Source organism: Pongo pygmaeus, chromosome 12 (genome assembly GCF_028885625.2).
Source record: "Pongo pygmaeus isolate AG05252 chromosome 12, NHGRI_mPonPyg2-v2.0_pri, whole genome shotgun sequence".
NCBI classification, from domain to species: Eukaryota; Metazoa; Chordata; class Mammalia; order Primates; family Hominidae; genus Pongo; species Pongo pygmaeus.
The window spans coordinates 32,382,965-32,438,875 of record NC_072385.2 but is presented as its reverse complement, the minus strand read 5'-3'; the positions used below and the strand labels follow the sequence as shown (position 1 = coordinate 32,438,875).

The window sequence follows — 55,911 nt, the reverse complement described above, 5'->3', positions numbered from 1 at the left end:
ATTGAACTTATGTTCCTGGTACAGGAAGACTGACACTGAGCTAATCAGGAAATAAAAGCAAAATATCTTAAGTAGATATAAGTATTATCATGAAAATTCACTGTGGGGATGGAGATGCTCTTTTTTTTTTTTTTTTTTTTTGACAGAGTCTCTCTCCATTGCCCAGGCTGGAGTGCAATGGCGTGATCTCGGCTCACTGCAATCTCTGCCTCCCAGATTCAAGCAATTCTCCTGCCTCAGCTTCCCAAGTAGCTGGGATTACAGGTGTGTGCCACTGTGCTCAACTAATTTTTGTATTATTTGATAGAGTCGGGGTTTTGCCATGTTGGCCAGGCTGGTCTTGAACTCCTGACCTCAGGTGATCTGCTCACCTCTGCCTCCCAAAGTATTGGGATTACAGGCGTGAGCCACCGCACCCAGCCTGATGCTGCTTCTTATAGGGCATTCAAGCAAGACCTCTCTCACAAGGGGTAATCTGAAAAGAGACCTGAAGAAAGTAGGAGAAAGGAAAGGTGTGAGAGTCTCCTAAAAAGGGGAGGAAAATGAATCAGAGAAGTAGGAGAGTACTACCAGGCAGGGCTAATGCCCCCTTGAAGTTAATGGCCATAAATCTGAAGTGATTAAGGAACTTCAAATCATATATATTCTCTATAGATACACTGTATATATATTTAAAATCATGTATACACTGTATATAAATCATATATACGATATATATAAAATTATATATACTATATATATATGATTTATATATATACAGACACTTCAAATTTATGGCCATTAACTAAATTATATATATATATGATTTTAAGCCTCTTAATCTCTTCAATATATATAGAATATATAATATATTGATAAAAGAAATTAAAGGCAACACAAATAAGTGCAAAGACATCCCATATTCATGAATCAGAAGACATAATTTTGTTAAACTGTTCATACTACCCAAAGGAATCTACAAATTGATTTCAATTCCTATCAAAATCCACTTAGTGGCTGGGTGCAGAGGCTCACACCTCGGAAGGCCAAGGTGGGAGGACCATTTGAGTCCAGGAGTTCAAGACCAGCCTGGACAACACAGCAAGACCCCATTTCTACAAAAAAAATAAAAAATAAAAATTAGCCAGGCATGGTGGCATGTTCCTGTCTATAGTCCTAGCTACTCCAGAAGCCAAGGAGAGACGATCGCTTGAGCACAGGAGTTTGAGGTTACAGTGAGCTATGATCATTACCACTTCACTCCAGCTCGGGCAAAAGAGTAAGACTCTGTCTCTAAAATGAACAAACAAGAAAGAATAATAATAATAATAAAAAAAAAACCCTGCAATGATATCACCTTACACCCATTAGAATGGCCATTATAAAAAATAACAACAGGTGTTGGTGAGAAGGTGGATACATTAGAACTCTTGTGCATCATTGGTGGGAATATAAAATAGTGCAGCTGTTTTGGGAAACAGTATGGAGGTTCATTAAAAGCAAACTATCTTATGATTCAGCAATCACAATTATCAGGATTTACCCAAAAGAATTCAAGACAGGATCTCTAGGAGGCATTTACACTCAAATGTTTATTGCAGTAGTATTCACAATAACTGTAAGGCAGAAACAACCTAAATGTCCATCAATGATGAATGGATAAAGAAAATATGGGCCCGATGCAGTGGCTCACGTCTGTAATCCCAGCACTTTGGGAGGCTGAAGTCAGAGAATTGCTTGAGCTCAGGAGTTCGAGATCAGCCTGGGCAACATAGTAAGACCTCATCTCTACAAAAAATAAAAAATAAAAGTGAGCCAGGCATGGTGGTGTGCCTGTAGTACCAACTTCTCAGGAGGCTGAGGATGGGGGACCACTTGAATCCAGGCAATCCAGGCTGCAGTGAGCCATGATCGTGCCACTGCACCCCAGCCTGGGCAACAGAGTGAGACCCTGACTCAAAAAAAAAAAAAAAAAAAAAGGAAATGTGATATATACATATGTGAACCCAGAAGGCTAATCAGAAACTCAAAAGAATGCAATCATTTTTGTTTCACCTATCTGTGACCTGGAAACTCCCTCCCCGCTTCAAGTCTTCCTGCCTTTGCTTCAAGTTGTCCAGCCTTTCCAGACTGAACCAATGTACTTCTTACATGTATTGATTGATGTCTCATGTCTCCCTAAAATGTATAAACCCCAGCTGTGCCCCGACCACCTTGGACACATGTCGTCAGGACTTCCTGAGGCTGTGTCATGGGAGCATCTTCAACCTTGGCAAAATAAACGTCCTAAATTAACTGAGACGTGTCTCAGATTTTGATTTTGGGGTCCCAAGATATTTTCCTTTCACACATGCAATGGAATATTACTCACCTTTTAAAAAGAATAACCTCCTGTCATATGCTATAACATGGATGAATTTTGAACATCATGCTAAGTAAGGTAAGCCAGTCATGGAAGGACAAATACTGTATAATTCCACTTATATAAGGTATCTAAAATAGTCAAACTCATAGAAACAGAGAATAGAATGGTTGCTGCCAGGGGCTGGGGGAAGGGAAAATGGGGAGTTGCTGTTCAGTGGATAAAGAGTTTCAGTTATGCAAGGTAAAATTCTAGAGATTTGCTATAGAACAGTGTTCTTATAGTTAACAATGCCGTACTGTACACTTGTTAGGAAGATAGATCTCATGTTACACTTTTTACCACATTTTTTTAAATGGGCAAAAGACATTAACATGCATTTTATAAAAGATTTCGAACTGGGCAATAAATGCATGAAAAATGATCAGCCATATTAGTCATTAGGTAAATGCAAATTAAAATAACAATGAGATACCATTGCTCATCCACCAGATTTGGTTGGCATGGGAGGGGTGCGGGGAATGGGCAAAAAAAACTAACGCTAATCTGTGTTGATGAGAATGTAGAGCTGTAACAGTAACTCTCACATTCTGACAGTAGCAGTATAAACTGGTACAATCATTTTGAAAATAAGCTTGATTTTCAAATATATATATATATATTTTCTATATATATATAAAAATATTCCTACCCATATCTTTACTACCTGGGATGCCTCTGCAAAATAGATCCCTAAATCTCTCCAGAAAGACACTATCTCTAGCTTTTCAAGGTTATTCAAACAGGTTTGGATTCTGCAGGAAACCAGGAAATCCATGGAGAATTATCTTCCAAAATTTGAGTTTGAGGGATCTGTTGAATATTCAGGGGTAAATGGCCAAAACAAACAACAATTGCTGTCATTAATGGAGCATTTACTATGTTCTGGCACAAGTTGTGTGATGGGGTTTGAAGAGTGATTATTGATCACCCTCTTAAATCCCCTTTGAGTGTGGAACTAATTTGGGAAATAAAACTCAAGAATCAGAAAGCGTAATAGAAGTAAAGCTAATGGGGAATTTTGGCCAAATAGGATTCCTATTAGGTTCTGCAACTGAACTTACTCCCTTAGTCACAGACAGGGCGGGGCGACCTCTCACCTGCTGAAGGGGCAGGACAGCTCAGGCAACACAGAAGAGAAGGGTGAACAGATCATTCAGAAAAGAATAGCTTTGCAGGGGCTGAGAAAAGCATGTTAAGCTTGCCTTTCGAAACTCATACATCATATGGGTCACTTCTCCCATGAGGAGGCAGGAGTAAGAAAATAGCCATGGCCGGGCGCGGTGGTTCAAGCCTGTAATCCCAGCACTTTGGGAGACCGATGCGGGTGGATCATGAGGTCAATAGATCGAGACCATCCTGGCCAACATGGTGAAACCCCATCTCTACTAAAAATACAAAAATTTGCTGGGTGTGGTGGCGGGCGCCTGCAGTGCCAGGTACTCGGGGGACTGAGGCAGAAAAATTGCTTGAACCCGGGAGGCAGAGGTTGTAGTGTGCCATTGCACTCCAGCCTGGCGAAAGAGCGAGATTCTGTCTCAAAAAAGAAAGAAAGAGAGAAAGAGAGAAAGAGAGAGAAAGAAAGAAAGAAAGGAAGGAAGGATGGAAGAAGAGGGAGGCAGGGAGGGAGGGAGGGAAAAGAAAAGAAAACAGCCAAAAGCCTGCCATATTCCTCTGCATTTTTCCTTTCCAGGGCTTGGACCGGAGTTCTGATGACCTGGAATGAGGGGCTTGGCCAAGGCGGTATTTGTCCATGTGGTCTCAGCCAGTTTGTTTCAGCTTAAATGCAAATAACTTGATTCTGCTATTAGATGAACTGGCTACGATGCCCTCCTGACACAGCAAAGTGTAAGAAGGGTTATCGTCCTTGCAGAGAAAGAGAATGGGCATCAGATGGAATTGGTGCTAATCTTACCTTCACCATTTATTCAGTTTTCTCCTCTAATAAGATGATGATAACAATCCCTACCTTGTGTCTAGCTAACCAAATCCAGTCAGTCCTTCGTATCTGTGGGTTCCCAGCCAACCACAGACCGAAAATATTTGAAGAAAAAAAAAGCTAGACGCAGTGGTTCACACCTGTAATCCCAGCACTTTTGGAGGCTGAGGCAGGAGGATCACCTGTGCCTGGGAAGTTGAGGCTGCAGGGAGCTGTGATTGTGCCACTGCACTCCAGCCTGGGAGGACAGAGCAAGACCCTTCATCAGAAAAATAAAAAATAAAAAAGGGTGATTGCATCTGTGCTGAACACATATTGGCTTTCTTTCTTGTTCTATTCCCTAAACAATACAGTAAACAGCAATTTACATAGTATTTACATTGTATTAGGCATTTTATAAGCAATTTAGATATTAAAGGAAGATGTGTATGGGTTATATGCAAATGCTGCACTATTTTTTTATAAGGGACTTCAGCATCCCTGGATTTTGGTATCCACGGGGGTCCTGGAACCAATACCCCTCGGATACCAAGGGACTACTGTAGAGCGTTTGCTCCATGCCACACACTGTTCCAAGCCTCTTCAAATATTAATCGTTCGACCGTCCCATCCATCATCCTTAAGAGGTAGACATTATCTTTGTCACCTAATGAAGGAAATGGGCACAGAGAGGTTAAGTAGCTTGGCAGGTCTCACAGCTGTTGAGCAGAGGCGTGTATTAAGCCGGGATTTGAACGCCCTCCCTCTGGCTGCGGAACCTGTGCCATCCTGCAGGAAACGAACCCATCCCGGGACCTGGCGCGCCAGGAGGACTCCGCAGGATGCGCGGCGTGTGCGTGGAACCTGGTATTCTGCAAGCCTGGACTTCTGAGCTTGGCGCGCGGCTGCAGGGATTCGCTGGAACTCGCGCCAAGGACCGCGCCCGGGATCCTGCAGGGGTGGGAAGGAGGCGCGGGCTCCTTGCTTCCGCCGCAGGGGGGCGCTGCCGGGCTCCCCGGCACTAGCGCTACTGGCGGCCCCGGCGGCCGGGCGTCCCGCCTGCAAGATGTCCGTGCGCCGCGCCGGCCGGGGACCCGCCTCTCCTGGCTGCTGTGCCGCAGCGCCCTGCTGTCCCCGGCCTCGGGCTACGTGATCGTAAGCTCCGTGTCCTGGGCCGTCACCAACGAGGTGCACAGGAGCTGGACAGCGCCTCCACTGAGGAGGCTATGCCCGCGCTGCTGGAGGATTCGGGCAGCATCTGGCAGCAAAGCTTCCCCGCCTCGGCTCATAAGGAGGACGCGCACCTGTGGCCCCGGGCGGGCGCCGCCCGCGCCAGGCCGCCCCCCGCGCCGCCCGGGGTGTTCTCCTACCGGCGCGAGGGCGGCCAGGCGGCCGGTGCGCCCCCGGGCCCTAGACTGCGCGCCGCCACCGCCCGCTCCCTGGCCCACGCCGGCGTCTGGGGCTGCCTGGCCACCGTGTCCGCCCACGAGAAGGTAAGCGCCCGGCGGGGAGCGCGAGGGTGCCTGGCATTCAGGCGGCGGCCGGGGGACGGGCACTGGGACGTGCTCGCGACCGCTCGGGACTGGGATCCGGGTCCACCAGACGTACCCGGTGCGCTGGACGGGACCCTGGGCACTGTACATAATGGAAGGCGATGGTGCCTCCGTGAGCCTGGCGAAGTCGGGGGAGGGTCGGAGAGGGACATGAATAACCAGGCTTCCTGCCAGGTGGGGTTGAGTACCGAATCCCCACATTGAGGTGGCCAGGGCCAGGCAGAGACACGGACACCTAACCAGCGTCTGACCGAGACCTGGACCAAAGCAGCCACAGACGCCTTTGGAATCGCAGAGTAGGCGGGAACAGCCCTTCCCAGCGCAGGGCACAAACCCATAGACCTGAACTCCCCATCACCTTCTGACCTGGAGCTGAAGCGGGGATGGGGAGAGAGACAGCACCAGGGCTTCGATGGAAATCTGCATTTAAGAAAATGGAGTTCAAGATTTTTTCTGGAAAGGAGGCTTATTATGCAAAGTGTGTAAATGCTGGAATGAGCTATTCGCTGCACTTTTAATTGTTCAGTTCGCAAATGCTTTACTCACCTGTTAGATATGATTCCACCTAGAATGACATGGATAAGTAATGCAGATGTAACTTCCATGCCTCCAGAAGGCTTTTGGGGGTTTTAAGAGAGATGAAAGAGCTACAGGGCAGTAATGTGAACTCCTCTTTACTTCCTACAAAAAAAGAAATAATCTTTTATAGAAGGCAAAGGACATTGGCCAGGTTCTTGCCCCAGCTCTGGGTCTCACCAAGACTGTGGCCAAGTCACTGGCTTCTCCACTTTGCTTTCCTCGTCTATAAAATTAGGTTTAGTTTTTAAGGTCCTTTTTTGCTTAAAAACTACCTAAATGGCAACTTTATTTCGAGTTTGGCAATGGTCTTAACCTCTTAAGTGTCAAATGCAGATCCAGTTGGATATTCTCAACATCCAGATGATTTTTCACAACTGTATCTTGCACTCCTAAGACACATCTTAAAAAGACATAAAGGTTAAAGATGACACTGATCTTAGTTGAAAACACAAATCTTTTCAAGAAATTAAATAAAGTCTAGTGCCAATGTATTAGAGATATTTTGACTTTCAACATTCCTTCTCTTAGCTTTGTTAGGAGTTCCTCTTTCTAATCCTTATTGACATTTGATTTAAACAATAAATTCAGAAAGCATTTACACAATGTACTGCCATGTACGCAAAGCATGACTCTGGGCAGCTATGACAAACTGAAAAATGGGATATATGAACAAAGTTATGTTACCATTTTGGAAGATTTCTTAACATTTCATGTTCCTGAAAAATTAAAGCCCTGCCTTTTATAATTCTACACACCATTATCATGCAACATTTCAAGGACAAAGACAACCCCTGAATTCTGAGCTAAGTAACAACAAGGTGCACTTTGTTAGGGATAAAATCGTGGAAAATTGGGATGCTTGACTGGCATGATTTGGGAAAACCTCAGCACTAAATATTTTTGTTGGCCTGGCGTCGTGGCTCACACCTGTAATCCCAGCACTTTGGGAGGCCGAGGCGGGCAGATCACTTGAGGTCAGGAGTTCAAGACCAGCTTGGCTAACATGGTGAAACCCTGTCTCTACTAAAAACACAAAAATAGCCAGGCGTGGTGGCATGCACCTGTAATCCCAGCAACTTGGGAGGCTAAGGCACAAGAATCGCTTAACCCAGGAGATGGAGGCTGCAGTGAGCCAAAATCGTGCCACGAATGCCAGCCTGGGCAACAGAGTGAGACTGTGTCTCAAAAAAAAAATACTAATAAAATAAATAAATAAATAAATAAATACTTTTGTTTATATCTGCAGTCACAGAAACATGATATACCACCTGTCTTAGTCCATCTGTATTACTGTAAACAAATACCTGAGGCTGGGTAATTTATAAAGAAAAGAGGTGTATTTGGCTCACAGTTCTGCATGCTGTTCAGAAAGCATGGTGCAGCCTCTGCTTCTGGGGAGGCCTCAGACTGCTTCCACTCATGGTGGAAGGTGTAGAGCCGGTGTGTGCAGTGATCACATGGCAACAAAGAAAGCAAGAGAGAGGGGAAGGTGCCAGGCTCTTATTTTTATTTATTTATTTTATAGATGGGGTCTGGCTCTGTCACCCAGGCTGGAATGCGGTGGTGCGATCATAGCTCACTGCTGCTTCAAACTCCTGGGCTCAAGCAACCCTGCTGCCTCAGCCTTTCGAGTAACTGGGACTACAGATGTGTGCCACCATGCCAATCTAATTTTTTAAAAAACTTTTTGTAGAGATGGGGGTCTCACCATCTTGCCCACGCTGATCCTGAACTGTTGGGCTCCCAAAGTGCTAGGATTACAGGGTGAGTCCCCACGCCCAGTTGGCACCAGGCTTTTTTAAACCTTCTCTCAGGGGAACTCTCAAGGAAACTAACAGAGGGACCATTCACTCAGTACCTCGAGGAGGGCACCAAGCCATTCATGAGGGATCCACCCCCATGACCCAAACCCTTCCCACTTGTCCTCCCCTCCAACACCGGGGATCAGAATTTCACATGAGATTTGGAGGGACGGATATCCAAACTATAGCACCACCCTTCTCCCACCCTAGTGGGTGATCATGAAGAAAAATTGGCATGTCATGTTTCTGTGGCTTCCTTCATGCAAAAAGGGTAACAAATCAATTTCTCATAACTTGCTGAGTCATACAATGAAATATTATTGATTACAATAAAAATGCAGCTAATAAATGAGAAAGTGATGTAGCCCTAAAAGAAATAATAATAGAAAGTTCCTGAAGTCCGAAGAGCAGGCAAGACGTTAAAGACTTAAACATCCTCCCTAAAGTTGCTCAAAATTTGGGACAGGCAATTAACCTTGGGAGTTAAGGCAGTGGGGCTGTAACAGGCAGCTTGTGGAAAAGGCTTAGCGCCAGCCCCCCATAAATGTCACTGTCCCTCCCCAAAAGAACATGAAATTTAACAAAATGAGTATATTTGCCATGCACAGGCAGCTTCAAGGAGAATCCTTTCACCACCCCTTCCACACAGGATGCCACTGCTAAGTATCTCCTATGGAGAAATTCTACAGCCATCACGGAGTGAATTGGGCAGACTGGGGATCACCTCACCTTGATTTACTACCTGTCAGAGCCACTGTGATGCTATGATCCCCCCTCATCCCTGGTGTTGTATTTCCTAGCCAGAGGCACAAGCTAAGCTCCCAGATCAAGTCGAGCCACAGCTCTGCACTGAAAAAGCCTCTTTTGGTGTTTGTTAGATCCAAGGACTGCCATTTGGGAACTGCCTGCCCATCAGTGATGGCCCCTTCAACAATAGCACTGGGATTCCTTTCTTCTACACGACAGCCAAGGACCCCGTGGTGGCTGATCTGATGAAGAACCCCATGGCCTCGCTGATGCTGCCAGAATCAGAAGGGGAGTTCTGCAGGTAGAAGATGGTTTGCCCTCACTCGCACGAGTCCTGGGAAGTTTTTGACAGAGAGTTGGGGGTGGGTTTCTCTCTGGGTCACATGACTTTAACAGAACTCTGAGATGCACATTGATGTTCACCCTTGAAATCAGATAAATTAGAATTCCACCACTCACCAAGCAGTGTGATTTGCAGCAAGTTAGTTGATCTTTGGGAGCCTCAGTTTCTTCATCCGTAAAATGGGAATAATAATCTTTGCCTCCGAGGGTTATTGCAAGTGTAGGAAATAGGTGCAAAATGCTTTGTGCAACACTGGCAGGAGTCCAGACAGCTCCTGTTGTTATGGAAAAGGGCGAGGGTGGGAGTGAGGGTTGGTAAAGGAAGAGCCAGTAGTTCATCTCCCTAGCACAGAGTCATGGAACACACAGTCTATATATTGTCTTTCCAATTTATTTCTATCCTGTCCCCAGACATGTGTGCAATAAGGAGCCAGCATTTTTTAATTCACTTTTTCAAAAGCTCTCTGAAAGAAAACACTTCCAAAGACATTTAAGCACTAACAGAACATTGATGCAGTCCCCTTTATCTGAATTCAAAATGCAAATCCCCAGCTCCTCTCCCTTCCAAGGGGTTGTGGCTGGAGCTGAAAGTTGCAGCCTTCTTATTGCATGGTTGATTCTCCAGCAGCCACCCCCACACCTGTCACATTAGCCTACAAAAGACACTTACCACTTCAGAGAGTCCAAGAGTTTTAGGAGTCCTGTGCCAGGAGATGGGGGCAGAGACCAAGAATAGATTTATTATGAAAAGTCACAATATCACAGGCAGTTTCTTTAAAAACTAAGCATTCACTTACCATACAACTCAGCAATTTTACTGTTGACCATTTATCCCAGAGAAATAAAAATATATTCAATACAGAAATTTCTATAGTTTTATTCACAGTGCCACAAATTGGAAGGAAAGTACTTAAATGCCCTTCAGCGGGTGAACAGTGAAACAAACTGTGCATCCATGTCATGGAATACTACTTGGTAGTAAACAAGAGCAAACTGTGGACATGTGGAGCAACTTGGATTGGTCTCAGGGCATTGTGCTGAATGAAAAGCCTTAAGATGTCACATGAACGATTCCATTTGGTAACATTCTTTAAATAACAGAATCATATAAATGAAAAACACATGAGTGGTTGCCAGAGGTTAGGAGTGTTGGAGTGTGCAGAGGTATGTGATGGTCAGAGATAACATGAAAGAGAAGTCTGTGGTGATGGAATAGTCCTGTAACTTGATAGAGGCTGTTGTTACAGGAAGCTGCCCATGTGATGAAATGACAGAGACCCGCACACACGCATTGTTGCAATGTCAGATTCCTGGTTTTGCTCCTGTACTGTAGTCACGTAAGATGTGAGCACTGGGGAGACTGTGAGGGAGAATTCTGAGCAGAAGGCTTATGTGGCTTCCTGCCTCCTACCATGCCACCCCCACCAGATGCATTAAATTTCTGGTCTGAGTCAGCCTGCCTCTGTCCTCATCCATCTGTCTGTCTGTCTCTTTCTTTCCCTCTCTCCCTGCCTCCTCACTGTTTCACATGGTCATTGTAAAGAAGAAACCTAAAAAATTCGGAAATGTAGATAAATTGAAAGGAAAAATTTTAAACCATGAGGTTGTTCCTTTCTTATTTAAATATGGTGGTTCCCTTGTTTCATCAGCCACAGGCTTTGGGCCTGGGCAGGATCTGTAGCCCACAGCCTTTGAGTTCTTGACCTATCCTCTGAGATTTTTAGGGTTCAAAGTAGAAAGACTTGGTCCCCTGCTTCCAGTCCTATCTGGTACCCATTCCCTAATCTTTTCTGGCTAACCATTGTGCTTCCCAGTAATTATGTTTACCATTTTCTCACATAGGGATTAACAACATAGGCTCTGGACTCGGAGTGCCTAGGTTTAAATCTTGACTCCACCACCTCCTTAGTAGTTATTCAGTCTCTTCGTGCCTCAGTTTCTTCATTTGTAACTAACACCTATCTCAGAAGCCATGGGAAGGATTAAGGGATGTGATAGGAAGCACTCACTGACTCTTGGATATCATTATTTATGGTTGTTAGTTGGTGTCTCTGCTGCATTTTGTTTATCGCTCCTGGTTCCGTGACTGTCCATCAGTGTGCCTTGTGCTTGTTCTGTAGATTTTATTTCACAGTCTCTTGGTTTTGGTGGGTGGCACACGGCCCTGAGAGGACGGGGACATGAGAAAGATTCTGAGCCCTTTAGTTGTCTCTAGTGCTACATCATGATTGTCATCATTGCTGTAAACCAAAAAGTATCTGAGACAAGTCTTATTCAATTTAGAAGGTGTATTTTGCCAAAGTTAATGATGCACCCATGACACAGCCTCAGGAGGTCCTGACAACATGCGCCCCGGGGTGGTCGGGGTACACCTTGCTTTGATATATTTCAGGGAGACATGAGACATCAATCAATATATGTAAGATGTACATTGGTTCGGTCCAGTAAGGCGGAACAATTCGAAGTAGGGGGTTTCCAGGCCAGAAGTAGATAAGAGACAAAAAGTTGGCATTCTTTTGAGTCCTTGATCAGCCTTCCAATGAATACACAATTGTGTCTGGCTCAGTGAACCTACATTTTTACATGAACAATAGGGTAGAGGAAGCAATCAGTTATGCATTTGTCTCAGGTGAGCCTCAAAGGGATGACTTTGAGTTGTGTCTGTCCTTTATCCATAAGGAGTTTTCTTGTGGGTGAATGATGAGGGAGGGATGTAGGTTGTTATCTGTGTAGCTATCTTATTTAGCAATAAAACAGGAGGCAAATTTGCCTGACGTAGTTTCCAGCTTTATTCTGTTTCTGTCTTTTGCTTTCCTCCCCCCCTGCAACTTTTGGGCATGTATTTGTAGTCATCAGAGATTGAAATTCTAGTGTTTGTCCTATGTAGAATTGGTCCTTTTGCATAACTGCTAAAAATTACAAATATTAAATGAATACACCCCATACTTAATACAATTTTGTGGTCATGTACTTCACTTACTCTGTAGACTCACTCACTCACCTCATTTTTTAAACACCATATGGTATACATTTCTTTCATTTTTTTTAAATGGATTTAAAGGGAAGAATTCTAATCTCGTAATAGACCCTGGAAAACATTTTAAAGAATTTTTGTCTGATTAACTGTAGCTTTTAAAATCCTGATTTTTGGTTTCCTTGCCACATCATTTAATTGATAAATTATAAGTGTTGTTTGATATTTTTTAAAATGCATATATTCTAAGTTATGTATTAAATTATTTCAACATGGCCAGGCATGGTGGCTCACGCCTATAATCCCGGCACTTTAGGAAGCCAGAGCGGAAGGATTGCCTGAGCCCAGGATTTTGAGACCAGCCTGGACAACATGCCTAGACCCCATCCGTCAAAAAAAATAAACAAATTAGCCAGGCGTGGTGGCCCATACCTATAGTCCCAGCTACTCAGGAGGCTGAGGCTGCTGCAGTGAGCCATGACTGCCACTGCACTCCAGCTTGGGCAACAGAGTGAGACTCTGTCTCAAAAAAAAAAAAATCTTTCAGCATGTTTCATATCTAAGCAAAGTCCATCTGATTTACATAAGACATCTTCTTCTGTGATGTTCAAATATGCATTCATACAATACCCATGTGCTACTGTTTATGAATTCATTTCCTCAGTGTCTTCAAACTCTTTTTTTATTCCTGATTTTTATGAGAAGTATTTCAATCTTTGAAATTCTCTTGAATGACTAGCATGATTGTTCCAGTTTTCCCTCATAGTTACCATGGTGTTTGGAGCTCTAAAAATATTTTGTTTCAGTTTACATGTTTCCTTCTATAAAGAGGAATTAAATGTAAATGTAAGATTAAAACAATGAAGCCGGGCATGGTGGCTCATGCCTGTGATCCCAGCACTTTGAGATGCCAAGGCAGCAGATCACTTGAGATCAGCCTGGGCAACATGGTGAAACCCCGTCTCTACTAAAAATACAAAAAAATTAGCCAGGCATGGTGGCGGGTGCCTGTAATCCCAGCTACTCCTGAGGCCGAGACAGGAGAATCGCTTGAACCTGAGAGGCAGAGGTTGCAGTGAGCCGAGATCGTGCCACTGCATTCCACCCTGGGCGACAGAGTGAGACTCTGTCTCAAAAAAAATAATATAAAAAAGATTAAAACTGGAAAGCTTGCTAAGGTAGTCTGTCTGAAAACAGGAATAATTTTTTTTCTTTTATCAAAAAAATGGCAGTTTTAATAGCTTTTGCTCTAAGATGACCTTGGGAGAAAAGCCGTAAAATAATTCCCAGTGTGGTGTTTTAAAATAGAAGATTTTTCGTTTTAAATATGTGTTTAGGAATTTCCTTTGTTACTAACATTGTCCTTTAAAATGATCTTGAAGCAAAGTCTAGTTTAATATAATGTTTAAATGCAGTAAAAATATCAGCAGATTTTATAATTTTTGTCATAGATAGCAATATACCACTAGATTTATTTCACAAATGCTATCTGAATATAATTTCACAGACAATGAACGAGTTACCACGTTGTATATTTACTCAATTCAAAATTAAACACTGTGGATTTCAACAGTAATAAGCTCCTGTGGTTACCTGTTGGAAGTGCATTACAGATAGTCAGGAGGCTATCTGAAAAGTTGTCTTCTCCAGGACCATTTTGAAAATAAATTAATAATGTGTATTGCTCTAGCTTTTCAAAAGAATAGTTGAGTTCTTCAAATAGCTACCGCTTACAATACAACCACAGGTGATCTGGTTACATTTATGTTAAGAGTGATTAAAAACTTTCTTCCAACCTTTCTGTCAGATAACCAAAATAACCCCTTATAATTTAAAATTAATTAAACCTCATGGCTACCTAATTTAAAGTACTAAGTAAGATCATGTTGCCTCCAATAAAGAAATCATTCACATTATAAAAATATGATTCTTTCCTTTAGATAAATTTATCTTTAAGGTATTCTACAATGTGATTACCATCCTAGGCAATACGGCAGGACCCTGTCTCTACAAAAAAAATTTTTAAGTTAGCCAGGCATAGTAGTATGCACCTGTGTCTCAGCTGTTCAGGAGGCTGAGGTGGGAAGGATGGCTTGAGTCCAGGAGTTAGAGGCTGCAGCGAGCTGTCATCACCACTGCACTCCAGCCTGGGTGACAGTCGAGGCTCTGTTTCCAAAAAAAAAAAAAAAAAGTGATTGACTGTATTTAAGTAAATTATATTTACATTAGATTTCCTGTTTACTTAGTACTGAATAAAATGTAATCTACAGTCTATGTTACACAGATGGATGTATAGAACAAATTTATAAGGACTTTTTTTTCAAATGATACTAAATTTTTATATATATATCACAATAAGAATTGAGGTTAGAATTATGGTTTTTTACTAACATGAATATAATATCATCACCTAGTGGCCTTCGTTTAGTTCGGTACAATTACTTCACATCATTTATATATCTTTGTTGAATATGTTTCCACTAATTTCTTGTTTTTTACAATTATTATCTTTAGGAATAAGTTTGTGGAGTTCGACATGAAGCCAGTCTGTAAGAAGTGCTATGAGAAATTTCCATTGGAGCTGAAGAAAAGACTTAAGAAACTAGCTGAGACCTTAGGAAGGAAGTTCCTTTATTTTTTCTTTTCTATGCAAGATAAGAGATTACCAACATTACTTGTCTTGATCTACCCATATTTAAAGCTATATCTCAAAGCAGTGGAGAGAGAAGAGGACCTGTATGAATGGTTTTATGTCATTTTTTAATTAAAAAAGAAAAATTCATATAATCGTGTTTAAAACACAGATGAAGTCAGTATCTGCCTTTGTTAACCCTTATCCATTTGTTGACATGTAGACTGTTTACAAAAAAAACACACGTAGTTAAATGTTAAATTTTAATTAAGGCCCCCCCAAATTAAATATGACTTTTTAAAATGAAAGGAGCCACCTTTTACATGACTCAGGTGAAAAAACAGTATAAACATTAATTTACTTTGTATTCAAAAGAAAATTCCAACTGCTGTTGGGGAAGGACACAGAAAAGAAAAATAACCACCCAAGAAAAACAAAAACAAGAAAAACAAATCTTATACAATCTTTAGTATATTTATCAAACTAGTAGCTATAAAGTGAATATGCACATTGCTAAGACAGAAAACAAGTGTAATTCAGAACTACTTGATTTTTTTTAGTTAAATGCGATAATTATTATGCTTAGTTTTATAACCTGCTCTCCTTGTGAATTCTTCCTTCAAATGATTACTTAACACAGTAGTAATAGCTAGCTAGTAGGATGTCTTTTAAATTTTTGTGCAAAAAAATTTATACCAGGTATTTGGAAATATACTTTACAATATTGGAAAATGAAGTATTTTTAATGTATTACAGCAATTATGTTTCTAAGCTTAATGTTAAGCATGTAGTCTTAGAATAGGACATGAAATTAAATTGTATGTAGCTTGGAATGTATTGCTTCAGAAAACTGAATGTGTATGTCGGTCATATTGCCTTTATAACCATGCTAATATCTATGCTTTATACATACTCAAACTTGCCTTGCCTTAAAAAAATACATACTACATACTTAAATCAGAAATTCTAGCCATCTCACAGAATACCAATTAAAACTAAGTGCGTTGAGATCTGAGATTGGGAAACCCAGATTCATTTACCACAGCTGTAATTATGTTTTTAGAAACTCTATTCTCCTCTTTTTGGGGAAATCCATTGAAGTTAATTTCTGTTATCTTATTAGAAGAAAATGATGTTGATATGTTTCAGATTTTCCATTTCAAATCTTATAATTAATTGGATTTATTTACTATAAGTAGGAGGTATAAATGACACTCTTAAATTGGAAGGAGGGGTGTTTTAGTGTCTGTTTTAGGTCAAAATTAGTGATTCTATTTTTATCAAAAGTTTTATCCTGAAGTTTCAGGACCACTCTTCCTTAATAAACTTGTTAATGGAAAGCAAGCTTTATGAACATTTAAAAATGTTGCTGCTGCTTTGTTACTTAAAAAGAAAGTTGCCAAGAGAGACTTCTTAGGGAAAGTATTTTTTTTTCCAAAAATTGCTGAAATATGGTTTTGCCATTTTTAAAAAGTCTCAGGTTATTACCACTCTGCCATTAAATATTTGTATGCCTGCATTTTTAAAAATTCTGTGCATGTACTTTATAGAGTACATTCTATTTTTGTTTTCAGATACCCTACAACCAATTTTTTTAGTAATCTTTTAGAATTAAAATTATCATAAATGATTGAAAATAATAATCACGTAGTTTAAGATTGTATGTGTTCGGTAGTTTAAAACAATCTTTGCATTTGACAGTAAGAATCAAAGTCCCTTCAGTGTGCCTTTGTCAGCTAATATGTGACCAGCAATGACAACCTTGGGAGTATTTATTAAATATTATACTATGAATATAGGCAACATAGGACAGGGTTTGCAGTATAGAGTCTTGATGCTAAATTCTCATATACCTCTACACGAGAAATATGGAGGAGAAAAACAAGCATTTACATATATTCTTCGTCACTTTGAAGATGCATGGCCTGAACTCGACTGCTTGTGTTTGTTTACATATCAGGCATAGCCAGGCATCTCCTGTAGCCAGAGGTTCCATTGCTGTCTTTGCTCAGTCCTCTTTTAAAATATGAATTAGTGGACAGGTGCGGTGGCTCACACCTGTAATCCCAGCACTTTGGGAGGTCGAGGCAGGTGGATCACGAGGTCAGGAGATCAAGATCATCCTGGCTAACACTGAAACCCCATCTCTACTACAAAAAAATTAGCCGGGCGTGGTGGCGGGCACCTGTAGTCCCAGCTACTCAGGAAGCTGAGGCAGGAGAATGGCGGGAACCCGGGAGGCAGAGCTCGCAGTGAGCCAAGATTGCGCCACTGCACTCCAGCCTGGGCAACAGAGCAAGACTCCATCTCAAAAAAAATAAAAATAAACTATGAATGAGTATTTTCTAGAAATTCAACTTGCTAAGCCTATAATACTTAAGGGTAGTTTATCTAGATACAGTACTTTCTTCCCTGATAAGTAGTATCATTGGAGCCCTTAGGTATAGGAGAAGAGGAAGAAGTTTAAAAAGTGTACCTGGGCTGGGTGTGGTGGCTGACTCCTGTAATCCCAGCACTTTGGGAGGCCGAGGGGGGCAGATCATGAGGTCAGGAGATCGAGACTTTCCCGGCTAACACGGTGAAACCCCGTCTCTACTAAAAATACAAAAAAACATTAGCCAGGCGTGGTGGCGGGCACCTGTAGTCCCAGCTACTCACGAGGCTGAGGCAGGAGAATGGCTTGAACCCAGGAGACGGATCTTAGCAGTGAGCCGAGATCGCGCCACTGCACTCCAGCCTGGGCGACAGAGCAAGACTCCGTCTCAAAAAAAAAAAAAAAAAAAAAAGTGTTTAAGTGGATTAAAAGAGAAACTTGGTCTAGTTCATAATATTTTTAATAGGGCTTTCCCTGGCTGCTGGAAAACTTAGGCCAGTAAGCATCTCTTTGTTTAAAGTCCTACAAGACAATTTGAAATAATTCATTGTTCATGCCAAAATTCTAAGTACCGTTTTTCTTAGCAAGTGTAATATAATCGGGAAAAATGGGTACAAGTAAAACATTCTTTGGATCATACTCAAAGCCTTATTAGCACTGCACCTGAATAATAGGTCATTTTGCCTCACTCATTTGCCAAAGTAGCCATTTCTAAGTTAAGGAAGTTTTTAGGTAGGCTCATAGCCTTGTGTTTCATTTTAGATTGTAAGCTCAATGGCAGGGATACTATATCGATAATTATGTTTTCATACAGCAACCATCACAGTAAATTCTTGGTGCTTAATAAATGTTAATAATTGTTAACAATAACCTGTTGTATATTGTTTAATTTGAATGGTATATATGTGAAATACATATGAAAATTCAAGTATTCATGAATATATAATAGAAACAAGTAAATGAATAAAATGACCTGGTTACTATAGATAAGCCAAATTTTGAACCATTTAGAACAATGGTGTAGTCTTCCCTCTATTCAATGTAAATGCTGGGTTTTTTTTTATTATTCTTATTCTTAAGAAAGGAGATAACAGGCCAGGCACAGTGGCTCACACCTGTAATCCCAGCACTTTGGGAGGCCGAGGCCAGTGGATCACTTGAGGTCAGGAGTTTGAGACCAGCCTGGCCAACACAGTGAAACCTCATCTCTACTAAAGATACAAAAATTAGTAGGGCGTGGTGGTGTGCACCTGTAGTCCCAGCTACTTGGGAGGCTGAGGCAGTAGAATCACTTGGATCCAGGAGGCAGAGGTTTCAGTGAGCTGAGATTGTGCCATTGCACTCCAGCCTGGGTGACAGAGTAAGAAAGACTCCATCTCAAAAAAAAAAAAAAAAGAAAGGAGATATACAGCTTAATAAACAATTCAGCAAGCCCTGAGTCACTGTGCGCAGTGTGTTGGGAAGTCCGCATCCACCTTAAATGTAGAGAATCCTGGGGGCTCTGTCTGAGTCTTGCATTCCATTTCCTTCCCTGTGGAGGTGAGACAGGTCATCACATCTCCCTGTGGGAAGTGTTGGATGGGGTGAGCACAGAGCATGCTAGACCATAGTGGCAGGAGCCCAGGGAGGGGAGGAGAGGGGAGGCTTCCTAGAGGAGCTGGATCTTGAGAGATGAACAGAAGTTGGCCAGGCAGGGAAGGAGGATAGGGAGTGGGCATCCCAGGCCACGGCAGAAGGACTGCTTGAGCCCAGGAGTTCCAAGACAAGCCTGGGCAACATAGCAAGACCCCAGTTCTACAAAAATTAAAAACTAGGCAGGTGTGGTGGTGAGACCCCGTCTCTACAAAAAATCAAAAAGTTAGGCATGGTGGCACATGCCTATGGCGACCAGCTACTCTGGAGGCTGAGGATGGCTTGAGCCCAGGTCAAGGCTGCAGTGAGCTATGATCGCACTGCTGCACTCCAGCACTCCAGCCTGGGTGACAGCGAGACCCTGTCTGAAAAAAAAATTAAAAAAATAGACTTGGGAAATACTTATAATAGCAAAGGCAGGATCTAAAATACTATACATGATCATAAGTATGTGCAAAATGGCCTTTTGAAACGATGGAGGGAATATATCGAAATGTTATGGAAATGGTTTTTAAATTTTTTGTTTGGAGTTTTTTTTTTTGTAGAGAAAGGGGACTCTTCAGATGGTGTTTTCAGCTTTCCAAAATTCTATAATAATAGGAAATGGTAACTTTATTTTTTGAACGTGCTCTGTTAAATCAAATGCATATGCTACAATATTGTTTTCATAATTTTTTGGCAAAATTTTCCCCACAGATGGAGCCATGCTGAGCTTTAGCTGCTTTTAAGCAGCTCCTGTCTTAATTATCACAAATTCTAACTTAGTAGAGTTAAAAGTAAAGCCTTCACTCTAATGAGCCAGTCACCCTGCCTGGTGAAATTTTAGATCTCAGAAGCCATTTACCCTTGCAATAAAAATTAGTGACATTCTGGCCGGGCGAGATGGCTCACACCTGTAATCCCAGCACTTTGGGAGGCCGAGGCAGGCAGATCACCTGAGGTCGGGAATTCGAGACTAGCCTGACCAACACGGAGAAACCCTGTTTCTACTAAAAATACAAAATTAGCCAGGCATGGTGGCACATGCCTGTAATCCTAGCTATTTGGGAGGTTGAGTCAGGAGAATCGCTTGAACCCGGGAGGCGGAGATTGCAGAGAGCCGAGATCGCACCATTGCACTCCAGCCTGGGCAACAAGAGTGAAACTCTGTCTCAAAAAAAAAAAGAACAACTAGAGCAGTGGTCCCTAAGTGAAGCTTCTTCTGTATTTACATCCTCTCCTTATCACTTGCATCACCATCTGCCTCCTGTCAAATCATCGGGGGCATCAGATTCTTATAGGGGTACAAACCCTATTGTGAACTGTGCATGTGAGGGATCTAGGTTGGGTGCTCCTTATGAGAATCTGATGCCTGATGATCTGTCACTGTCTCCCATCACCCTCAGACGGGACCATCTAGTTGCGGGAAAACAATCTCAGGACCCCCACAGATTCTACCTTATAGTGAGTTGTGTAATTATTATATATTACAATGTAATAATAGAAGTAAAGTACACAATAAAGGTAATATGCTTGAATCATCCTGAAACCATCTCCACCACCACCAACTGTGGAAAAATTGCTTTCCATGAAACTGGTCCATGGTGCCAAAAAGGTTGAGGACCACAAAAAAAAAGAAGTGCATCAGAGGCCAGGCACGGTGGCTCACGCCTGTAGTCCCAGCCCTTTGGGAGGCCTAGGCAGGCAGATGGCTTGAGTCCAGGAGTTCAAAACCAGCCTGAGCAACACAACGAAACCCCATCTCTACTAAAAATACAAAAAATTAGCCAGGTGTGCTAGCATGCACCTGTAGTCCCAGCTACTCGGGAGGCTGAGGTGGAAGAATCCCCTGAGCCCAGGATGTCGAGGCTGCAGTGAGCCATGATCATACCACTGTACTCCAGCCTGGGTGACAAAGTGAGACCTTTCTAAAAAAAAAGAAAAAGCATCAGCATATAATGTGGTAAGAATCAATGTTAGAAATATGAATGGGAGGCCAGGCATGGTAGCTCATGCCTGTAATCCCAGCACTTTGAGAGGCCGAGGCAGGCAGATCATCTGAGATCAGGAGTTCAAGACCAGCCTCACCAACATGGTGAAATCCCGTCTCTACTAAAAATACAAAAATTAGTTGGGTGTGGTGGTGGGTGCCTGTAGTCTCAAGTACTCAGGAGGCTGAGGCAAGAGAATCGCTTGAAACCAGGAGGCAGAGGTTGCAGCGAGCTGCAATTGCACCAGTGCACTCCAGCCTGGGTGACAGAGCGAGACTCCATCTCAAAAAAAAAAATATATATATATATATATGAATGGGATACAGCGATTACTCAGAGAGACTGGGTGATTGAAGGGCATCTGCAAAGATTTCCCAAAGGTGGTGATGGCTGCACTGGGGTTTGAAAGACATGGAAGCAGCTTTCCAGAGGGAGAAAGGGGAAAGGGCGGAGGGTGGGGCGGGGGGGTGAGTGGGCTTTTTAGGCAAAGAGACCCACCTGTAAGAAGAGCCTGGTGTGATAAGAGAATGGTGAGAATTCCCATTTAGTTGAGATTAAGCTCTGGTGCGAGAGATGAAGTTGGAGATGGGTGGCTAACATGGACCTATGCCTAGCACAGCACCTGACATGGCAGAGGCAGTCAATAAATATCTGCTGATTGATTAACTGTCAGACATTGGTTGGCTTTTGGGATACTGACAACACAGTGTCTTGTCAGCTAAGAATCAGATCCTGGATGGTGGGGGTTTCATCAAAGCCATTCTACCATACAGAGTCCTGCCAAGCCTCTCCAGGCAAGAGCCCTTTATCCCACCGTACTATTGCAACCACAAAAAAGGGAATAATACAAGGAAAGATAGGACATAATAGATGATTGATGCCAGAGGAACGGGATAGTAATGTGATAGGAACTCAAAGGATAGAAAAAGCGAACACTCTGTAATAGAGTGGTCAAGGAAGTTTTCCCAAAGGGGCAGGACTTGAGCTTGGCCTTGAACAATAAGGGAAAAAAGTGAAGGGAAAACCCACAGAAGGGGAGAAATTAGCTGCAAACTATCTATCTGATAAGGGATTAATAACCAAATGATAGGGTGCGCGCGGTGGCTTACGCCTATATTCCCAGCACTTTGGGAGGCTGAGGTGGGCAGATCACAAGGTCAGGAGTTCAAGACCAGCCTGGCCAACATGGGGAAAACCCGTCTCTACTAAAAATACAAAAATTACCCAGACGTGGTGGTACGCGCCTGTAATCCCAGCTACTCGGGAGGCTGAGGCAGGAGAATCGCTTGAACTCAGGAGGCGGAGGTTGCAGTGAGCCAAGATTGTGCCATTGCATACCAGCCTAGGCAATAAAGTGAGACTCCATCTCAAAATATAATAATAATAATAAGGGGAAAACTCAAAGATGGAATTACATGCACCAGGTGTAGTGTGAGCAAAGGATTAACTTCCTGATACATTCTTGTTTCCCATATAGCTATCAAGGTCATCTTTTAGTAATGAATTAAGTTCTTTTCCAACTCAAAATTTGTCTGCATCTTTACCCAAATATCCAGATCTGATACTCTAGGCTTGGGCTAATATAGTGGGGTGCAGGAGGCTTAGGTTAAGGTTTAAAGTTCCAAGGGCTGAACCGGAATAAACAGTGTATTTATCAAGGGAAGAGCAAGGCAAAACCAACAAGTCCAAACCATGGAGGCCTCAACCGAGGTGAGGGGAAAAGTTAGGGAGCCTTAGGAAAGCTCTGAGGAGGGACCCCAATTAGGGGGACAGTAGTTAGGGTATGAGGTTTGTGAGATCAGGACTAGAATTGCTGCAAGAGACCCTATGATTGGGTGGCAGCAGCACCTTGTGGAGATAAGCCTGCTTCCTCAGCCTCTTCCTCTTGTCAGAACCTTTTGCCTCTCCCTACACACACACGCACACACACATGCATGCACCATGCTACAGAAACCTTTCTCAGTCTTGACATTCTCTCAAATTATGTGTTGGTCTTCCCTTCATCTTCAGATTCTTTAAAGAGTAATCAAAGTTCCCACTTCTAGCACGATGAAGTGAGGAGGTCAACAAATCTTTCCAAAAGGTAGCTGGACAAACCATTTAGCATTCTGTAATTTTACCAAAGGCACAGCACAAATGGGGATGTGTTTAAGAATGAAAGCTGGCTGGGCATGGTGGCTCATGCCTGTAACCCCAGCACTTTGGGAGGCTGAAGCAGAAGGACCACTTGAGCTCAGGAGTTCAAAAACAGCCTGGGCAACGTGGTGAGACCCCCGTCTCTACAAAAAAAAATCAAAAAAGGTATGGTGGTGCACACTTGTGGTCCCAGCTACATGGGAGCCTAAGGCGGGAGAATCATTTGAGCCCAGGAGATTGAGGATGCGGTGAGCTGTGATCACACCACTGCACTCCAACCTGAGCAACAGAGTGAGACCGACCCTGTCTCAAAAGAAAAAAAAAGGAATTAAAGTGAGCCTTGGATAAGACCAGCCTGTGTCCGTGGCATCTTTGCCCAGGCTGCTACCCCCATTTACCCCAGCTGTTGATAACACACACAGTGGCCCCCAGCAGGGCAGCCTGTGGAAATAAGCTCCCCTGCCACCTCGCTGCAGGAGCTAGAGGCAAGAGTGAGGAAGGTTTTAATTTGCAGCATGGCTAGTTAAGGTGGTCATATCAGTGACCAGGAGGAAGAAAGGCCACTGACTCCTAGCCTGAGGCTCTGGGCCTTTGGAGACAAGCAAATGACCTGCAGATTAGTCAGGGATGTAAGAGGGAGCTCCAGGAGGTGGGAGAGCCAGAGGGAGCTTAGTAAACTCCACACTACCCAAATGGACTGAAGGCTCATAGCTGGCAGAGATTAGAGCAAGCCCAATCCATGTCCATATGCCCAGGGCACACAGCCTGTGTCTGTGCCGGTGCCAGTGTTAGGAAGTAAAAGCCAGAACACCCTTGCAAATGGCCCGGGCAAACGGCCCGGGGCAATCTATGTGCCATTGCACATAGATCCAGCAGCAGATGGTGGAAGCCACACTGGCTTTAACTGATGTTTGACTGACAAACTATGCAGACAAGAAGCAACCTCTAGGAAGCCAGTCTGAAAAATTAAGGCAAACAAATGCCAACAATAAAACTGAGCAATGACCTGAGTGAGTGCACACTGTGGAGGAGACAGGCTTCCTGCATGGAGTCCAGCCGGGAGACAGTACGGAATGCATGGAGCAGCTATTGGAAGACATTGAAAACTAAAGAGTTGCAGGCAGCTTTCCCAAGAAGACCAGAACTTGAAGTACCACCAAACCAGTGGTGAGATAACCATGTTTCCCCTATGGTATCCCCTGACTAACCTGGCAGTGGGCACCAGGGTGTAGATAGAAAGAGCTCCAGAAGATGCTCTCTCTTTCTGGCTCAAGTAACAGGAAAAGGGTCTCCTAACATTCTGAGGGAACCCAGAAGTTCGTTCCTCCCCATTTTTCTTTTCCCTGTTCTCTCATACCTCAGCCCACAAGCAGTCCCACAGTGGCACTAGCACCAGCCCCAAGAGGAGCCCAGGAGCCAAGATGCAGGAGGAACCTTCTCCAATTGACAGAGCTGTGGTCCCAAGAGGGCAGAAACAATCCATGTTGCTTCTCTTCCAATTCAGTCCTCCCACTGCTTGGCTTCAGATGTAGAAATGCATGGTAGAGCCGGATAATGAAAGCCTGTTTACTGCTTGGAAGACTAAAAAGAGAAGCCTCAGCAAATGAAAGCAACAGGGTAATTACTGAGAGAGTTAATCAGTGAAGCAACCCCATTAACTTGTCTACAAACCCCAGGGCTCATTCTTGAGCTGCTCCTGCATAGATCTGGTCCTGTTCAACACACCAAAGATTGACAGCTGAACTGAGAGACCATCACCCACAGACACAACTGGCCACTGGGTAGTGCACAAGTCAGACAGAACTGAATAGTCCTGTGAAGATTTTGGACACTGAACTGACTTTGGAACCAGACTGCAGAATGGAGGGGTGGGAACTTGTGGCTTGAACCTAATCAGGTAGATTGCCTGGCCAAAATGAAAATACCTCTAATCTCCATAGGATTTAATTTCATTCAATGATTTTTTTTTTTTTTTTTTAGTAAATTTGCAATGTTTTACAGCCGTCCCCAAAATCTAATTCCAAAATATCTCTATCACCCCAACGAGAGACTCCATTCACGTTGGCAGTCACATGCACTCCCAGATTTCCCCTCCGCCCAGCCCTTGGCAATCACTAGTCTACTTTCTGTGTCTTTGAGTTTGCCTACTCTGGATATTTCATATACATTAAATGATATACGAGGTTTTGTGATTGGCTCCTTTCATTTAGAATAATGTTTTCAAGGCTGATTCATGTTGTAGTATGCATTGGTACTTCATTATTTTTTATGCAAAGGTAATATTCTATTGTATGGCTATACCACATTTTTCTTTGAGACAGAGATCTCACTATGTCACCTAGGCTGGAGTATAGTGGCTCTTCACAGGCCTGATCACAGCTCCTGCATGGATCAAGGAGCATCACTGCAGCTGCAAACTGCAGCTTCAAACTCTCAGGCTCAAGCGACCCTCCTGCTTCAACCTCCCCAGTAGCTGGGACTACAGGCATGTGTGTCTGTGCCCACTAATACCACATTTTAAAAGTCCATCTTCAGTAGATGGAAATTTGGATTGTTTCCACCTTTTACTAATAAAAATAGTACTGCTATAAACATTCATGTGTAGGTTTGCTTTTGTTTTCATTTTTTCTTTTTTGTAGAGATGGGGGTCTTGCTGTGTTGCTCAGGCTGGTCTCGAATTCCTGGACTCAAGTGGTCTTCCCATCGAAAACTCCCAAAGTGCTGGGGTTACAGGCATGAGCCACCATGCCTGGCCTGTATACAAGTTTTTGTGTAGACATGTTTACATCCAATTAATGAACACAGGATGCCTTTCCATTGATTTAGCTCTTCTTTAATTTCTTTCAACAGTGTTGTGTAGTTTCCAGTTTACAAGTCTTACACTTTTGGATTAAATTTATTCATAATTATTTTATTATTTTTGATAATATTATAAATGGAATTGTTTACTTAATTTTACTTGAATTGTTCATTGCTAGTGTATAAGTAGGCAACTCATTTTTTTTAATTGACCTTGTATGGTACAATCTCTGAACTCATGTATTATCACTGATAGTTTAGGTCTTTTTTTTTTGAGGTTTCATTAGGGTTTTCTATATATAAGATCATGTCATCTAGAATAGAGATAGTTTTATTTATTCTATTCCTATTTCAATAGTTTTTGTTTGCATTTCTTGCCTAATTGCCCTGGCTAGAACATCCAGTACAGTGTTGAATAAAAGTGAAGAAAGAAGGCATCCTTGTAAGTCAATTTTTTTTTTTTTTTTTTTTGACACGGAGTCTCACACTTTGGCCCAGGCTGGAGTGCAATGGCACGATCTCGGCTCACGGCAACCTCCGCCTCCCAGGTTCAAGCAATTCTCCTACCTTAGCCTCCTGAGTAGCTGGGATTACTGGCGCCCGCCACCACACCTGGCTTATTTTTTGTATTTTTATTAGAGACGGGGTTTCACTATGTTGGCCAGGCTGGTCTCGAACTCCTGACTTCGTGATCTGCCCACCTTGGCCTCCCAAAGTGCTGGGATTACAAGCACTTTGTTAGCCACTGCGCCCGGCCATAAGTCAGTTTTTATACCCCTTCTTTCATCCCTGATTTTAGTAATTAGAGTCTTTCTTTTTTCTTGGTCAATCTCAAAAAAAAAAAAAAGGTTTATGAATTTTAAAACTTTTTCTAGGCCAGGCATGGTGGCTCACTCCTGTAATCCCAGCACTTTCAGAGGCTGAGGCAGGCTGATCACAAGGTCAGGAGATTGAGACTATCCTGGCTAACACGATGAAACACCATCTCTACTAAAAAAATACAAAAAAAAAAAAATTAGCCGGGTGTGATGGTGGGTGCCTGTAGTCCCAGCTACTCGGGAGGCTGAGGCAGGAGAATGGCATGAAACCGGGAGGCGGAGCTTGCACTGAGCCAAGATCACGCCACTGCACTCCAGCCTGGGCGACAGAGCGAGACTCCATCTCAAAAAAAAAAAAAATTTTTTTTCAAAACACCAACTTTTGCCTTTGTTGATTTTCTCTACTCTTTAAAAATGATTTTTAAAAAAATTAATAGTGGTTAAAAAAAAGATTTACCAACTTAACGTTTTTTTTTTTTTGAGCCATAGTTTCACTCTTGTTGCCCAGGCTAGAGTGTACTGGTACGATCTCCACTCACTGCAACCTCCACCTCCAGAGTTCAAACGATTCTCCTGCCACAGCCTCCTGAGTAGCTGGGATTACAGGCATGTGCCACCATGCCCTGCTAATTTTGTATTTTTAGTAGAGACAGAGTTTCTCCATGTTGGTCAGGCTGGTCTCCAACTCCCAATCACAGGTGAATGCCCGCTTCGGCCTCCCAAAGTGCTAGGATTATAGGCGTGAGCCACCACACCCAGCCCAACTTAACCTTTTTTTTTTTTTTTTTGAGATGGAGTCTGTCACCCAGGCTGGAGTGCGGTGGCATGATCTCGGCTCACTGCAAGCTTGCCTCCCGGGTTCATGCCATTCTTATGCCTCAGCCTCCCGAGTAGCTGGGACTACAGGTGCCCGCCACCACTTCCGGCTAATTTTTTTTTTTTTTTTGTATTTTTTAGTAGAGATGGGGTTTCACATTGTTAGCCAGGATGGTCTTGATCTCCTGACCTCGTGATCAGCCCACCTCGACCTCCCAAAGTGCTGGGATTACAGGCATGAGCCACCACACCCGGCCCAACTTAACCATTTTTAAGTGTGCAATGCAGTAGCCTTATGTTGTTGTGCAATATATCTCCAGAATGTTTTCATCTTTTATTTCTATTTATTTATTTATTTATTTATTTATTATTTTGAGACACGATCTCGTTGTCACCCAGGATGGAATGCAGTGGTGCAATTATAGGTCTCTGCAACTTCAAACTCTTGCGCTCAATCAGTCCTCCTGCCTCAGCCTCCCAAGTAGCTGAGGACTACAGGTGTGCACTACTGAGCTGGGTTAATTTTTTTTTTTTTTTTTTTTTTTTAAGAGAGAGAGTCTTGCTTTGTTGCCTAAGCTGTTCTTAAACTCCTAGCTTCAAGCAATCCTCCCACCTTGGCCTCCCAAAGTGCTGGGATTACAGGCGTGAGCCACCACTTGGCCCAACTTTATCTTTTAAAACTTGAACATCTATACCCATGAAACAACTACTCTCCATTTCCTCCTCCCCCTAGTTTCTGGTGATCACCATTTGATTTGCTGTTTCTGTGAATTTGACTACTTTAGATACCTCATATAAGTGGAAGCATACAGTATTTGCATTTTTGCGACTGGCTTATTCCACTTAGCATGATGTCCTCAAGGTTCTTCCATGTTATAGCATGTAACAGAATTCCTTTCCTTTTTAAGGCTGAGTAATACTCCATTATTTGTATACACCACATTTTGTTTATCCACTCATCTGTTGATGGATATTTAGGCTGCTTCTGCATGTTGGCTATTGTGAATAATACTGCTATAAATCAAATAGCAAATATCTCTTAAAGTGCAATGTGCAAATATCTCTTAAAGACCCTGTTCTCAATTCTTTTGGATATATGTCCAGAAATGCATACGGCAATTCTATTTTTATTTTTCTGAGAACCCATCGGATTGTTTTTGGTAGTAGCTACACCATTTTGCATTGCACAAAAGCTCCAGTTTCTGTGCATCCTCTTTAACACTTCTGATTTTCTGCTTTTTTGATAGTAGACATCCTAATGGGTGTAAGATAATATTTCCTTGTGATTTTGATTTGCATTTCTCTAATGATGATTAGCAATGTTGAGCATTTTTTGTTTTGTTTTGTTTTTGTTTTTGTTTTGAGACACAGTCTCACTCTGTCACTCAGGCTGGAGTACAGTGTTGCGATCTTGGCTCACTGAAACCTCTGCCTCCTGAGTTCAAGCTATTCTGTGCCTCTGCCTCCCAAGTAGCTGGGATTACAGGTGCCTGCCACTATGCCCAGCTAAGTTTTGTATTTTTTTTTGAAGGTTTCAAAATGTACTTTATTTCTTCAATAATGCCATAACTTAATGGGTACACAGTGTTTTAACTTGGTATCAATTATGAGCTGTTTTTTAAACAATTCATTATTATACCAGCTGGGATGATTACTGATCTCTCCATTCCTTTGGGGTGACTCTGCCAGCAGGGTCCAGGTTCCATTCTATTCTGATTTGTGTTGCTACATATGTCCATATAGCAATACAGAAAGTGGCTCCACTATCTAATACAGCATTATCATATTGTCATGAAAATCAGGTGAACTTTTCTGGTGGCTCTGCCTTGCCATTGTTTGCTGAATGCTTTGATCTTGGAGATGACTTAGTGCATTTTTTGACCAGCGAAACATCGTGAAAGTGAAGATCGAACTGTGGGAATGCAGCTGCTGCTTTGGTGCAAATTCCAATTTTTGTATTTTTAATAAAGATGGGGTTTTGCCACATTGGCCAGGCTGGTCTCGAGCTACTGACCTCAAGTGATCCACCACGCCTTGGCCTCCCAAAATGCTGGAATTACAGGCATGAGCCACCGCACCCAGCCTAAGCATCTTTTCTTATCCTTTTTATACATTTCTGTATCATCTTTAGAAAAATGTCTAGTCCAGCCTTTCGCTCACTTGTTTGCTGTTGTTGAGGTCTCTATTGTTTTTCTAGTTTCTATTTCACTATTTTCAGCTTTGACCTTTATGTCCTTCCTTCTGCTTGCCTTAAGCACAGTTTGCTCTTTTTTTCCCCAGGCTATTGATTTGAGATCATTTTTTTAAGTCCACTGATATTCAAGGTAATTATTGATAGGTAAGGATTACCACTGTCATTTAAAAAATTGTTTTCCTGGCTGGGCGTGGTGGCTCATGCCTGTGATCCCAGCACTTTGGGAGGCCGAGGTGGGTGGATCACCTGAGGTCAGGAGTTCAAGACCAGCCTGACCAACATGAAGAAACCCCGTCTCTACTAAAAATACAAAATTAGCCAGGCGTGGTGGCACATGCCTGTAACCCCAGCTATTCAGGAGGCTGAGGTAGGAGAATCGCTTGAAATCAGTGGGGGGAGGTTGTCGTGAGCCAAGATCATGCCATTGCACTCCAGCCTGGGCAACAAGAGTGAAACTTCATCTCAAAAAAAAAAAAAAGTTTTCCAGATGGGCACAGTGGCTCATGCCTGTAATTCCAGCATTTTGGGAGGCCGAGGTGGGCAGATCACTTGAGGCCAGGAGTTTGAGACCAGCCTGGCCAACATGGTGAAATCCTGTCTCTACTAAAAATACAAAAACTAGTCCCACGAGGTGGTGCCCACCTGTGGTCCCAGCTACCCAGGAGGCTGAGGTACGAGGATTGCTTGAACCCGGGAAGCAGAGGTCGCAGTGAGCCAAGATTGCGCCACTGCACTCCACCAGCCTGGGTGACAGAGTGAGATTGTGTCTCAAAAAAAATTGTTTTGTAGTTGTTTCATAGATCCTTTGTTCCTTTCTTCCCCTCTTACTGTCTTCCTTTATGATTCAATGACTTTCTGTAGTGGTATGCTTTGGTCACTTACTTTTTAGAGGTCATTTTTTTTTTATATAGTCTTTATAGGTATACATTTCCTTCTTAATGTTGTTTTAGCTGTATCCCATAAGTTTTCGTATGTTGTATCTTCATTTATCCATCTCAAATTTCTCTAATTTTCTAATTTCACATGTCGTGATTTCTTCTCATTTCCTGTGTACTTTCTAATTTCCCCTGTGATTTCTTTTTTCTTTTTTCTCTTTTTTTTTTTTTTTTTTTTTTTGGAGTCAGAGTCTCGCTCTGTCACCCAGGCTGGAGTGCAGAGGCGCAATCTCGGCTCACCGCAAGCTCCACCTCCCGGGTTCACACCATTCTCCTGCCTCAGCCTCCTGATTAGCTGGGACTACAGGCGCCTGCCACCATGCATGGCTAATTTTTTTTTTTTTTTTTTTTTTGTATTTTTAGTAGAGACGAGGTTCCACCGTGTTAGCCAGGATGGTCTCGATCTCCTGACCTCGTGATCTGCCCACCTCAGCCTCTCAAAGTGTTGGGATTACAGGCATGAGCCACCATACCCAGTTTCCCTTGCGATTTCTTATTTGACTAACTGGTTATTTAGAAGTGTGTTGTTTAATGTCCAAATGCTTGTGAATTTCTCAAATTTCTGTTGTTGATTTCTAATTTCCTTCCATTCTGGTCAGAACACATGCTTTATGATTTCAATTCTTTTAAATTTATTGAGGTTTAGGAGTACAAAAGGCTTATTGAAAAAAGAATCATTGAAGTTTTTCTTATGCTCTAGCATATGGGTTATGCTAAAGAGTGTTCCAAGTGCACTTAAGAAGAATGTGTATTTTGATATTGTTAGGTGGAATTTTCTATAGATGTCTATTTGGTCTAGCTTGTTTAACCCATTGTTGAAGTCTTGTATTTTCTTGATGGTCCCTGTCTAGTGGATCTATCCATTATTGTTTTTAAAAATACATTTGACGGTTGAAAGCAAAAATTAGGCCAGGCGTGGTGGCTCACACCTATAATCCCAGCACTTTCGGAGGCCAAGGCGGGCAGATCACTTGATGTCAGGAGTTCGAGACCAGCCTGACCAACATGGAGAAACCCCGTCTCTACTAAAAATATAAAAATTAGCCAGGCATGGTGTCACACGCCTGTAATCCCAGCTACTCGGGAGGCTGAGGCAGGAGAAGCACTTCAACCTGGGACAGGAGGTTGTGGTGACCCACGATCGCGCCATTGCACTCCAGCCTAGGCAACAATAGCAAAACTCTGTCTCAAAAAAAAAAAAAAAAAACAAAGAAAGAAAGAAAGAAAAGAAAGCAAAAGCAAAAATTATAACATTAGTGGAGTTTACAATGCATGTAAATGTAATAGAAAACATCTATAATGTAAAGAGGGAAAGGTAAAAATACCTATCCAGCTGTAAGATTTCTACATTCCACTTAAAGTGGTAATATGTTCATTCTGTGAAAAATTAAGTGTATTGTAATTCCTAGAGTCACCATTTAAAAAACTATTCAAAGAGATATATTCAAAACCAATATATGAAATAAAACAGAATGCTAAAAATCATTTAAATAACCAAAAAGGAGGCGAAAAGTGGTAAGCAGAAGGACAAAAAATGGAGCAAAAAAAAAAAAAGTAATAAGATGGGGCTGGGCCCAGTGGCTCACACCTGTAATCCCAAAACTTTGGGAAGCTGAGGTGGGTGAATCACTTGAGGCCCAGAGTTTGAGATCAGTCTGGCCAACATGGTGAAACCCTGTCTTTACTAAAAATAGAAAAATCAGCTGGGCATGATGGTATATGCCTGTAATCCCAACTACTTGGGAGGCTGAGGCACCAGAATCGCTTGAGGCTGGGAGGCTGAGGTTGCTGTGAGCTGAGATGGCACCACTGCTCTCCAGCCTGGGTGACAGGGCAAGACTCTGTCTCAGAAAAAATAAAATAAAATAAGATGGTAGACATATATCCAAACACATAAATAATTACAGTAAACATCAATGGACTAAACCTAAATCTTAAAAGACATCGTCAGAATGGATAAAAGCAGTGCCCAGCCATATGCTATTTACAAGAAACTTGCTTTACTTTTTAAAATTTTTTTCATTTTTAAAAAAATGTTTTGCATTTATTTATTTATTTATTTATTAGATACAAGGTTTTGCTCTGTTGCCCAGAATGGAGTGCAGTGGAATGATCATAGCTCACTGCAGCTTCCAACTCCTGGACTCAAGCAATCCTCCTGCCTCAGCTTCTCCTGTAGCTAAGACTACAGGCATGTACCATCATATCTGACTAGATTTTTTGTTTTGTTTTGTTTTTTTATAGAGACAGGGGCTCACCAGGTTGCCCAGGCTCGTCTCAAACTACTGGCCTCAAGCAGTCCTCCCACCTCAGCCTTCCAAAACACTGGAATTACAAGCAATAGCCACCATACCCAGCCAAAACTTGCTTTAAATATTATATATGTAGGTTAAAAGTAAAGAATAGAGGCCAGGCAGAGTGGCTCATGCCTGTAATCCCAGCACTTTGGGAGGCTGAGGCGGGTGGATTGCTTGAGGTCAGGAGATATACACCAGCCTGGCCAACATGGTGAAACCCCATCTCTAACAAAAACACAAAAATTAGTCAGGTGTAGTGGTGTTGCCTGTAGTCCCAATTACTCAGAAGGCCGAGGCAGGAGAATCACTTGAATCCGAGAGGTGGAGGTTGCAGTGAGCTGAGATCACGCCACTGTACTCTAGCCCAGGTGACAGAACAAGACTCCATCTCCAAAAAAAAAGGAAAAGATATACCATGGAAATATTAACCAAAACAGTTGGTGTGGCTATGTTAATATCATACACAGCAAATTCCAGAGCAATGAAAATCATTAGGGACAAAAAAGGATCATACATCACGATAAAATAGTTAATTCACCAAGGAGATATAATAATCCTAAATAGTTTGCATCTTACACCACAGCTTCAAAATTCTCAAAGCAAATAGACAAACCCAAAATTACATTTGGAGACTTCAATGCTCCTCTCTCAATCACTGATAGAACTATTAGAAAATCAGCAAAGAAGGCCGGGTACGGTGGCTCACGCCTGTAATCCCAGCACTTTGGGAGGCCAAGGCGGGCAGATCACAAGGTCAGGAGATCGAGACCATCCTGGCTAACACGGTGAAACCCCATCTCTACTAAAAATACAAAAAATTAGCCAGGCATGGTGGTGGGTGCCTGTAGTCCCAGCTACTTGGGAGGCTGAGGCAGGAGAATGGCGTGAACCTGGGAGGCGGAGCTTGCAGTGAGTCGAGATTGCGCCACTGCACTCCAGCCTGGGCGACAGAGCGAGACTCAGTCTGAAAAAAAAAAAAAAAAAAAAAAAAACAGAAAAAGAAAATCAGCAAAGAAGAGGAGAATTAAACAGCACCACTAGCCAACTAGATCTAATTGAACTTTGAGGAACACTCTACCCATAAACAGCAGACTATACATTATTTTCAAGTGCACATAGAACCATTCACCAAGATAGACTATATCCTGGGTCATAAAACAAGCCTTAACATACTTAAATGAAGTGAAATCATGCCAGGTATGTTCTCTGAGCATAACAAAAGTAGACCAGGAATCAATAAGACAAACAATAGGAGAATCCCTGAACACTTAAAATTAAACAACAGACTTCTAAATTAATCTATGTATCAAAGAGAATATCTGAAGGGAAATTAGAAAATATCAATATCCCTCATGAAATTAGATGCAAAAACCCTAAAAAAGATTGCAAACTGAATCAAGTAGTTTATAAAATGTCAATACATATTCAGTCATTTAAAGCCACGAGGTCGGGCGCAGTGGCTCATGCCTGTAATCCCAGCATTTGGGGAGGCTGAGGCAGGCGGATCACTTGAGGCCAGGAGTTGGAGACCAGCCTGGCCAATATGGCGAAACCCCATTTCTACAGAAAATACAAAAATTATCTGGATGTGATAGCACATGCCTGTAGTCCCAGATACTCAGGAGGCTGAGGCTTGAGAATCACTTGAAACCAGTAGGCGAAGGTTGCCGTGAGCCAAGATCATGCCACTGCACTCCAGCCTGAGCGCCAGAGAAGGACCCTGTTTCAAAAAACAAAACAAAACAACAACAAAAAATGCTAGTAGGCAAATTCATAAAGACAAAAAGTAGAGTTTGGGTTACCAGGGGCTTGTGGAGTGGGGAGTGGGGAGTAATTGTTTATTAGGCACAGAGTTTCTATTTGAGATGATCAAAAAGTTTTGGAAATGGATAGTGTTGATGGTTACACAACATGGTGAACAAACTTAATGTTACTGAATTGTACACTTAAAAACAGTTAAAATGGTAAGTTTTATGTTATGAGTATTTTACCACAGTAAACAAACAAATGCATCACAACCAAATAGGGTTTATCCTGGGACTTTCAAGGATGGTATAACACATATATATATATTTTTTGAGACAAAGTCTCACTCTTGTCCGCAGGCTGGAGTGCAATGGCGCTATCTCGGCTCACTGCAACCTCCACCTCCCAGGTTCAAGCGATTCTCCTGCCTCAGCTTCCTGAGTAGCTGGGATTACAGGTGCCTGCCACCATGCCCAGCTAATTTTTGTATTTTTAGTAGAGACAGGGTTTCATCATGTTGGCCAGGCTGATCTTGAACTCCTGACCTCAGGTGATCCATCTGCCTCAGCCTCCCAAAGTGCTGGGATTACAGCCGTGAGCCACTGCTCCCGGCTGGATGGTATAACATTTTAAATCAATCAATGCAGTCATATTAACAGTGTAAAGAAGAAAAATTACATGATCATATCAATTGATGTAGAAAAAGCATCTGACATAATTCAATGTCCATTCGTGATAAAATCCGTCAGCAAACTAGGAATAGGAAATTTCCTCCATCTGATAAAGGCATCTATAAATATCTGTGGCTGGCCGGGCACAGCTGATAAAGGCATCTATAAATATCTGTGGCTAGCCAGGCTCTAGCCTGTAATCCCAGATGTTTGGGAAGCCAAGACAGGAGGATCGCTTGAGCCAGGGAGTTTGAGACCAACCTGGACAACTTAATGATACCTCATCTCTACTAAAAATTAAAAAATAAAAAAAAAATAGCCAGGCATGGTGGTTAATGACCTAATTAACAGTGAAACTCTTTCCCCTTAAGATCAAAAAGACTTTTATCATTAAGTAGGAGAGAATATCCTCTCACACCAGTCTTATTCAATATTGTACTAGAAGTTCAAGATGTTGAAATAAGACAAAAAAAAAAAAAGAAAGAAACGGCATACAGATTGGAAAGAAAGATCTAAAACTGTCCCTCTTCACAGATAACATTACTGTCTATGTGTAAAAGCTCAAATAATTTACAATTAATCTCCTAGAATAGGTAAGTTTAGCGATGTCACAGGATACGAGGTTGTATTTCTCTATACCAGCAATGTACAATTTAAAGCTGAAATCTAAAAAAAAAATAGCATTTACATTAGCTTTATAAAAACAGCACTTATAACTTAACAAAACATGTACAGGATGTATACGCTCAAAACCACAAAATACTGTTGCAACTGAAGAAGATCTAAATAAATGGAGAGACATACCATTCCCATGAATTGGAAGACACAGTAAAGGCGTCAATTCTCCCTATATTGATCTATAGATCAAACACATTTCCAATCAAGTTCTTAGCAGATTTTTTCATAGATATAGATAATTAAATTAGAGAATGTAGGTGGAAAATCAAAGGAACTAGAATGTGATAACAATTTTGACAAAGAAGTATAAACTTGGAGGAATCACACTACCATCTTTAAACCTTATTATAAAGCCATAGTAGGCCGGGCGCAGTGGCTCACACCTGTAATCCCAGAACTTTGGGAGGCCAAGGTGGGTGGATCATTTGAGGTCAGAAGTTTGAGACCAGCCTGGCCAACATGCTGAAACCCTGTCTCTACCAAAAAATACAAAAATTAGATGGGCATGGTGGTGCCCACCTATAGTCCCAGCTACTCAGTGGGAGAATTGCTTGAACCTGGGAGGCAGAGGCTGCAGTGGGCCTAGATTGCACCACTGCACTTTAGCCTGGGCAACAGAATGAGACCCTGTCTCCAAAAAAAAAAGCTATTGTAATCAAGAAAGCGAGGTATGTGCAAAGAGATAGATACATAAATCAATGAAAAAAAAAAGATAGTCCAGATATAAATCCACACTAATATGGGCATTTAATATTTACAAAGATGCTACAGCAATCTTTGTAAATTGATTTTACAAATCAATTTACAAACATATGAGGAAATATGTAAACATATGAGTGTAAAACATGAGAAAATCTTACTGACCTAGGGTTAGGCAAAGAGTTCGTAGACATGACACCAAAAGGATGAGTTATAATAGAAAATAATGGCTAAGTTGAGCTTTATTAAAATTAATGGCTGGGCACGGTGGCTCACGCCTATAGTCCTAGCACTTTGGGAGGCCAAGGAGGGCAGATCATGAGGTCAGGAGATCAAGACCATCCTAGCTAACACAGTGAAACCCCGTCTCTACTAAAAATACAAAAAAATTAGTCAGGCGTGGTGGTGCACACCTGTAGTCCCAGCTACTCGGGAGGCTGAGGCAAGAGAATTGCTTGAACCTGGGAGGTGGAGGTTGCAGTGAGTCGAGATTGCGCCACTGCACTCCAGCCTGGTGACAGAGCAAGACCCCGTCTCAAAAAAAAAAAACAAAACAAAACAGGCAGCCAGCCCACAGGCTATGGCTATAGTTTGTTGACCCTTGTCTTAGAAAAATTAAAACTATGTCCATTGAAAAACCTTTATACAAATGTTTACAGAAGCTCTATTCATAATCACCAAAAACTGGTAACAACCCAAATGGCCTAAAAATGGTAAATGTACTAGTGGTATATCCATACTGTGGAATATTATTCAGCAATGAAAACAAAAACTATTTCTACAAGCAGCAACTTTGGATGAATTTCCAGGGCATTACACTGAGTGAAAGAAGCTTGTATCAAAAGGTTACATGACATATAATTCCATTTATATGGTATATAGTGTGTAATCAGTGGTAAGGGGGTGAGTGGAAGGTATAACTATAAAGTAATAACATGAATGAGTTTTTAGAATGTTGGAATTGTTATGTATCCTTACTGCGGTAGTGGTTACATGAATCTGGACATACGTGTCTTAAAATTTGTAGAACTGGCTGGGCAGGTGGTTCATACACATAATCCCAGAATTTTGGGAGGCTGAGGTGGGTGGATCACCTGAGGTCAGGAGTTTGAGACCAGCCTGGCCAACATGGCAAAACTCCATCTCTACTAAAAATACAAAAATTAGCTGGGCGTGGTGGTGCATGCCTGCTATCCCAGTTACTCAGGAGGCTGAGGAAATAAAACCCCCTCTGCTTTGCATTTCTTACTTTTCATCTTTGATGAGGGACATCCCTAAATTGCACACCCACATCCCTTGTGTGCTAAGAGCAATGACTAATACCAAGTTAGAATGCAAGAGTACTTGTATATATTCAGACATGTCAACATGCATCTTTTATTGGCTTTCCTCTTATACCTAATAAAATCTCCAAGAGAAATACTTTTCAATTGTCAAAAACCTTAAATTACATGGACCTGCAACTACCTTTACCTGAAAGCACTGGGGAGAAGGGCTACAAAAGAAAGCTTGTTCTTTAATTTGTTTTAGATTTCTTCTAGTACACATAGAAAAATAATAACTTAACATTTGAATGATGAACCTGATATAGGTACTGTGTGCGTATTTTCAATTTATATTCATGGTGCCTTTTCTCCTATAAGTGTGAAATAAAATATTGACCCCATGTGACAACAAAATATCATGCAAAAACAAGACAAATAATGGTTATGGAGATAGGCAATTCCAGGAAGCAAGTAACAACCTTATCCCTTCCAAAATATTTCTGTCCATCCATACAATAAATGTTTACTTAGCACTCACAATGTGCCAAGCACTGGGCTATATGCCAGGAATAAAAAGTTGAGTAAGACACAGCTTCTACCCTCAAGAAGCTCACTGCATTGGCCAGGCTTGGTGGTTCATGCCTGTAATCCCAGCACTTTGGGAGGCCGAGGTAGGTGGATTACCTGAGGTCAGGAGTTCGAGATGAGCCTGGCCAACATGGTGAAACACCCGTCTCTCCTAAAAATACAAAAATTAGCCGGGTGTGGTGGTGGGAGCCTGTAAGCCCAGCTACATGGGAGGCTGAGGCAGAAGAATTGCTTGAACCTGGGGGACAGAGGTTGCAGTGAGCCGAGATCATGCCACTGCACTCCAGCCTGGGTGATAGAGCAAGACACAGTCTCAAAAAAAAAAAAAAAAAAAAAAGGAAAAAAGAAAAAGAAAAAGAAAAAAGAAGAAGCTCACTGCTAGGTAATGAATGGAGGGATTAAATTGCTGGGTCTCACTAGAACCAGCATCAAACCCTTTATGTTCATAGATCATAGAACTCCATAGAATCCAGCAGCCCATCAGCCACAAACTGATGAGGTAACGCTAAGTAGAATTCTTTGTTGTCCACAGGCATGGGCATGTGAGCCATATTTAGGAACCAATAACACTGTGTTAGATGCAGTGACTCATGCAGCTTGTCTACAATATCTCAAATACCCCTGGACTTGTGCCCAGGGGACCAGTCATGCCTCACAGTTGTGGATTACTTCCCAGGGAATAAAGCACTTTCACGTCTGCTTTTACCACCTCCATGGCAAATGTAGGGCAGGTATAATGATGACTCATATTTTATAGATGAGGAAACTGGAATACTTCATGAAATGACTAATCCAAGTTACCAAACCAGAAAGGGGCCAAAAGTCAGGTAAGGTAGACTTGTTTGCTTTCATTCAAATGTTCTACAACTCCCCAGAGAACCTAGAGTTCCTCCCTTAAATTTAATAGGACCTCTGGGAAGTACTATGTGTTGAGAACCAGTATGAATCAAAGCCACAAAAGGCTGGCTATAATGTGGGGACTGGCATGGCACGGTAGTTCATGCCTATAATCCCAGCATTTTGGGAGGCCAAGTTGGTGGATCACTTGAGGCCAGAAGTTCAAGACCAGGCTGATCAACATGGCAAAACACCATCTCTACCAAAAATACAAAAATTAGACAGGTATGGTGAAGCACGCTTGTAATCCTAGCTACTCAGGAGGCTGAGGCATGAGAATCACTTGAGCCCTGGGGGCGGAGGATGCAGTGAGCCAAGATCGTGCCATTGTACCCCAGCATGGGCGACAGAGACTCTGTCTCAAATAAAAAAAATAATAATAATGTGAGGACCAGTGGCCCACCATGATTGTATAGGGGTGTTTCCTTTAGGTGGTGTCTAAGATCCCAGGGGCATGCTGTATCCTGAAGGAGGCTGGGGAGTTTGCCGTTGCCTCAGGTCAGGGAATGGATTGATGGGCTTACACCATGGGGACTGCATTTGGGAAGGGGAGATTGGATGCACTAATAGCTTCTATTGAAGAGCACCGAGCTCCAGGTGTTCTTAACTAAAATCAGATCAGGTTTGGGGGTGGAGGGGGAAGCCTAGGTTTGCAGTCACTGATACCAGGTCTTTTCATGAAGATCCTGTGGTATTGGAGGGTGACTCTGGAAATTTTGAAATGGGGGTTTACCTCAGTATTCAGATTTTTTGCCTCAGGAAGCAAAGACCTGGGTCTTGGGGACTTCTTATTAGTAGCCAATAACTTCAAGCCATTTAGGGACTCTTTAATAGTGGCCACTTGACTAAGGGGATGAGGAAGCCCTATAGCTTGTAGATGTTTCCTAGAAAAAGAACTGCCTAGTGTCTGTAGTCCCTGGCCAAACTTCTTGAAAGCGTTGTCTCCATGTGTGGTGTGTTGTCCCCAGTACTTCAGCCAGATTCACAATTTAATCCTCTCCCATCCAACTCCTTCTCCTCTTCTGTGTTCATTATGATTGACTCCGATTGACTCCTTGACATCTATTCCTCTTCTCTTGACAACTAACCTGATTTCCACTGGGTTACCAATCTACCTGAAACAGAGGGATCTGATTCCATCTTGGACTCTAGGGTTGTCAAGGCTCTAAACACTGCAACAGTCCCTAGTTACACTTATATTGCTTCTTTATCACTAATAAGAGATGGATATATGGCTCAATTGGAGTCAGTAAGACATGAGGCAAGGCTTCCTGATTGTTTGAAGGAAAGAAGCTTTCTCACTTGTCTGAGAGTTGCTAATGTGATCACCTGTCCTGCAGATTTGGATAAGTAAGTCCGAACCCTGGGAGTTGTTGGCAGCCAATCCGGACAGTGGATCGGGGAAGGCGGGAACCTTAGGATGAAGCTGACACTCAAGACAGCAGAGCAGAGAGACAAAAGGATTCCAGGTGCCTGATGACACTGTCGAAACGCTGAATCAAACCATCCCTGAAACTCACCCTACCCCTGAGCTTTCTATTATGTGAGTTTATAGATCTGTATTGCCTAAGTCAGTTTGAGTCTTTAGTTACCTGCAATTAAAAACACTTGAGACACTTGTATTAAAATTGTTCTTACCTGGTTCTGGATTGACTTCTATGCAGCTAAATATAATAATCTCTCTCAGTCTCATTTTCCCTTCTTGACAGCATTTGACAAATATACCACTGACTCCTTAAGGCAATCTTTTAGCTTGGCTTCTGTGAGATATATACATATTGAGACAGATTCTTTCTCTGTCACCCATGCTGGAGTACAATGGCATGATCACAACTCACTGCAGCCGTGACTTCTCTGGCTCAAGCGATCCTCCTGCCTCAGCCTCCCAAGCAGCTGGGTCCAGAGATGTGTGGCACCATGCTCAGCTAATTTTTAACATTTTTGTAGAGAGGAGGTCTCACTATGCTGCCCAGGCTAGTCTTGAACTCCTGGGCTCAAGCAATTCTCCCACCTTGGCCTCCCAAAGTGTTGGGATAACAGGTGTGAGCCACCACACCCTGCCTTCCATGATATTATGCTCACTGCTGTTTCTCCTCCTCTACAGCCTCTGTTCTCTGGTCTCCTTAATCCACTCTTTTGTCTCTACCTAACCCCTGAATACTGGAGGTCTTCAGAGACTGGTCACATGCACACTTCAATTCTCACTTGATACCTTCTCCCTAGGCAATGACTTTTATTTCCCTGTGTTTAAGTCCCACGACAGGGCAATGACTCCCAAATTTATACTCTTCAATTCAGACCTCGTTTCTGAGGAGCTGCAACTGCTATTGGGACTGTTTTTTGTTTTTTTTTTTTTTTTTTTGAGACAGGGTCTTGCTTTGTCACCCAGACTGCAGTGCAGTGTCCCAATCATGGCTCACTGCAGCCTTGACCTCCCGGGTTCAATGGATCCTTCCACCTCAGCCACCCGAGTAGCTGGGCCTACAGGTGCATGCCACCATGCCCAGCTAATTTTTGTCTTTTTAGTAGAGACAGGGTCTTGCCATGTTGTCCAGCCTGGTCTACAACTCCTGGGCTCAAGTGGTTTACCTACCTTGGCCTCCCAAAGTGTTGGGATTACAGGCATGAGCCCGTAATGAGCACCTGGCCTATTGTGATGTCTTGGTCATCTCACAGGGGCTGAAACCTAATTTGTTATATTAAAATATAAACTTTACAAGGTCAGGGCCCATGGCTGTCCTGTTTGCCACTGTATCACCCATTCCCAGCATCCTGCCTCACACAGAAAGATTCCATGAAACTTCTGAATGAAAGAATGAATGAGGGACAGATGAGTGAATAAATTAAGTAATGGTGCCCTCTGGTTGCAAACAACATGATATCCCAACTCAAAGTAGTTTAAATAAAAAGAGGAAGTTAGTGTAGACAACTGGGGGAGTCTCAAGTGCACTTGGGGAATGTGGCTGAACCTCAAGACCGTTTAGAACATTGGCTTTGGACACTGTCAGGAATTTCTTCAACTATCGCTGCTTCTTGGTATGCAGTTACTTCATTTTTCTCTCTTACTGCCTTTTTAGTTCCTCAGACCAAATAGAAATTCTAGACCTCCACTGGGATTGGCAGGTTTTTTTTTTTTTTGAGACAGCGTCTCACCCTGTCACCCAGGCTGGAGTGCAGTGGTGCAATCTTGGCTCACTGCAACCTCTGCCTCCTGGGTTCAAGTGATTCAGCCCTCTGAGTAGCTGGGAATACAGGTGCGCACCACGACACCTGGTTAATTTTTGTATTTTTAGTAGAGGCGGGGTCTCACCATGTTGGTCAGGCTAGTCTTGAACTCCTGACCTCATGATCCGCCTGCCTTGGCCTCCCAAGGTGTTGGGATTACAAGTGTGAGCCACCATGCCCGGCCTGGCAGGTTTTTTAAAAGGCCCCGAGCTTTATGATATCACACTCTGCTGGTTTTCACCCTCTACAGCCTCTCTTAGCTGGTGTCATTTCTCAGCTTTTTCCTCTACCCAGCCCCTAAGTTTTGGAGTTCCTCAGGGACTGGTCACATAGGCTTGCGGGTCATGAGGTCTCTCTCATAACCACTCACCTTGGCCATTGTGCACGAAAGCAGTTATAGACAGTAGGTAAATAAATGGCCACTACTGTGTTCCTAGAAAACGTGATTTCCTCACTGGCTAGAGTAAAAGGAAAAAAAAAAAACAACAAAAAAACATTATTTACAAACAGGTGGTGGCCCTTGGGCTGTAGGCTGCTGGCCCTGGTCTAGAATACCAACAGATACCGATATGGTTTCGGTGTGTGACCCGGTCCCCCTCCAAATCTCACCTTGAATTGTAATAATCCCCACATGTCAAGAGCAGGGCCAGGTGGAGATAATTAATTCGTGGGGACAGTTTCCCTCCTACTGTTCTCACGGTAGTAAATAAGTCTCATAAGATCTGATGGTTTTATAAAGAGGAGTTCCCCTGCACAAGCTCTCTTGCCTGCCGCCATACAAGGTGTGACTTTGCTTCTCCTTTGCCTTCCGCCATGATTGTGAGGCCTCCTCAGCCACGCTGAACTGTGAGTCCATTAAAACTCTTTCCTTTATAAATTACCCAGTCTTGGCTATGTCTTTGTTAGACGCATGAGAACAGACTAATACAGATACTAAGTCCGCATGTCATCATCAGTTCAGTAATTTGGAGACAGTCACAGCTCTCTCTTGGTTCTGTGCTGTCTCTTAGCCTAGCTGGGGTGGCTTTCCCATCCCTGATCCAAGGGACTGGTGGAGGAGGCAGGGTCAACATACTACTCTCTAGGTCAATATGGCTACTCTCATGGCACTCACCTGTACTGCAGAAGGACTGAAGATTGGGAACAATTCCTAGGAAAAATCATGCTACAAAATTCCAATGTCTAAAACTTAGTGTAATTTTATTTATTTGGCTTTAAAATAACATTTATTTCTCGGGGCAGTGCACACATTGGGCATGAAACCCGGGGCCTCACTCCACCGCTGGGATGCCACTGGTGGCCATCATCTTCTCCCAGGCTCCACATCTGAGCCTTGTATAGAGCAATGTCATTGCAGACCCTGCAGTGGTTCAGCCTGCGATCTGGGCATTCTGGGTTGAGCGAGGGCTCTGAGTCCCATACAGTTTCCTGGTTTTCAGTCTGTGTCTGGGTCCTTCTTCCTTGATCCCTGGGCAGTGTGGTGAATGAGATTCCGAAACCTGGCGTCTCCAGGCTCCTCCAGGTTACCATGCCAAGACGTGGGCTTCCTGGTGATCTGTGGACCTCGTGGAGGGGTTCACGTGATGCCGCGCATAGGCGTTCTGGGCTGGCAGCTCTTTGAGGTACAGCTCCTGCAAGATCTGGTTCTGACGGACCTCATCCTGGATCACCTTCTCCCTGGGGTGTCCCGCCATGGCCTTGGCGTTGCTCCATCGGGTTCGATGCGCTCTCTGCTCCCTGGTGCCTCTCTCCCTGGCCCCGGGCATCTGCCGTCTCCAGGCAACGGTGTCCCACGCAGTCTCCAGGCAACAGCGCTCCCACGGCCCCAGCTCCTGGCGACCCAGCCCTTACCCCAACCGCCCGTGGACACCTCCAGGAAAGGGCTTCCTGTCACAGGACAGACCCGGAGGTCATGGGCATGTGGTTAGGCCTCACCTTGGCCAGTCGTTTCCCTCCCAGCGAGCAGAGGCGCTGCTTCCTCGTGCTCTCCCTTCTCCGTCTCGGGCCTGCAGTTTGCTCGGTGGTTCCAGACCAAGGCCCACGGGGAAGCCATTGCCAAATGCAGAGGCTGGCGCGGCTGGCTGAGCAGGCAGCGGAGGCCGAGGGTGGGTGTCCGTGGTCCTGCGTCCCCGTGTCCACAGCCAGGCCGCGGGGACCCCAGGTTCCGCTCCTTCGCTGCCCGAGCACGGTGCCTGCAGGGTCCTCTCCGTGGGATCCTGGATCGTCAGGGCCGCGTGGGTGGCTGGGTGGGAGCGGGCTGCAGGCAGGCTCTAAAAGCAGGGGCTGGGCGGGGGCGTGGGGGGATAGGGAGGGACGTAGTGGAAGTTGGGTCCCCAACGGACATGCGGGCGGCAGATGCAGCCCTTGTGAAGACTCAGGCAGGAAGAGCTCGGCAGGGCGATGCCCACGACGGGGTAGTGGACGGGGACGAATTGGTTGAGAGACGGGTAGCAGATGGGGCAGAAGGACGAGTAGGTGGGATGGAACAGGAGCGTAGTCTGCGGGTCCAGAAACGGGCGACGGATGGGAGGAAAGAAGAGCTGACTGCCAGGGCGCTGCGGGGTGGCGCCGAGCGGGCGCCGGGGTTGGAAGGCGGAGAGGCGGGGCAGCTTTCGAGTCATTTTGAGCGAGTGCAGCGCTCCCTCGTCGGAACTGTCGGAGTGCGCGGCGAGCGCGGGGCCTGCGCGGCTTTTATCTCCTCTGGGCGTTCCAGGGCGGAACGCGCTTTGTGACCCGCGCCCCACCCGAAGCCGGGAGCGCCCCGCCGGTCGGCACAGGGCCCCATCTCCGGGTTTAGGACTGAACAGGGGAAATGGAAGACAGAGGAAATGGCAGCCCCTGTTCTTGGGTACCCTGTAGTTTTGCCCTCAGCAGGCAAAGGCTGATCAGGGGGCTAGCATACAGGTAGGGGCCGGGGGCCTGGGAGAGAGGCTCTGAGCAGGATCTGGGAAAAGGGGACGAAGTCAGTGCCCCAGGCGCCTTCCCTTACGACAGCGCAGCGTTGAAAGCCCTTCAGTCCCTCACATCACTGCGGGAACATGCGCAATTAGACATGCTACGTCCATTTTACCCATGGGACACGCACGGAGGACCAGAGAGGGAACCTCCATAGGCTGGCAGTGGGTGACAAAGCAGGTGGGGCTAGAACTTGGGGCAGGAGAGGGCAGGTAGGAGGGAACGCAAAACGGCCCCAAGCGCGCACCAGCGGCCGCTCCTGCGTGTCTGGACGGGATCCTGCAGGGGGCGCGTCAGAGCAGACCTGGGCGTTTCCTAGCTTACCCCTGGCCCCTGTGTTCCTTGGTTTGATGCTTTTAACTAGAACCAGAAACGTAAGAGTCACAGCTGGTAGGATGACTACCCACTCCTGAGCGCCTAATAACTAGATTTGGATTTCCTTGTTCCCTACCTGAGATGCCTCGCTCCCTGCCAGATGATTAAGGAGGCTGCACTTTTGTCTGATGCAGAAACCCTCTCTGCTGAACATTACTGGTTTCTTTGATCACCATCCAAAGCATAAGCTCCTTTATTCCCCTATTCTCAAGGATACTTTTATTACGGAGGACTAAGCTCTAATGTTTTATCTTACCCAAATTCCTACCTAAGGGGTCTAGAGATTCATGCCCTACAAACCTTAAATTCTCGTCAGATGAGTTTTATTTAACCCTGTATATTTTATTTAACCCTGTATATTGTGACTTACTTTTCTTGTCTTTCCTTTCTTTTTTTTTTTTGAGACGGAGTCTCTGTCATCCAGGCTGGAGTGCGGTGGCGGGATCTGGGCTCACTTCAAGCAAGCTCCGCCTCCCGGGTTAACGCCCTTCTCCTGCCTCAGCCTCCTGAGTAGCTGAGACTACAGGCTCCCGTCACCATGCCCAGCTAATTTTTTTGTATTTTTAGTGGAGACGTGGTTTCACCGTGTTAGTCAGGATGGTCTCGATCTCCTGACCTCGTGATCCACCCGCCTCGGCCTCCCAAAGTGCGGGGATTACAGGTGTGAGCCACCGCGCCCGGCCTGTGACTTACTTTTCAATCTAACTCTGGCATAACATTATAAGACAAGGAAAAAATATTTAACCCCAAAATATATCTCCTTGCCATACCTTAAAATTGCCCTGCAAAGTCTCTTGTGGGAAAAATCCGCATTCTATAGAGAACCCCCTCCCCCTTTGTTTTCCTTCCTTTCTTTCCAGATCCAGGAGATAATCAACTAAGAGCCAGGCACCCTTTTAGGTCCCATAAGAAATATTTTACAACCTGCTCTCTCTAAAGTTGGCTATGTGAGAGCTTCCTCTGCGTAATAAAACTTAGTCTCCACAATCCTTTATCTGTAAGCTAAACATTCCTATCAATCCCAAGTCTTTAAACAAACTCAACCAATTGTCAACCAAAAAATTGTTTAAATTTACTTACAGCCTAGAAGCCCCCACTTTAAGTTGTCCCACCCTTCTAAACCAAACCAATGTATTTCTGAAATGCAGTTAATGTCTCATGCCTTCCTAAAACATAAAAAACCAAGCTGTGCCCCAACCACCTTGGGCACATATTCCCAGAACCTCCCGAGGGCCATGTCATGGGCCATGGTCACTCATATTTGGCTCAGAATCAATCTCTTCAAATATTTTACAAAGTTTAACTCTTTTCTTTTTTTTTTTTTGTTTTTTTTTATTTTATTATACTTTAAGTTTTAGGGTACATGTGCACAATGTGCAGGTTAGTTACATATGTATACATGTGCCATGCTGGTGTGCTGCACCCATTAACTCATCATTTAGCATCAGGTATATCTCCTAATGCTATCCCTCCCCCCTCCCCCCACCCCACAACCGTCCCCAGAGTGTGATGTTCCCCTTCCTGTGTCCATGTGTTCTCATTGTTCAATTCCCATCTATGAGCGACAACATGCAGTGTTTGGTTTTTTTGTCGTTGCGATAGTTTACTGAGAATGATGATTTCCAATTTCATCCATGTCCCTACAAAGGACATGAATTTATCATTTTTTATGGCTGCATAGTATTCCATGGTGTATATGTGCCACATTTTCTTAATCCAGTCTATCATTGTTGGACATTTGGGTTGGTTCCAAGTCTTTGCTATTGTGAATAGTGCCACAATAAATATACGTGTACATGTGTCTTTATAGCAGCATGATTTATAGTCCTTTGGGTATATACCCAGTAATGGGATGGCTGGGTCAAATGGTATTTGTAGTTCTAGATCCCTGAGGAATCGCCACACTGACTTCCACAATGGTTGAACTAGTCTACAGTCCCACCAACAGTGTAAAAGTGTTCCTATTTCTCCACATCCTCTCCAGCACCTGTTGGGTCCTGACTTTTTAATGATTGCCATTCTAACTGGTGTGAGATGGTATCTCATTGTGGTTTTGATTTGCATTTCTCTGATGGCCAGTGATGACGAGCATTTTTTCATGTGTCCTTTGGCTGCATAAATGTCTTCTTTTGAGAAGTGTCTGTTCCTATCCTTCACCCACTTTTTGATGGGGTTGTTTGTTTTTTTCTTGTAAATTTGTTGGAGTTCATTGTAGATTCTGGATATTAGCCCTTTGTCAGATGAGTAGGTTGCGAAAATTTTCTCCCATTCTGTAGGTTGCCTGTTCACTCTGATGGTAGTTCCTTTTGCTGTGCAGAAGCTCTTTAGTTTAATTAGATCCCATTTGTCAATTTTGGCTTTTGTTGCCATTGCTTTTGATGTTTTAGACATGAAGTCCTTGCCCATGCCTATGTCCTGAATGGTAATGGCTAGGTTTTCTTCTAGGGTTTTTATGGTTTTAGGTCTAACGTTTAAGTCTTTAATCCATCTTGAATTAATTTTTGTATAAGGTGTAAGGAAGGGATCCAGTTTCAGCTTTCTACATATGGCTAGCCAGTTTTCCCAGCACCATTTATTAAATAGGGAATCCTTTCCCCATTGCTTGTTTTTCTTAGGTTTGTCAAAGATCAGATAGTTGTAGATATGCAGCATTATTTCTGAGGGCTCTGTTCTGTTCCATTGATCTATATCTCTGTTTTGGTACCAGAACCATGCTGTTTAGGTTATTGTAGCCTTGTAGTATAGTTTGAAGTCAGGTAGCATGATGCCTCCAGCTTTGTTCTTTTGGCTTAGGATTGACTTGGCAATGCGGGCTCTTTTGGTTCCATATGAACTTTAAGTAGTTTTTTCCAATTCTGTGAAGAAAGTCATTGGTAGTTTGATGGGGATGGCATTGAATCTATAAATTACCTTGGCAGTATGGCCATTTTCATGATATTGATTCTTCCTACCCATGAGCATGGAATGTTCTTCCATTTGTTTGTATCCTCTTTTATTTCATTGAGCAGTGGTTTGTAGTTCTCCTTGAAGAGGTCCTTCACGTCCCTTGTAAGTTGGATTCCTAAGTATTTTATTCTCTTTGAAGCAATTGTGAATGGGAGTTCACTCATGATTTGGCTCTCTGTTTGTCTGTTATTGGTGTATACAAATGCTTGTGATTTTTGCACATTGATTTTGTATCCTGACACTTTGCTGAAGTTGCTTATCAGCTTAAGGAGATTTTGGGCTGAGAAAATGGGGTTTTCGAGATATACAATCATGTCATCTGCAAACAGGGACAATTTGACTTCCTCTTTTCCTAATTGAATACCCTTGATTTCCTTCTCCTGCATAATTGCCCTGGCCAGCACTTCCAACACTATGTTGAATAGGAGTGGTGAGAGAGGGCATGCCTGTCTTGTGCCAGTTTTCAAAGGGAATGCTTCCAGTTTGATATTGGCTGTGGGTTTGTCATAGATAGTTCTTATTATTTTGAGATATATCCCATCAATACCTAATTTATTGAGAGTTTTTAGCATGAAGAGTTGTTGAATTTTGTCAAAGGCCTTTTCTGCATCTATTGAGATAATCATGTGGTTTTTGTCTTTGGTTCTGTTTATATGCTGGATTACATTTATTGATTTGCGTATATTGAACCAGCCTTGCATCCCAGGGATGAAGCCCACTTGATCATGGTAGATAAGCTTTTTGATGTGCTGCTGGATTCTGTTTGCCAGTATTTTATTGAGGATTTTTGCATCAATGTTCATCAAGGATATTGGTCTAAAATTCTCTTTTTTGGTTGTGTGTCTGCCCAGGTTTGGTATCAGGATGATGCTAGCTTCATGAAATGAGTTAGGGAGGATTCCCTCTTTTTCTATTGATTGGAATAGTTTCAGAAGGAATGGTACCAGTTCCTCCTTGTACCTCTGGTAGAATTCGGCCGTGAATCCATCTGGTCCTGGACTCTTTTTGGTTGGTAAGCTATTGATTATTGCCACAATTTCAGATCCTGTCATTGGTCTATTCAGAGATTCAACTTCTTCCTGGTTTAGTCTTGGGAGGATGTATGTGTCGAGGAATTTATCCATTTCTTCTAGATTTTCTAGTTTATTTGCATAGAGGTGTTTGTAGTATTCTCTGATGGTAGTTTGTATTTCTGTGGGATCAGTGGTGATATCCCCTTTATCATTTTTTATTGCATCTATTTGACTCTTCTCTCTTTTTTTCTTTACTAGTCTTGCTAGCGGTCTATCAATTTTGTTGATCTTTTCAAAAAACCAGCTCCTGGATTCATTAATTTTTTGAAGGGCTTTTTTTTGGTCTCTATTTCCTTCAGTTCTGCTCTGATTTTAGTTATTTCTTGCCTTCTGCTAGCTTTTGAATGTGTTTGCTCTTGCTTTTCTAGTTCTTTTAATTGTGATGTTAGGGTGTCAATTTTGGATCTTTCCTGCTTTCTCTTGTGGGCATTTAGTGCTGTAAATTTCCCTCTACACACTGCTTTGAATGTGTCCCAGCGATTCTGGTATGTTGTGTCTTTGTTCTCGTTGTTTTCAAAGAACATCTTTATTTCTGCTTTCATTTCGTTATGTACCCAGTAGTCATTCAGGAGCAGGTTGTTCAGTTTCCACGTAGTTGAGTGGTTTTGAGTGAGTTTCTTAATCCTGAGTTCTAGTTTGATTGCACTGTGGTCTGAGAGACAGTTTGTTATAATTTCTCTTCTTTTACATTTGCTGAGGAGTGCTTTACTTCCAACTATGTGGTCAATTTTGGAATAGATGTGGTGTGGTGCTGAAAAAAATGTATATTCTGTTGATTTGGGGTGGAGAGTTCTGTAGATGTCTATTAGGTCCGCTTGGTGTAGAGCTGAGTTCAATTCCTGTGTGTCCTTGTTAACTTTCTGTCTCATTGATCTGTCTAATGTTGACAGTGGGGTGTTAAAGTCTCCCATTATTATTGTGTGGGAGTCTAAGTCTCTTTGTAGGTCACTCAGGACTTGCTTTATGAATCTGGGTGCTCCTGTATTGGGTGCATATATATTTAGGATAGTTAGCTCTTCTTGTTGAATTAATCCCTTTACCATTATGTAATGTCCTTCTTTGTCTCTTTTGATCTTTGTTGGTTTAAAGTCTGTTTTATCGGAGCCTAGGATTGCAACCCCTGCCTTTTGTGTTTTCCATTTGCTTGGTAGATCTTCCTCCATCCCTTTATATTGAGCCTATGTGTGTCTCTGCACATGAGATGGGTTTCCTGAATACAGCACACTGATGGGTCTTGACTCTTTATCCAATTTGCCAGTCTGTGTCTTTTAATTGGAGCATTTAGTCCATTTACATTTAAAGTTAATATTGTTATGTGTGAATCTGATCCTGTCATTATGATGTTAGCTGGTTATTTTGCTCACTAGTTGATGCAGTTTCTTCCTAGTCTCGATGGTCTTTACATTTTGGCATGATTTTGCAGTGGCTGGTACCGGTTGTGCCTTTCCATGTTTAGTGCTTCCTTCAGGAGCTCTTTTAGGGCAGGCCTGATGGTGACAAAGTCTCTCAGCATTTGCTTCTCTGTAAAGCATTTTATTTCTCCTTCACTTATGAAGCTTAGTTTGGCTGGATATGAAATTCTGGGTTGAAAATTCTTTTCTTTAAGAATGTTGAATATTGGCCCCCACTCTCTTCTGGCTTGTAGAGTTTCTCTAACGAGAGATCCGCTGTTAGTCTAATGGGCTTCCCTTTGTGGGTAACCTGACCTTTCTCTCCGGCTGCCCTTAACATTTTTTCCTTCATTTCAACTTTGGTGAATCTGACAATTATGTGTCTTGGAGTTGCTCTTCTCGAGGAGTATCTTTGTGGCATTCTCTGTATTTCCTGAATCTGAATGTTGGCCTGCCTTGCTAGATTGAGGAAGTTCTCCTGGATAATATCCTGCAGTGTTTTCCAACTTGGTTCCATTCTCCCCATCACTTTCAGGTACACCAATCAGACACAGATTTGGTCTTTCATATAGTCCCATATTTCTTGGAGGCTTTGTTCATTTCTTTTTATTCTTTTTTCTCTAAACTTCCCTTCTCACTTCATTTCATTCATTTAGTCTTCCAGCACTGATACCCTTTCTTCCAGTTGATCACATTGGCTCCTGAGGCTTCTGCATTCTTCACGTAGTTCTTGAGCCTTGGCTTTCAGCTCCATCAGCTCCTTTAAGCACTTCTCTGTATTGGTTATTCTAGTTATACATTCATCTAAATTTTTTTCAAAGTTTTCAACTTCTTTGCCTTTGGTTTGAATTTCCTCCTGTAGCTCAGAGTAGTTTGATTGTCTGAAGCCTTCTTCTTTCAACTCGTCAAAGTCATTCTCTGTCCAGCTTTGTTCCCTTGCTGGTGAGGAACTGCGTTCCTCTGGAGGAGGAGGGGTGCTCTGCTTTTTAGAGTTTCCAGTTTTTCTGCTCTGTTTTTTCCCCATCTTTGTGGTTTTATCTACTTTTGGTCTTTGATGATGGTGATGTACAGATGGGTTTTTGGTGTGGATGTCCTTTCTGTTTGTCAGTTTTCCTTCTAACAGACAGGACCCTCAGCTGCAGGTCTGTTGGAGTTTGCTAGAGGTCCACTCCAGACCCTGTTTGCCTGGGTATCAGCAGCGGTGTCTGCAGAACTGCGGATTTTCATGATCCGCGAATGCTGCTGTCTGATCGTTCCTCTGGAAGTTTTGTCTCAGAGGAGTACCCGGCCGTGTGAGGTGTCAGTCTGCCCCTACTCGGGGGTGCCTCCCAGTTAGGCTGCTCGGGGGTCAGGGGTCAGGGACCAGCATGAGGAGGCAGTCTGCCCATTCTCAGATCTCTAGCTGCATGCTGGGAGAACCACTGCTCTCCTCAAAGCTGTCAGACAGGGACATTTAAGTCTGCAGAGGTTACTGCTGTCTTTTTGTTTGACTGTGCCCTGCCCCCAGAGGTGGAGCCTACAGAGGCAGGCAGGCCTCCTTGAGCTGTGGTGGGCTCCACCCAGTTCGAGCTTCCTGGCTACTTTGTTTACTTAAGCAAGCCTGGGCAATCGCGGGCGCCCCTCCCCCAGCCTCGCTGTCGCCTTGCAGTTTGATCTCAGACTGCTGCGCTAGCAATCAGCGAGATTCCGTGGGTGCAGGACCCTCTGAGCCAAGTGCGGGATATCATCTCCTGGTGCGCCGTTTCGTAAGCCTATCGGTAAAGCGCAGTATTCAGGTGGGAGTGGCCCGATTTTCCAGGTGCCCTCCATCTGTCACCCCTTTCCTTGACTAGGAAAGGGAACTCCCTGACCCCTTGCACTTCCTGAGTGAGGCAATGCCTCGCCCTGCTTTGGCTTGTGCACGGTGCACTGCACCCACTGTCTTGCGCCCAGTGTCTGGCACTCCCTAGTGAGATGAACCCGGTACCTCAGATGGAAATGCAGAAATCACCTGTCTTCTGCGTCGCTCACGCTGGGAGCTATAGACCAGAGCTGTTCCTATTCGGCCATCTTCAAAGTTTAACTCTTTTCATCAACATCACTATAATATCTGATTTTTCCCCAACGTCCTTTTCCTCTCTTATTTGACAAAACCTTCCGTTGTACTCCCTGGAAGTCCAGCTACATGATTCAGCAAACTCCCCTATTTCCTGGGAGTGCTTCTTTATTGACAGTCCCCTGTGACTCCTGGCTTTAACTGTACCTGCATTTCTCTTGAGGACACTGTTTCCCTTGTATCTCAAGTAGAGACTACTCATTCTTTCAAACTCTAAAGTACTTCAGGGTGAGAATGTGGGTGGGGTATTGCTTCTCCTTGCTCCTTCTAATTCCTTTAAAACCATTATTTCTCTCTTCCTATTAGAAAATCTCTTGCCCCTTAGAAGCTTGTGCTATGAGCCACCATGTCCCTGGCTTGTCCTTTCAGACCTCCTGGATCCTCTCTTTTTCAATGAAAACATTCACACTTGTCTCAAAGTCTTATTCTTGAGTCTGTCATGCTGAGTGGGTTCAATGTCCATTTAGATGGCTGGATTCAATTCTCTGGCCTCTCCTTTTTTGTGTGTTCTTTACTTATAGGAAATTATGTATTTTGTAAAAGGTTTATTTTTAATTTACACATAAGAATTGCATAGATTTATGGGATAAGTTGCGTAATGATCAAATCAGGGTATTTAGCATATCCATCACCTCAAATACTTATCATTTCCTTGTGATGAGGAATCACCAGAATCGCCAGCTTCTGGTGATTGCTGCCAGGCTGGGTCTCTTCTTTGAGGACAAAGGGATCCCTCTTGCCTAGAGCAAGTCCAAAAATGCCATACAGGAGCCAAGGCCTGGAATCAGAGACCCCAGGAGCCCACCTGGTGCTCTATCTCAGTGTGGCCAAGCTGGTACCCAAGCTGCAAGACAAAGTCCCCTTTACTCTTTCCTCTCCTTTCATCAAGCAGAAGGAGCCTCTCCCCATGGCCACCATAGCTGGGAATGCACTGGGTCACACCTGAGGCCAGCATGGCACTGTGTTTCACCCAAGGCCCACAGTGGGTACAGCCTGGCAACCACTGATGTTTATTCAAGGCCCAAGTGCTCTTTAGTCAGCAGGTGATGAATTCTGCCAGGACCAGGTTCTTCCCTTCAAGGCAGTGGGTTCCCTTCCAGACCAGGGTGTGTCCAGAAATGTCATCTGGGAGCTAGGGCCTAAATGCGGGCCTCAGGATTCTGCCTGGTGCCCTATTTTACTGTGGCTGAGCTGGTATCCAAGTTGCAAGATAGAGTCCTCTTTACTCTCCCCTCTGCTCTCTTCCCACAGAAGAGAAAAGTCTTGGCCAGCCATGGTGCCCATACTTGTAATCCCAGCACTTTGGGCCACCAAGGCAGGAGGATTGCTTTAGCCCAGGAGTTTGAGAGCAGCCTGGGCAACATAGTGAGACCCCTGTCTCTACAGAGAAAAATAAATTAGCCAGGCATTGTGGGACATGTCTGTAGTCCCAGCTACTTGGGAGGCTGAGGTGAGAGGATCACTTGAGCCTGGGAGGTCAAGGCTGCAGGGAGCCATGACTGCATCACTGCATTCCAGTTTGGGTGACAGACCGAGACCCTGTCTCAAAAAAAAAAAAAGAAAAAGAAAAGAAAAGAAAAGAGTCTCTCCCACAGCCATGCTACCCCAGCTGTACTCCCTGGGGTGCTGGGCTCTCGGCCACCCCATCTGGTGTCTCATTAGGTTATGTGCACCCGGAGTTCACTGGCTCTGAGTCCAAAAAACCATAGCACCAAAATTGCTAAGAAATTGTAGTCCTTGTGGCCTGGACTGCCTTTTAAGTTTAGTGCCCTAGGACACCAGGGCACTTTGGCCCATGGTGGCAAGGCTTGCTGGAATTCAGGTTCTGACAACTAGGATGGATAATTCCCTTCTGGCTATGGCTGGTCTAAATGCTCCCTCCGAGGGTACCTGCTGAATTCTGCTCTGTGTTGCTTTCCGATGTTACAGGGAAGCACTGAGTTCCAAGGCAAAGTCTCACAATCACTGCACTCTCCCTCCCCAAATCACACAGATTCTCTCTTGTCATGAGGCTGCTGCTACTACTGGGGAGATGGGGGAAAGGTGGCATCCGCAGTTCAAGACTGTCTTTCCTTCCCTCTTCAGTGCCTCTTTCCTTGATATGATGTTAAAAACCAGGTACTGTGATCACTCATCTGATCTTTGTGTCTTAGGAAGGTGCTTTCTTATGTAGATAGTTGTGCCATTTGGTGTTCCTGCAGGGCAGAGGGTTGGGGTGATGCTTGCTGGAGGGTTCTATTCAGACATCTGCTCTGCCTCCTCCTCTAAAAGCTCACTTTTGAAAAAAGTGGTACAGACCAAAACCCACCCGCCCATGGAAAAGGAGGAACTAGGTGGTAAGGAAACAGGTGCGCAAAGTGGTGATTACTTTTTTAAAAAAATATAATCGATACAGATATTTTCATTATA

The 55,911-nt window shown here is 43.5% G+C and overlaps 1 protein-coding gene and 2 pseudogenes across 2 annotated transcripts; 1 reads left to right on the top strand and 2 right to left on the bottom strand.

Moving 5' to 3' along the window:
* The first annotated feature begins 5,162 nt into the window (after positions 1-5,162).
* On the top strand, positions 5,163-41,083 carry CREG2 (cellular repressor of E1A stimulated genes 2). Of its 2 annotated transcripts, XM_063649282.1 has the most exons (4): positions 5,360-5,791; positions 9,111-9,280; positions 14,810-14,920; positions 40,783-41,083. In XM_063649282.1, the coding sequence occupies exons 1-4, from the start codon at positions 5,525-5,527 to the stop codon at positions 40,790-40,792; spliced, it is 558 nt and encodes a 185-aa protein (XP_063505352.1). In that variant the 5' UTR covers positions 5,360-5,524; the 3' UTR covers positions 40,793-41,083. The 2 variants fall into 2 exon arrangements, with proteins under 2 accessions (XP_063505351.1, XP_063505352.1); XM_063649281.1 differs by lacking the exon at positions 40,783-41,083 and having other exon boundaries at positions 5,163-5,791; positions 14,810-18,171.
* LOC129029013 (cytochrome c oxidase subunit 7B, mitochondrial-like) lies at positions 29,091-29,365 on the bottom strand (annotated as a pseudogene).
* A 2,784-nt stretch (positions 41,084-43,867) lies between the features above and the next one.
* On the bottom strand, positions 43,868-44,433 carry LOC129030734 (cilia- and flagella-associated protein 144-like; annotated as a pseudogene).
* Positions 44,434-55,911: the final 11,478 nt, after the last annotated feature.

What these genes read in the sequence shown, in the direction of transcription:
- CREG2 (XM_063649281.1), top strand. Translation starts at nt 5,525, where the DNA reads ATGCCCGCGCTGCTGGAGGATTCGGGCAGCATCTGGCAGCAAAGCTTC. An exon ending in CCGTGTCCGCCCACGAGAAG is followed by an intron (nt 5,792 to 9,110) that starts GTAAGCGCCCGG and finishes GGTGTTTGTTAG; the next exon opens with ATCCAAGGACTGCCATTTGG. An exon ending in TCAGAAGGGGAGTTCTGCAG is followed by an intron (nt 9,281 to 14,809) that starts GTAGAAGATGGT and finishes TATTATCTTTAG; the next exon opens with GAATAAGTTTGTGGAGTTCG.